The sequence below is a fragment of the Giraffa tippelskirchi genome, chromosome 5 (assembly GCF_054371585.1).
Source record: "Giraffa tippelskirchi isolate mGirTip1 chromosome 5, T2T-mGirTip1v1.2.pri, whole genome shotgun sequence".
Lineage (NCBI taxonomy): Eukaryota > Metazoa > Chordata > Mammalia > Artiodactyla > Giraffidae > Giraffa > Giraffa tippelskirchi.
The window spans coordinates 6738899-6810987 of NC_137279.1; the positions used below are offsets into that span (position 1 = coordinate 6738899).

Sequence of the window (72089 nt, forward strand, 5' to 3'; positions counted from 1 at the left end):
CTCAAAGCTCATTTGGGAATCCAGCTCATCTTGGTCCCTTTAATAACCTTAAAGGGACAGCTGATTCCCCGGGGTTGGTAATTTGTGATCCTGATAGCATCCTCTGGGAAGAAAAGGAGGCAGGTTCCATCTAAGGGCTGCCTCCTGCCAAGAGCATTGACTACAATTCCCGCCTCTCTTTTCTTTTTTTCCTTCCCATCTACCCCTCCCACAAACAGTGAGATACAAAGACGATGAAGAGTCTTGTGAATGTCTAGCCAGTTGTAGGTATTGTTATAACTGGAAAGATGTGATTATTTCAGCTCCTGAAGTGCTTGGGGTGTTTGTACTGTTTCAGTTGCTCTAAAAGTAAACCGTTGCCTGCTGCTTTGAAAGGGTAGGGTCATGCCAGGTCATGACACTTCATAGGCTGGAGAAGCTAGTTCCACTGTAGAAAAGCATGATACTTACATCAGCTGATGAAATGCTTCACAATTGAACACCTGTAGCCCCATCCCCACACTGAATACTTTATGTCTACAACATCTTAGCTTAGTAAAAGCATCATGGTTTCAGGGTCACCTAATTTTAGCTTGGCAAGATATTGAAAAGATAATCTCAAGTATGGCTTCAACTCAAGATGCATTAATGTGGCTCATCTTTTTTGCTCAGTGCCCCTTCTGAGTATAATTCTGAAGGAAGGGATCTGTGTTGGGGAGCCTTCCACTGATTGCAAAACTAGGTGATCTAAACACAGAGCACAGACAGGCTATTTGAAGAAAACAAGGCTGCACTGCTCACGAGGACACAGGCCAGGAAATGAGCATGAGTTGGTAAACTGACAAGGGAGAGTCACAGAGAGGATTCCGCATCAGTAAAGTGCAGGCCAGGGCTACATGGCACCAGACTTGACTGGTAAGAAAGTAAAGCATTGAGTCCTTGCTTCTAAAGATAGAGTAACATTGGAGAGAGAGTCTATTCCTACCCAGGCACCCACTTCCATATTCCTTCAACCTCCATCAGACACTGAGATGCCAAATATTAATATCATTAAAATCTACTCTGAGCAAGGCTCCAGGAGCTACTTTTAAGGAATCCTTAATGGTAGATGAGTATAGACTTGTTTGCGAATCTTGAGGAGGCAGAGAAGCTATGGACTCTTTTTAAAAAAAAATCTCACATGTACAGAAGCATTGCTTCTAATTTCAAGAGGTCTGCGAGATCCCTGAAGCCTCACAACACACAGCAGAATAAGAAACCCCTAGGGTAAGCTGCAGCTGTGATGCCTGCTGAAGAATTGTCCCCATTTCTGTATTCATTCCATGAAGTTATAGTAAATGTCTACAAGGCACCTAGTCCTGTGTTGGTGGGTATTAAGGACTACAAAGGGGCAAGGGAAGTACCCTCTATGACTTCAATAAGCCTCCAGTTAGATTTTAAAGTGCCATGAGGAGGTTCTGTGCCTGCATACTGGTGGCTCAGCTGGTAAAGAACTCGCCTGCAATGCAGGAGACCTGGGTTCGATCCCTGGGACGGGGAAGATCCCCTGGAGAAGGAAATGGCTGCCCACTACAGTGAGGGTCTGTTTACAACTAAACAGAAATGGCCTGTGGGAGGCTGGTGACCTCCTAGCCCAATGTTCATTTTCACAGACCGATTCTTGTGGGAACGGGGACCCTCTCCACACAAAAAGACCTCAATTCTCAGCACTGGGAATTGAGCGAGAAATGGACTTTTCTGAAATATTAGGATGGGTTTGAGAAAGAGCCTGAGGGAGATCAGCCCTGGAGGAGTGTAGGTCCGACCCCTGGAAAGCAGTCCACTCAGAGGAAGAAAAAGAAATCTGTTTGGAAGATGAGGTGAATTTACCAATGCGACACGGGGTGAAGAGAAGTGGTTCTACCCATCATGCAGCTGCTGCCTGTCAGCCTCCCAGACGCGTGTATATTCCAAAAACTAAAAGCTTGTGTCTCCGTTCAGTTCAGTCGCTCAGTCATGTCTGACTCTTTGCGACCTGATAAATCGCAGCATGCCAGGCCTCCCTGTCCATCACCAACTCCCGGAGTTTACCCAAACCCATGTCCATCCAGTTGGTGGCCATCCAGCCATCTCATCCTCTGTTGTCCCCTTCTCCTCCTGCCCCCAATCCTTCCCAGCATCAAGATCTTTTCCAGTGAGTCAACTCTTCGCATGAGGTGGCCAAAGTATTGGAGTTTCAGTTTCAACATCAGTCCTTCCAATGAACACGCAGAACTGATCTCCTTTAGGACGGACTGATTGGATCTCCTTGCAGTCCAAGGGACTCTCAAGAGTCTTCTCCAACACCACAGTTCAAAAGCATCAATTCTTTGGCACTCAGCTTTCTTCACTGTCCAACTCTCACATCCATACATGACCACTGGAAAAACCATAACCTTGACTAGACGGACCTTTGTTGGCAAAGTAATGTCTCTGCTTTTTAACATGCTATCTAGGTTGATCATAACTTTTCTTCCAAGGAGCAAGCATCTTTTAATTTCATGGCTGCAATCACCATCTGCAGTGATTTTGGAGCCCCAAAAATACAAAGCTTGTGTATGACCATGAGCAAATCTCTAATCTTAGGGGCCCAAGTCACTGTGCTGTGGGTATCCTCTGGAAGAGTAGAGCACAGAGAAGGAGTCATCTACAGGTGAGAGGTGACACCTGGGGACCCGGAACGGGAGGCAGTAGCATGGGAGCAGTGGTGGGCAGACGGGCAGCATGAATGAGCACCGGGGCCAAGGTAGAACAGCCGCGTGGTCTCCTGTAGGAAGGCCAGTGGCCGAAGAATGTGATGTGTTAGCTTTATGGGAAGCATCTCAGGAAGATTGTGGCTGGAGGCTTGAGAGCGGCAGCAGAGGCAGTTAGCACCCGATTGGTAAAGGGAGGCGAGTGGATACGGGAATGGACCACAATGGTGGAGCCTGCAGAGGTTCTCGGAGCTCTGGCTAAGAGTGAAGGCAGTGCCATCAGCAGTGATGCCAGAAGCCTGGATCATGTGCTTAGGGTTCTACTGGGCCAAGAGAAACCTAAACAGAACATTGCAAATATATAAAACTTTCAAGCTGGGTATATATGTATTGATGCCACTTCATTGGCCATACAGGCTAATGAACAGGGGTTTAGATGACTCATGTACAACACTATGACTGATGTTCAAAATATCTACCAACTCCAGTGATAAGAGCGTCAATCAGGAAGAGCGTGATTATGGAGGGATTAGAGCAGGGTTATGGAGGCCCCTTACCGAGCCACAGGTAAGCCTTAAGAGCTAGAGTACAAGCAGGTCTGGGGAGGTCCCAGAGTGGGAACCAGTATAGCTGGGAGGATGGTAGGGACTGTTTACTTAGGGATTTAGAGTAATAATTATTTACCACCATAAAATATTATATTTTAACGACCTGTATAACCACACCGGAACATATCAGCCAAATATCAGCTCTAGACTAAATTAACCAAAATATACAAGACTACTACTTGATTAAACGTCCCTTGAGGATCAAAAGGACTGAACTTGAAGAAAGAAAATAGAATGGTGGGTACCAGGGCCTGGGGGTGGCAAAAATGAGGAGAAGTTGGTCAAAGGGTACAAATGTACAGTTAGAAGATGAATAAGTTCTGGGGATATAATGCACAGAATTGTTATCATAGTTAACAATACTGTATGATACACTCGAAAGTTGCTCAGAGACTAGATCTTAAATGTTCTCACTAGCAAAAGGAAATGATAATTATGTAATGTGATGGAGGTGTTAGCTAGTGCTATGATGGCAATCCGACTCTTTGCAACCCCATGTACTCACGGGGACCTCAGTTGTGTCTGATTCTTTGCGACCCCAGGGACTATACAGTCCATGGAATTCTCCAGGCCAGAATACTGGAGTGGGTAGCCTTTTCCTTCTTCAGGGGATCTTCCCAACCCAGGAATCAAACTGGGGTCTCTTGCATTGCAGGCAGATTCTTTACCAGTTGAGCTACTAGGAAAGCCCATTACAATGCGTAAGTGGATCAAATCAATACATATTCACCTTAAACCATGTTGTATGTCAATTATATCTCAAAAGATGTTGTGAAGGGTTTTTAGAGAGATAATAGTACTCCTGTGGATCTTGTTTACAGTGGTACTTACACGAATCTATTCATATTGGCTTTTGTTTGTTTTACAATGTTTATTTATTTATTTAACTGTGCTAGGTCTTCATTGTGGCAGGCAGGATCTAATTCCCTGATCAGGGATCAAACCCAAGTCCTCTGCATTGGGAGTGCAGAGTCTTAGCCACTGGACCACCAGGAGAGTCTCTATTCATATTGTTAAAATTCATGGAACTATACACTAAAAACTCAGTTTTTCTGTATGGCCATTGGAAAAATAAAAGTAAATCACTCCCCCAAAAATGTCACTTGAGAGGCATAGTCAGTACATGCTACAGTACATGAGATGCTTCTCATCAGGAAGAGATCTCCCAGCCACTGCAGAGGAGGACCGAAGGCAGACTGCAGGGTAAAAGGAGCTCACATTTGACTACAAGTCATAGATCTGGGTTCTGCTCCCCCCTCACCCCTCCCCTAACCTTGCAGTCTTGACCTTAGGCATCCTTCTGCAGTGTGAGAAGACACATAAGGAAGGGCCTTGGCCAAGTAGACAGGAGTCCGACCATGACGTTTTCGAGTGTGAACTTTAAAGGCAGGCTGCAGAGGAAGACGCTGTTGCTCTGGGGTGTAGGGTAAGAATGAGGGAAGAGAGGCTTCAAGATCCTCAGGAACATATTTCCTGAGCAGGTGTTCGGCTAGAGATCTGAATGTTGTTATTGTCATGTGGCCAACAAGAAAATGTCAACAGCAACATTTAATAGCTTTGGGTAGGAATAATAAAAGAAATCTAGGCAGAAGGAGAAATAGCAGTGGTTTGATTCCTATCCAAGTGACTGCCACCTGCCATTATGCAGAAAAGGAAAATAAGGAAGAAAAAATAACAAGGTTTCAAGGCATACGAATTGAAGAGATGACAATTTAGCGGGCTTGTCTGCAGTCTGGGAAATGAACAGAGAACAAGAGTGAGGAAGACAAGAAAAAGGGGCCACGTTCCCACAAAGCAACGGTTCCCACAGGTCAGAAGACTGCTGAGCAGATAATAGCCACTCATTTTATTACTGGAGCCAAGCAGGGAGTGGCAAAGCATATTTAATGCCTGGAATTTGTCTTCTCCCCCCTAGAGGTTGAAGGAAGACAGGTGATGTAAATAGCACTGTCTGAACGACAATGCGGAAGTGATGCCTCTTCTGAACATTCTCATGCCTACCCAGCTTTCCTGCCTGCCTGATGAATCGGCCACTCCAAAGGTCTCTTCCTTCCGGAAGCCTGCCCGACATTCTTATATGGAGTGACATCTCCCTTCTGCATACTGACAGCACTTAGTGTCTGAAGTCTGCATTCTGACACTTCTCTGAATATTGTCTTGTGTTGTTCTTGGGTTTTGTCCCTGGCACGGGACAAATTCCTCTACTAAATTCTAAATTCCACTACAACATTGGATGTAGCTTTTTTGTTATTGATGTTGCTCTTCTTGTTTTTAACAACCCACAGCACGTTGTATGTTGCTGGGCTCATGCTTAGAAGTTATTTAATAAACAATTATTGAGATTCTTTTTAATGAACTCATTCAACAAGCATTTATTGGATGCACATTATGATCCAAGTGCTAGATCAAAACAAGGGAGAAAGTAGAGAATCAAGCACATAGTAGCTATTCAGTAAATTGTTGTTCTGATACTGGGAAGCATAGGATGCTAAGGAAGTATATGGGACTTCCTATCACAGATTTCCTGGAAGAGATGAAGCATCAGAAAGCAGTAGCTTTTCAAATTCCCATCACAGCTCGTGTTACCCCAAGAAGCAGCAACACCATAAATCATTACACCACCAAGGAGGCATTCAGGACCACAGTAGTAGAATTAATTGTCCACCACATCAGCACCAAGCCCATTTTGTTTCCTGTCTCTGACTTGTTCCAGCCTGGCCAGAAGTCTCCAGAGAGATTCACAAAAATATTACATCTATAAAACAAGAATAAGATGCTATGAAAAAGAAACGATAAGAAAATTATTGGAAACTGAAGAATGGACAGTCTCTAAGAACATAAAAATTAAAAAAGAGATGCAAAAGAATAAGAGATGTAGGCATTCAACCTCGGAGAGTCAGCATTGATGAAGAAGAATTCCAGAAATTGAGAGTTGAAAAACAGAGGAGAGGAGATTATCAGATAAATCACAGAAGATGATTTCCCAGAAATGAACAGACATGTTAATTTTAAATTTCAAGTGTGAATAAAATCCTAAGCAGTTTAAGTAAAGATAAAGATCCATATCTAAAAGACATTTTTTTTTTTCAGATTTCAGAATACTAAGGCTAAAGAGAAATTAAACCTTCCCAAAGGATTGGAGAGGGAAAAAATAAAATAGGTCATTGATAAAACAGTAAGAATCAAACCTGTTAATCAACCTTCTCATCAGTATCACTGATGATAGAAGACAACTGAGCAGTATTTAAATCACATATTTAATTTTGCTTTCACACCAAACCTGTGCGGTAACTACTGGAGGACCCTTCCTCCCACTTCCACTTCCCACTTTCTTCATGTGGCGACAACTCCATGTGGATAACACTCCCGGATTCTCTCTACCCCAGCTCAGGAAGAGAGTGACCTAATCTGACATGCGTATTTGGAAGAGAAATTGGATGGGATAATCTAGCATGTTCCACTGTTTCCTCTTCCTTGGGAACACGCTTCCCACAGGAACCATCATTTTGTCCTGCCTCTGCAGACTGCAAAGCAGCCAGTCTTGTCCTCAGAGGAAGGCAGCTTAGTTCTCTGGTTCGACATTTGGAAGCATTTGGGAAGCTCACTTGCTTTCAGACACACTGTATTTCATGTCATGGATGACACCATTTGCCGGAAAGCAATATTTTATGTACCACAAAGAGAAAAACACTGACAATTAAGCAATACAATCTTTTCTACCACTCTCAACTTTTAATATTTATTAAATAAGATTGCTTCTTTTAGACACATATATTTATGACATGTTGCTCTTTTGTATACAAAGAAAAGAAGCTGGTTATCATATCTCTAAAAATTTACATTCAGAGTCAGACTGTTTTGACTCAGAGCTATCTACATGCTTGATTTACAATATAACATTTTCCTCTTTGCCATTGAGATCTAGCATTGGACTCATACTGCTCTAGGATTTTCTTCCAAGCTACAGACATCTATTCCACAGATTCAATGCCCACATTTTACCTCTTAGAAGGTGTCAGTGGAAGATTTTTAGACAACAACGAGGACTTATTCCTGCCTTAAATGGCCCTTAATAGTTCCTTGACAGAAACATCAAGAGGTGCAGTGGCTCAGTCTTGCCACCAAGAATAACCCAAGATCACATGTGCATAGGCACTTACAGCTAGGTCATGACTGCCACCTTGCCAGCCCACAGTGGAAGATGCTTTTGATGATGAAATGCCACCTAAGACCAAAGATGTTAAATGTAAACAGAACGTACATCTTAGAATCAATAAAATTCAGCAGCCATGCTCTTTAGGACCAGCTTAATCACTAAAAAAAGGCAAGTTCCATTTCTCATGTGCTTTATCATTGTATCGTGTTTTCCAATTTGGTCCAAACTTGGGTTAGAAAAAGGGCCACTGTTTATTAGCCCCCCTTGAATCCCAGCAGTATTTACTGTTTTTATCCTCATCTTGCAAGCTAAAAAAAATGAGGCTCAGCAAAGTTAAATAACTCTCCCGAGGATTCACAGCTCAGGGGCAGAACTGGGCTGAATTCTAGTCTGCTAGGCCGCAGCACTAACCACCGAGCATACTGCCCTTTGTAAGCTACCCGATGAAGAGAGTGTAAAAGATGGAGATGGTCTGACATGTGAGGAGGACGCACCTGAATGAAGAGGCTTGAAGATGTGTGAGAGCGTGGTTCTTTCAGGAACCTCTAAGGAGTCCTCAGAGCCAGAGGGCAGGAGGGAAGGGGTGGGAAGGGGAGGGGACAGAGAGGGTGATTGACGTGGAAGAGGAAGCATTGCCCTGTGCAAGGATGAGGGGCAATTTTGTGAAACAGGCCCTTTTTTTTTTTTTTTATTTTCCAGATAAAACAGTGCTTCCCTGGGCAGACTTCCTCACTCTCATAGTCTAGATGAAGGGTCCTGCCATCTGCTCCCATGGTAACTTCTACCTTAAAACTTCTCATACTTTGCTATAATTACTGATTTAACTATATTCACCACCTACTGTAAATAAGCTTTGTGAGCAGAAGATTGAGTCTCTCTAGGCCATTGTTTTATTCCCAGAGCTCAGCCTTGGGCCTGCCACAAAGAAGGTGCCCCCAAACTGGTCGTCGGTGTATGAAAATGCAACTCAATTAGCGGTAGGCAGGGGTTAGCCAGCAAGCATGGATGTTATGCAAACATAAAAAGGGAAGCACTGGAGAAATTGAAGGACTGGACTAACGTAACCAGTGTCCTATTTTAAAGAGCTATCTCTGGCTGCTGGGTCAAGAATGGACCGGAGGGAACAGAGTAAAAGCAGGGAGACGGGGTGGGGGGGGCTGCCTCAGTGGTCCAGACTTGCAGTCCTACAGCAAGGAGGTGGAAATGATGAGATAACCATTAGCAGTTAAGTAACACGTCGTTGAATTCATGAGAGATTTGCATGAGAAGAAGACCAAGGCAGAACCTGGGAACACATCAGCATTTACGAGATGTTGGGAAAGACGGGTCAACAAAGGAGACCAAAAGGAGAAAATTTCTGAGAAAAAGGAAAATTGGTGAGCGTGTTGTCAGAATCACTAAAGGGGAAAAGAATTTGGAGGAGGAGGAGAATATGGCCAACAAGATCCCACTCAGGCAAGAACTGAAGTTAAGATTTCCATGAGAGTAGGAGTGAGGGTCGTATGTGACACTGAGAGACGGTGTGCCTGCTGAGGAAGCAGAGGCCTATGGCAGCGGGCTGAGCCAGAGCTGGGAACTAGGAGTGTAGGAGATAATGTTTGAAGAAATCCATTTTCTAGGAGCTTCAGTGCAAGGAAAGAGAGGGGCTCGGTGACAAGGAAGTGAAGTGAAGGTCACTCAGTCGTGTCCTACTCTTTGGGACCCCATGGACCATATAGTCCATGGAATTCTTTGGGCCAGCATACTGGAGTGGGCGGCCATTCCCTTCTCCAAGGGATCTTCCCAACCCAGGGATAGAACCCAGGTCTCTCGCATTGCAGGCAGATTCTTTAACAGCTGAGCCACCAGGGAAGCCCAGGTGACAAAGAAGGGGATGCGCAATCCAGGGGGCTTGTTGACTTTGCCCTTTTGTGATTGAATACAATTGAGTCTGTAAATAAAGTGAGGGTTAGGTGCTCACATCAAGGGAGAGAGCAAATATCTTGCAAAGGAAGACGTATTAATATTTGATGCAGTGAGGTCTCTGAGGAACTGGAAGTCTAAGCAGGGCAGTTGGAGACTGTAAGTATCAATGTAAACGGACGATGGATGCTTTGGGTGCTGACCTTGTGGGAATGAAGGCAAAGGGAATGTCTCTTCTGAGGGGAAGCCAGGATATATGGAAAGAAAGAAGGGGAATGAGAGGAGGGGAGTGGGGAGAATAAGACAGAGGAAAGGGAAGACAAGTGAATTTCACTCTTGTCAATCACAGAAATCCTTCTTCCAAAAGGAGGTGCAAATGAAGGGGTGACGGAAGCATTAGAAATCTTCCCTCCATATGGCTTCCCCTGTGATGTGCAGAAGAAATCCCCTCCCCACTCCTGAAATAGGAAGTAAATATCTTCAGGGCAGTTCTCCAGCCCTCAACCTAGTTAAGGCCGCCGGAGGAGGCTAACAGAGAAGCCTGGTACAGGTTACTTTCCAAGACTGAGTCAGAGCTTCACAGTAGAGGGTGGTGGCTTCTGAGGCGAGGCTCTGCTCTATTCATGTGAACAGGCGTGGAGAGATTATGCCTTTTGTTGAATGTGTGGGCCTGAGAGCAAGCCCACTGAACCCTAGCAAGACCCAAAGATCCATACTCATAAGCCATCCACAAGCTGTGCATGAGACCTGATCACTGAATAATTTCCCATCCCAAACACATAAAACGGTTGTGATTCTCAGCACATTTTTGCAAACCATTTGATTTCGCTTGGAACAGACTGCTGTCAGGAGGAACATATTCCAGGTGGGGAGCTCCCCTTTGCTTCACCCTTGGCAGCCCTCCATGACGTTCTCCACACAGCTGCCTCCTTATGCTGTGAACCTTTTGTCCCTCTAACCTCTTTCCTGGGCTAATGGAGCCCCTTGCAGCAGCAAATCATTCCGTGAGCCCGTGTTACATCTCTCCTTCTCAGGATTTGCTCCATGGGTATAATTGGCTGCCGTCAGCTCCCTTCTGTCCATAACACCATAGATCACACAGGCAGAGATGGATCCCTGGTGAACTAGAAGAGGCGGATGGTTTCAGGAAGGCATTAATATATGCATATTTTATTTTAACATCCTATGGGTATATACGGCCGCCAAAGTTTGTGTCTTCCTAAACAGTCTTCTCGGGCAAATAGTCAAAACTTAAATAATGCCTTGCATAGGTTACATCTACAAAAAAAAAATCAAAGGCCACTTATAGAAGCAAACAAGTCAAATCGCCCCTCTCTCTTACCCCCTTCTTTGAGTGATGGATGAAGTCCATGCTTCTGTTGCAGAACACAAACTCAATTAAAATACTTCCTATACATTGCTGCTGGAATCACTCTTAAATGTTTCCATCCTATAAACATATCATATTATAATATTAATGTGGAACCTGCTCACTTTATTGCCTCACTCCCTTCACAGCTCATTGACTAACCAGATGCCAAGCATCCATCCCCTTGACTATGTGTGTGTGTGTGTGTTTCATCATGGAGGACGCATAATCCATTCCATCCAACATTCCTCATTGCGGTTTTTCCTATCAATTGTTTCCTTATGGTTCACAGCATATGGACAGTTGATTCTGTCATCAATCCTCAGTGGGCCATTTGTGTCCTTGATAATAATAACAGCATTAATGGATGTGTTCCCATTTCAGGATACATCATTATCTTGAGCTAATTTAATTAAAGTGCTCTACAGCCTCGTATCCTGGCCTCCTCTTTTCCATCATGCTGTTCTCCCACACCCCCAAAGAATGTGTTCCTGAGCCAATGAGGCTCATTTTTTACCCCTGAGAAGCCTGGAGGGTCCTTGGGTGAGAGTTCAAGGACAGCAGAATTGGTTAATGGGAGGGGGTTCCTAGGGGAAGACGGAAAAGACTGTGGAATAAAGATGGCTTTTGTCAAGAGTTCCATGGTCTCATAACATGAGCACAGAGATTCAAACCACGGCACTGCCACCTACAAGCTTTCTGAACTTGGAAAATTTTGCTTCTTTTACTTGGAATGTCCTCATCTATAAAAGGGGCACACAGAATAGGCTTCTTTTATGACTCTTTCGGAGAATTAATAAAAAATACATGTGTCCCTAGCACATGGGTTGGTACTTCATTAATATTAGTTCCTTCAATTTCTTCTTGTTTTTCAACTTGAGTTTCTTCAGCGGCTGCTGTTAATATATATTGCAGGTGTGTACTGCTCTAACAAAAGGTGTACTTCTAAATAAAGGGTGTAAATTAGGGTGGAGAAATGAGTCATATTTTAAATGTAGTGCAGAGTACACTTTTTAAAGTTCTCTTGTACTGCATTCTTTTGTAGAGCAAAATCTCCCCCCCTCCACCCCCAAACTTAATGAGTGTGCATAAAGAAACAGATTGCCATTCAAGGGCTTCTCTATACCTAAGCTATAGGCTTCCTCTGCTATGTGGTACTGAAATAATAAAAATGTCACTGAGTAACATTGTCTACTGAGAGTTGACCATTTATTTTGTGCTAGTGATTCTCACATCCTCTGTAAAATAGATGCCATATTATCACCTGTTACAGAGGTGGAAATTGAGACATAAAAAGGTTGCACAACATGTTCAAGGTCACATAGCGAGTGGCAAGCGCAGATTTAGATACAGACTGACTCTCCTGAGTCAGAGGAAGGGGTTCACTTTAATGGGAACCAAAATGGAAGCCTTGAAAAATCTACCCTCCCCTAACCAAGACTTCTTAAGAACCTAAGTTGTACTCTCAATACTTCCTTTGACTGTCGTTGCAGTTAAGATGGGACTGTGGCTGAAGTCCACCATCTGGGACTCCCCATCCTGTCAGAGGTACGAGATAGATGGAATTCTAGATCTCATTTTAAAACAGCTTAATTCCTTGAGGTCTTCCTCAAGACCAACAGAGAACAGTGCCCAGCAGCAGCTGACCCTGGAGTGTGGAGCTTCTTCAAAGGGAAAGAGGTGCTAGCCACACAGGAGGCATGATCTCAGCTGCTGTGGTCTTTAGAACAAGCAGATGACTCCTCCTTACCCTAAGCCTTTTGGATAAAATAAAATACCCCAGAGTCTTGGCAAGGAATTGAACAATTTTTTTAAAGGAATCATCAAAAGGAGGAGAGCAGAAGGGGTAGGATTTTTCAAGGTTTGAAGAATGGCTTAAGCTTGAGTTATGCTGTGCCAGCTATGTTTTCAAATCCTGCTTCTGCCACTGGCCTTTTCCCAGGAAAACAGACAGATAAAGATGGGGATATGAGAGGAAGTCTTCCCTCTGGGGCTCAAACAGAGGGAAAGCTCTATGATACTCACAACCCCTAGGAATTTCAGATTTCCCATTAGTCGTTTATTTACTTAGGTAGGTGCTAGAACTTCACTGCTGACCAGGAAGTTGAAAGTTGATTGAGGACTAGACTCTGTATCCTCTCCTGGGGACTCTTAAGTCACTAAAGTGGGTTCTCCAAGCATTTATAATGCTGTGCAACCTGATAACTCTTTGCAACTCCCTTGGCTCCGTAATGCCCTGGGGTTGGTTCTTATCTCACACTCTTCTTTGAAAATGATGTTCATGTCCTTTGAAGTAGAGAGTAGGGATGTGTCACTCTGAGTGACAAGAAAAATAAAGAGACCTCTGCTCTTTGGATGGATCCTAGTGTAAATGACTTTATAAAGATAAAACCCATCTACTCTTTTTTGGTGGGAGGTTAAATTTGTGGTAACAGGGATATACTTACAAAGATGAATTTTTAAGAACCATGCTGACTAGCTAGGTGAATTTGGATGTGTTCTAGTTTCTGTTTCCAGATGGGATGCAGGTATGTTGATCTGACCTATCAAGTTTTCCATGGTACTTAAGAGAAATGAAAACCAAGATTGGCGCTTGTACAACACTGGAGGTGAGAGCGTTTTAAAATTCCGCACCCAGACATTCTCTCCTGTCCAGTCCTATTGAAAATATCCAGCATGACATTCAGTACAGAATAATCAAAAATCAGACTCCTAACTTCTGTCCCAGAGCCCAGCTGCTCTTACTGCCATAATCGCTACAATGCATTGAGAAGTCCTTTAGGCAGCAGTGATTGCCTGCAATCTCCAGCCCGGGCCCTACTGGTAACACCACCAAGAAGTACAAGAAACTACCCGTTTCGTGGAGCGAGCTTTGACCACTAGGAAGCATCTGAGAGAGACACATGAATTCTGAAGGCCTTTCAGAAAGGCTACCAGAGGCCAAGCCACGACGGCACTTGTTACAAAGCTGAGGCCAGTTTAGCAATGCCTCCCTGCACCCTTGCCCTTCCTCCTTCCCTGTCTCCCTCCTTTTGTCTTTCCAGCTGCTTTGCCCTCACTGTTGTCTCCTTTCAAAAGTGCTCCTTAACAAAGAGCTCTTTGGGGCCTTAGCAGCCCCCAATATCCTGGGGACCCAGGCTAAAACAAATGATAAAAATTATCTACAGTGTTCATCACCAACCCCGTTCCAGTCTATTCTAGTGCTGGGACGGAATCGATACTCCATGAAACAAGCACAGTCCTTGTTCATGGAGTTTTTTCTTCTAAGTATATAACCACAAACTGAGATGAGTGCTCTGAAGAGGAATCCAGTTCTGGAGATTGCACAATAAAAGCGCTTGGTGTAGAATAAGGTCAGGGAAGGTGGCTCTGAGAGCTACTGGTGAGCAAGAGTTAAGCCGGTGCAGTTTGATAGGGAGGGAAGGAGGGGAACGTGTGTGCATGTGTGTGTGCGTGCACGTGTGTGTACGTGCATGTGTGTGTGTGTGGAATGGAAGAGTGATGTGGCTGGCATGTTTACAAAGGCTCTGTGGATGGGCGCTCAGTGGCTTTCACCCAGAAAGCCATTTTAAAAGGATAAATGGCTGGGCCTCACCATTGACCTGCTAAACCAGAGTCTTGACTAGCGCAGGGGGAGAGTCTTCTTCCTCTTGAACCTCAGCCGGGTTTGGAAAGCGCTGAATGAGGTGTGTAGGGCCTGCCCTGAATAAGGTGAAGTTTTCTTCTCCGTGCGCCCTCTTCCTGCTAGCGGAGGCCACCACCTTTCTTGTGCTTACTCTCTATTCCCCTTCCCTTCTACAGCCCCTGTCCACCCTGCGTGCATGTGCACAGACACACACACGTGTGCACACACACCCTCTGCTCATTTCTTTGCTTGTCTAGTTGGCCCCCCAGCCATGCTTCCTTCTGGCCCACTCTCCACAGCTGTGTCCCATGCGGAGGCCTTTCTTGATCTCTTTCCCAGCAAAACTGACCTGACCCATTTGTAATCCTGCAGGCTCCTGCTAGCTGCTAATCAAGAAAGTTCTCTCTAGTTACATACTGATTGCTGAACACCCTTCCAGAGAATCATAGTAATTCGCCTGTTAGAATGTGGCCCCATCTTGTGCCATAGTTTAGAAAGATATTTTCAACATTATGTTTCATTTAGTATCTCCAGCAGTATGACAAACACCGAGGAGATCACACATCATCCCTGACCAATGTTAAGTAGCAAACTTGCCACTCTCTCCCCAGGGAATACGTTTCTATCTCACACACAGGTCTGTAATCTCTTTATTAAAGCAAAGGAGTGATGGATATTGGGTTCATCTTAAGGCAAGCCTCAATGGAGCGGAGGCAAGGAGACAGGGTAACTTCAGAGGAGAAAACTTTCAGCATTGCCACATGTGGGAGGCAATATAGTATGGTGGTTAGCAGCAGCATGTTTGGGCTTTTGATTGAGATGGCTTGAGTTCCAGGCCCAGTGGTGCAAGGTATTAGTTGTGTGGGCTTGGCTCAGCTACTTAAATCTCCCAGACTCCAGGTTCCTCAATGGAAAGTTGAGTTATGAGTTACATCTCATAAAGTAGATGTAAAGATTAAATGAGCTAATGCATTGAAAGCACTTGACATAGGGCCTACCACATAGTAAGCCCACTCCATTGACTACTATTACTACTACTATTATCACTGGGCTTTCCTGTTGACTCAGATGGTAAAGAATCCACCTGCAGTGCAGGAGACCCAGGTTCGATCCCTGGGTCAGGAAGATCCCCTGGAGAAGGGAATGGCAACCCACACCGGTGTTGTTGCCTGGGAAATCCCACCGACAGAGGGGCCTAATGGGCTACATTCCACGGGGTTGCAAAGAATCAGACACTGCAGAGCGAGTAAAACTTTCACTTTCATTATTATTAGTGTACCACATGGGCAACAAGCCTTAGAGACGGCCACTGGAAAATGCAGGTGACGTGTTTCTGTTGGTGGGAGTGGGGAGATGAGGAGGAAGAGATGGGAGCAAAGGGACGCAGACTGAAGAGCTCTGGGCTCGCCCACGTGGCCTTCTTTGGAGTCCACAGGCCCAGCCAGGCCATTTCCCAGCCCCGCCAGAAGGAGTGAAAATTGAACTGTGATCTGGAGAGCTATCCGTTCTGACCATTAGTCAAACACCGGGAGCCAGTTAGACCTAATTGTCTTTGAAACATCCAAAGACCAGACACATTTTTGGAGGTCAGGCTGTGCTGCTGAGAAGGAGACAGAAATACCTGGGATGAAAATAAAAGCATAATAGGATCATAGAGTTGGTCAGAAAATTAGCTTTCGGGGTCTCCTTATGGTGGTTTCTTAATGATGTGAAACGTGATAAAGGCTTTGGCCACAATAAAGATGAGTTACTTCTTTTTCCTAGAAAAATAATGAAATTTTGGTAAACATCCCAGGTTTATCACTTAATTTTTCCCCAGCTCATGGTAGGGGGAGGGGAGTGAGGGGGAGGGACAAGCAGGGAGGAGAGAGGCATGCCCCCAGCCCCACCCGCAGTTCTAATATTCTAAGCTATTAGATTTCAATAGCCCACCCTCCAGCAACATGTGTCTCATTTCCGTGGAGAGACCAAATAGGCAATAACGGCCTCTCCGTTAGAACACTAAGGTTGTAATTCAGAACTTCTGTCAAGATGAAAGATCTTTGCTGGGATCCTCAGAGGACCCACAGCAACACTTCAACCCAGGCCCGGATAATGAAGTTTTCATTATTAAATAAAGATATTTTGGGAATGTCATAAACCATGAATCCACTCTCCTCCATTGCCCTGCCACCTTGCTGTGTTTATTTCTAACGAAAGCCTGTCATCTTTCCGAGAGCCCTAACGCCTCCAAACTTGGCATTTCTTGCCTCTCAACCCCCTAATCCCACTGTGATGCACTGAAGTTGCCATGGTGACAGAAGCGTCCTCTCCCACTGTAGACCCATAGTGGCAGGGATGGAGGAGGTGAGTCCCTGTTCCCTCTCCTCGTTTGCTCCTTCCTCCCCACCTGGTCCTGCCAACCAGTTTGAGAGACTGACTCCAGGCAGTTTTATCTCACCTCAAGGAAACACTAACATGAGCCATCACATCTGGCTGTTCTTAAATGATGGAGCAATCAATTTTTAATGTGAATTTAGTGCTAGATGGAAGCATTAGATTGCCAGTCCCAAGGAAATGACTCATCTGTTTATCCATTCGCCAAACGTTGGGGTGCATTTCCTCCAACCCACCTGCCTTAACCTGGCTCTCGTACCCACCTCAAGAAGACAACCTTAGTGGAGTCTCATGCCCACATCAGGATCGTGCCCCCTCTGTTGGTCATCTTCACAGAAGAGATGCCTCCGTTTCCCAAACCCAAGCAGCGCTGAGAAGGCTCAGAAGGCGAAGGGACCTCAGACACATCTCAGTGGGTTCTACAAGTACACAAATCCGGTTTCTGAAATTAGAAACTCATGTAGTCATCCCCAGGCTGCTGTTGAACCACACCTGATGAGATGTCTTAAAAGTTTAGGAGAAATTTTCTAGTCTGTCACAGTAAAGAAGCTCTCCTTTGCACATAACCAAATGTCTCTTAGTTGTAACTTAAGCCCATATTCAAAAGACATGAATATCTTCTTATTATAATACACCAGATTTTGTCCTTAGAAGGGGAGTATTAATACCCAGACAGGGGGTTCATTTCTACCCATATTTTTGTTTATACCCACAATCCAAACTGAAGCAATAAGTACTATCAGATTAATCAAAGAAGAATTTGTAGGTGTATTCAAAGACAAAGATCCTGACCCCATGGCTCCCAAACATATCTCTGGAGCTCCTTCCATCATGGTGTGATTTGAACTTGGACAGAGTTAGCTCTAAGATATGCAAAAACAAGCAAACAAAAATCATGTTTTCATCTCCATCGCTGAATGAGTTTTAGGAACAAAAACCACTCCTTCCTGAAAACATCTGAGAATCCAATTAATGGATTCTGTACTTTCTTTTAAGGTCCACGTAGGAGTACACAACAGTTTGAGATATTTCCTGGGGAAGAGGGCACAACAGACCACCGCACCCCATCAGCACTTGAATTAATTGAAAATAAGTTTCCCCTCCCTGCACTAAACAAATGAGGAGCTTTTTGTGTGATAACACTTACACCCATCTGTAATAGGTTGCTAAGATTCCACTAATTAAAAAAAAAAATCTCATTTGAAGATAGTTAATGGTGTCTGCATTTCTACAAAGCACTAGTTAGACTACATTTCCTTGAACTTCAGGGTCTGTGCTGATTACCACTCAATTAGTTTTGATTCAATTCACTGAAGAAAAATGTCCATTTCATTAGTGCGGAGAAATAACCATGGGACACAAAATATATTTCCCCGCATTGCTATGGCAACCAGGATGACACAGCTGAGCTCGGAATGTTAATGCCTTCTCTGAGACTGTGTTTTTAAGTCAGCATGCGGCCATTAAGACTTGTTGGGTGGGGCTGGCCGCCTGGTATCACATGGCTCCTAGAATTGGCAGCGGAAGTGTCCAAGGGACTCCCAAGAAGGCTGCTTTCTGCCACTCATCTCCCTGGCCACTCCCCTGAGGGCAGGGCATCTGGGCAGCAGCGTCCACCGATTGCTACTTTGCATGTCTCTAGGGCCCTTTTGATGTGACATGCAAGCATCCAGCTAGAAAGTGGAAAATGCAGCCCATCATCCAGACGTGTTCTCTATGTGTTGCCTATTTTGTGAATGCCTGTGACTATCGAGGTGAGGGACTGACGTCTGAGCTCTTCATTAATACGTTCCAGCCCGCCCAGGTTGGCCCACACTGAGAGTAAGGTGAGGAGCTGGGAGGTTATCCACATGCAATTCAATAAATCTGGCTGCCGACCAAGGGGAGCTTGATTCCTACCCACACTCCCCAGGCCTGTGTAAGCAAAGAATGGAAAATAGATTCCAGATTACCGAACCAAAAGAAATGAATCTGTTTATATGGGATAGGAGGCAAAAGCCCCAATATCAGTTTTCAAGAATGATAGATGTGACTATTCAGTTCAGTTCAGTCCAGTCACTCAGTCAGGTCCGACTCTTTGCAACCCCATAGACTGCAGCAAGCCAGGCTTCCCTGTCCATCACCAACTCCTGGAGCTTGCTCAAACTCAGGTCCATCGAGTTGGTGATTCCATCCAACCATCTCATCCTCTGTTGTCCCCTTCTCCTCCTGCCTTCAATCGATGTGACCGCTAGTAAGCGTGAATTAGGGCAAATGGGCTTCCCTGGTGGCTCAGACAGTAAAGAATCTGCCTGCAATTTGGGAGACCTGGGTTCAGTCCCTGGGTTGGGAAGATCCCCTGGAGGAGGGCACGGCAACCCACTCCAGTATTCTTGCCTGGAGAATCCCATGGACAGAGGAGCTTGGTGGGCTACAGTCCATGGGGTTGCAAAGAGTCAGGCACGACTGAGCGGCTAAGTACAGTAGAGGGCAGATAACCAAAATTACACGAGCACAAAAATTTTATTTGGGAGACTGAATTTTCCAGGTTAAATGGATAATTAATTATATTTTCCCTTAGGCTATGTCAACATAATCTTAGACTATCAATTAATAGTGAATGTCTGTGTCCTATGTTCAAGATTCCTTATCTTAGGATACCAAGATTAAAGACAAGTGACCAGACTCTCAAGGAACAGTTTAGCTGGTAGACAGTACACAAACTACTAATGAAAGCTACTATTTCCTCAGTGCCTGGCAGTGTACTAAGTGCTTTATATGCTTTATTTTATTCAGTCCTTACAAAAGTGCTTTGAGGAGGGTGTTAGCCCCATTTTAGAGCCAAGTGCACTAAGGCTCAAAAAAGTACCTGACTGGTCAATTACTAGTTAACTACTGTTAGTAATTAAAGGAACTGGATTCAAACACAGGTCCATCTGGCTCCACAGTTTCAACCACCGTGCACATTGCCCCTGGTGTACACATGAATAGCCAAGTGGGAAGCATTAGTGCCCAGTGAGGTTTACAACAATAAATGCCTGATTTGTAAAGAAAGCAGCAAAGTCCTGTGCATTTAATGAATTTAACTTCGCTTTTAAAATTCAGCTTCAAATGAATGGGCAAAATCAGAGCGTCCCATCTCCTCCATTAACCAGATGTTCTAAACCCACGACCACAGGGTGTGGCAGGAAGGGTACTGTGAGAGCTGCCAAAAGGCAAGGACCAGGCGCTCACTGTAACACAAGAGCAAGCACACAGTCAATTATCTCATTGTCAGAGTCCCAGTCTCCTCACCTCCGCACTAGCCCCTTGGGATCCTGTGTATCTGAGCGTCTTTGTTTTGAATCATCTTCATGTCACCATCGAAACTATTTATTAAGTTTCCGCATACATAGAGTCCTGGTCACCCCATTTATTCTTGTTCCCTTGGCATGTTTGTCATTTTCACTCTATCTGTTCACAGCTGCCTGACATGATTTTATGTCATCTTTATACATCTTCAGATGTGGCATTCAAGACACTCAGAACTCAGAGTGGGTCCCCAACCTTCTCTTTGTTTGCTTGTAGCAATACCACTGGGTCTCGGTGACAGCAGATCTTGGTTCAGGAACTGACAGAATGGTTGCCTCTTCCAAGTACAGTCCAGAGCAGAATGCAATGGCATATGTAGTTGTTTCTAATCTAAAATCATACTACAGATAAAACACGCAGTCTTATAGATTGAATTTGTTGCTAGAGCAGCCTTCATCAAAATGCATTCAAGGAAATCTGGTTCCCTTGGGATGTTAAAGTCTGTTACGAGAAAAAGGGAGAGAAGCAGGTTCTATGCTCAGTTGTGTTTTGGAGATGCTGGGTTAAACAAAGTTAATCAGGTTTCTTCACTGCAAGGATTCAGAGTTCTTAATATGCTAATGTACTGTAGAACCCTCCCTCGGAAAGGAAAGAGTAGGAACCATTATTTACAGAACCATTTTAATCCCAGAGTTTGGAGGGACTAGTGTTGCGACCACTCTGGAAATCCCCCAGGAGGGGTTAATCTAGGAGCCTAACCTGCATACCTACCCGAGGAAGTCTGGAGAATGGCACAGTCCACTGGGTCTTTTTGCTTGAAGACTCCTAAGCTTCATGGGAGAAATGTTTAAGACTTTGGGACTGACATCTGAACCCAGAAAAAGGAAACTAAGAACACCAAAAAAGTAGTGGAAAATATCTGCTTTGAAATTCCAGGAGGAGGGGCCCAGATGGGCTGGAAACTAGTCATCCTCAAGTAGGAGACAGCTAAGTGGCTCCGACCTAGCCTATTTATTAGCATTTAAAAACATTGCTGTGCAATGCTTTTTGTTTCTAGAGAAACCTCTGTATAGAATTCATTAGATATTTTGGAATACAAATGATAGAAAATTCTAATTAAACAGTTTTGAACAGTATGCACATTAATCATCTCACAGAGTAAGAAGCCCTGGCTCAAATCTTTAGAATCTTTGTGATTCCCTTAGCTCACACATTTATTGTTTCCTGGATCGCACATTATCTGCATTGATTTTTCTCTCTCTATTGGAGTAAATCACTTAAGAAGGATATGTGAGAGGTAGATTTTCCAAGTTCCTGAATGTCCCAATATACCATGTTTTACCCTCACAATTGATTAATAGTTGGCTACATCTAAATTGGAATTCTAGATTGGAAAACGTTTTTCCGTAAAATATTGAAGTTGTTTCTTCTTTGCCTGTTGGTATACCGTGTAACCCAAAGCCAGTCTAATTCTTTTCCCTTACATATGATCTGTTTTTTTTTTTTTTCCTGGATTGGTTTATCTTTTCAAAAAAATTTAGATATGACTGACATATATTAGTCTCAGGTGTACAACATCATTGTTCAATATTTGTGTATACTGTAAGATAATCACCTCAGTGAAATTAGTTAACACCCATCAGCACACAGAGAAATTTTTGTTCCTTGTGATGAGAACTTTCAAGATCTACTTTCTCAGCATCTTTCAAATATTTGAAATTTCAAATATTTCAAATATTAACTATAGTCACCATGCTGATGTGGTACATTGCATCCCAGGACTTATTCTGTAACTACAAGTTTGTACCTTTTGACCCCCTTCACTCATTGCCCACCCTTTACTCCCCACCTCTGGCAACAATCATTCTGTTCTCTGTATATATACATTTGGCTTTTTTTGTTTGTTTTCAATATAAGTGAGATCATCTGGTATTTCTATTTTTCTGTCTGACTTATTTCACTTGGCATAATGTCCTCAAGTTCCATCCATGTTATTCATGTTGTCACAAATAGTAGGTTTGCTATCTTTTCATGGCTGGAAAATATCCATTATATACACACTTATAGCATTCCATTATGTATATATGTATTCCAGTATAACTGTGGTCAGTTGCTTCAGTCCGACTCTTTGCAACCCTAGGGACTGTGGTCCACCAGGCTCCTCTGTCCGTGGGATTCTCCAGGCAAGAATACTGGAGTGGGTTGCTGTGCCCTCTTCATTCCAGTATTGTTGTTGTTCAGTTGCTCAGTCGTGTCTGACTCTTTGTGACCCCATGGACTGCAGCATGCCAGGCTTCCCTGTCCTTCACCATCTTCCAGAGATTGTTCAAACTCATGTCCATTGAGTCGATGATGCCATTTCAGTTATACATTCCAGTATAACTACATATATGTAATATTCCATGTATATATAACATTTTCTTTATCCATTCACCTATTTAGAGTCACTTAGCTTGCTTCCATGTCTTGGCTATTGTGAATAACGCTGCAGTGAACGTAGGGGTGCCTATATTTCTTTGAAAGTTATTTCCTTCAGATAAATACCCAGAAATGGAATTGATGGATTATATGGCAGTTCTATTTTTAATTGTTTGAGGAATCTCCATAGTGTTTTCCACAGTGGCTGCACCAATTAACATTCCTACCCAAAGTGTACCAGTGTTATTCAGTTGTTATTTTTTGTCCTTTTGATAATAGCCATTCTAATAGACGTAAGGGAATCTTTAAGCTTAATCTTCTGAAATTTTACAACTATGTATCTAAATTTGGGCTTCTTCAGGCCTCATTGATCCCTTTCAATCTGAAAATAAATTCAATCTCTAGTTTTGTAAACTTTCTTTTCTAGTGCATTATTGATAATTTTCTCTCCTTAGTTTTCTATATTATCTCTTCCTGAAATTCTTTTTAATACTTAGAACTTCTGGATCAATTCCTTATGTCACCTGTATTTTCTTACATTTTTCTTTTTCCCTCCCTAATTGTTCTAAATTCTAGGAGATGTATTCAACTTATCTTTCCACTGTCCTGCTGATATTTTTTCTTTTATTCAATCTTGTCTGTTGTATTCCGTAGGGCAGCACTGTCTGCTGCTCTAATAAATAAACCCCAATGTCTTGTAAAGCATGGGAAATACAGTCACTGATGCTATATCAACCTTGTGTGGTGACGGATGATAATTAGATCTATGTTGGCGATCCTTTCATAAGACATGTAAATGTCGAATCACTGTGTAGTGCTCCTGAAACTAATATAACATTGTACATCAATTGTACTTCCACTAAAATAAGTAAACACCACCAAATTCAGTGGCTTACCACAATAAACCTTTTCTTCATTCATGTCCCTTTTTAAACACAGAAGCTCCCTGTTCATCAGGCAGTTCCTCCACATAGGAAGATTCAAGGGTCTTGACTCCTTCCTTAGCCAGGCTCACACATCACTCAAGACAGCACAGCCCTCTGTATACAGCAAAGAAGGGACAAAAGCAAGGGCAGCTGATTCTCAACAGGCTTGATGTGCAAATGTCACACTGCACTTCTTATATTCCATTGGTGAAATAGTGACCTGGTCTCACCTAGGTGCAATTTGAAGGGAACTATAAAATGTAGTTCCTAGTTAAACACCTGCTTCCCACAATAAGTGCCTATTTTTGAAGGAGCATAAGTTTTGTGCTTAGCTGATGACCATTAAGAATCTTTTTTGCAACAATCATATTTTTTTTTTATTTCCATGAGATCAATCGCATCTCCTAATTGTTCCTTTCACAGAGCACAGCTTTGCCTTCTGTTCACATTTTTCCCGTGGAATCAGCTATTCTTCATTATTTTGGCTGTTCTCATTTATTCCCTTGTTTCCTTCTTGCTCTGGTAATCACTGTTAAGTTTTTACATTAAAGAACTGAGTAGAAGGCTGATTACTCTAAATAGATGGATTTCACTTACTGCAAGTTTACAGGCATTGTTCGTTCAGCATGCCTCTTTCTTGACAGGCTGACCTTTGCTTATGGGTCACCTTTTCCACCAGCGGGTTCACTTTGGGCTCTGTGGCATTAGAATGGAAGAGTCCCACAGACATAGAAGACTGACTTGTGGTTGCCAAGGGGGCGGGTGGGAGAGGGGTGGATCGGAGGTCTGGAGTTAACAGATGCAAACTATTGTATAGAGGATGGACAAATAACCAAGTCCTACTGTATAGCACAAGGAACAATATACAACATCCTGGGATAAACCATACTGGAAAAGAATGTAAAAAGAAGGTATGTATTTGTATAACTGAATCACTTTTCTGTGCAGCAGAAATTAGCACAACATTATAAATCAATTATATTTCACTAAAAAACAAGGAAGAGTCAGCAGCCCTTGGATTGCAAGCTCTACGGGTGCCAGAAAAAGACAGTCGCTACTCTGGGCCACCACTCTCAATCAAGAAGTCTTGGCTGCCCCAGAAAGTTCATCTTTAGAAAAGAAAAATCTGGATGTTTCCCTAGAGAGTAATACCAGCTTGCCTGTCATTCTGTGAATAGGAAAGAGGATCAACAAGGACCTACTGTAAAGCACAGGGAACTCTGCTCAGTACTCTGTAATAACCAATATGGGAAAAGAATCTGAAAGAGAACAGATACATGTATGAAGGTGAAAGTCGCTCAGTCGTGTCCGACTCTTTGCGACCACATGGACTATAGAGTCCATGGTGTTCTCTAGGCCAGAATACTGGAGTGGGTAGCCTTTCCCTTCTCCAGGAGATCTTCCCAACCCAGGGATCAAACCCAGGTCTCCTACATTGCAGGTGGATTCTTTACCAGCTGAGCCACAAGGGAAGCCCAAGAATACTGGAGTGGGTAGCCTATCACTTCTCCAGCAGATCTTTGCCACCCAGGAATTGGGGTCTCCTGCATTGCAGGCAGATTCTTTACCAACTGAGCCATCAGGGAAGCCTAGATATATGTATATGTATAACTCAATCACTTTGCTATCCACCTGAAACTAACACAACATTGCAACTCAACTCTACTCCAATGTAAGATAAATATTTATTTGAAAGTACAAAAACATTTTAAGTAAGAAATACAGAAATTTTTAAAAGCTCTTGGCTATATTTAGCCAAGACAAATATAGGTAGGTATGAAATTATAAAATCTTCAAAATAGCAAGAAGAAAAAAAAGAAAGAGGATGAAGGAGGCTGGCATAGCATCCTGCAAATAAATCTTGGATTAACCTTTGTTTCAGCAATTACTCTCCCCACTGCCCTCCTTGCTTACCAACACAGAGCTGCAACCAGGTCCAAGTTCTAGCCGGCAGGCCAAGCTCACCTGCACTGCAGCCTCGTCCAACAAATGATCAAGTCTGAACAGCTTCCCCCACTGGTCCATCGGTTAGCATGCTTCCACCCATCACGTGTGATGGGCTGAAGTCTCTCAGCTGGTGAAGCTAGCAGCGATCGCCACCTTACTTTTGCTATTAGGTGTTCACTGTTTTTCGGAGAAGGCAATGGCACCCCACTCCAGTACTCTTGCCTGGAAAATCCCATGGGTGGAGGAGCCTGGTAGGCTGCAGACCCATGGGGTCGCTAGGAGTTGGACATGACTGAGCGACTTCACTTTCACTTTTCCCTTTCATGCACTGGAGAAGGAAATGGCAACCCACTCCAGTATTCTTGCCTGGAGAATCCCAGGGATGGCGGAGCCTGGTGGGCTACCGTCTATGGGGTCGCACAGAGTCGGACACGACTGAAGCGATTTAGCAGCAGTAGCAGCAGCAGTTCACTGTTTTTATACTTCTAAGCTATAATTTTGATGAGATCTTATGAGGGGAAAGGTCTCAGTTTGCCATCTTAAGCAAGATGAGAAAAAAACTCATAAATGTCCCTTGGACCAAGTTTATGGGAAAGGAGGGCTATAAAAAAAAAAAAATTAAAAGCAGCAGCTGACAGGACTTTAAAAGAACTTCGCTCAGCTTTTGGCGAAAATTGTCTCTCAATTTACACAGCCTGGTCGATATGTTTATGCATTCTTTCATTTTTTTTCATATATTAGAGTTTATTCTCTACCACAGGCTGTGCCAGATACCAGGGCAAGACCATAAACAACATGGCCTTCCCGTACGTCTCTTCCAAAACCTTAGAATTTGTGGGAGGAACTAGCATTTGAAACTTAAAATTTAGATTTGCTTTCACTATTAGAAGAAGTCCAGGGCATTACGGAAGCGCTTAAACAAGGCACTGCTGAGAGAGGAGCCTGACCTGCCCAGGTCAGCACGTGAGGCAGGTGGTAGGATGTTCCAAAAGAGAGCAACAGCGTGTCAGAAGAGACTCCCACCGCACGTATGAATAGCTTCATATGTGACTATTGTCTGTGCTTGCAATGTCCTCCCGTCCAGCACTCCCAGTTCACCAAGTGTGGCAAAACCTTCAATTCAAGCCTTCCTCCACTCTTGGAAGGGCTCATGGAACGTTCCCCACAGACCCAGGCATTTTCCTCCATTTGTTCATTATGGCTTGTATGTGCCACCCTGATAACGATGGGCACGCTCTAGAAAACGTTTGGTTCTCTCCCTGTGTCTGCCACCAGTCTAACTCCTTGAGGCCTCAACTGCTACATGCTGAATGCTGAATGCTGAATGAAGTGGCAATCTTGTCACCATATAGTGGTTGCCCTCAGTGGTACACAACCTTGATGTGACTTTGTTTCAGAGGTTGAACGTTGAATGAAGAATTTACGTGTTCACTTCTATAGGAACTTGGTCGAGGCACTTATGAAAGACAGGGCTATGGACAACTTTCCCTAAACAGCTGCTACCTACAGTAACACAAGTACAAGAAATTCTGAGGTCATGAATTAGCAGGAATCAGACAAGTGTCTATTAGGATAACTATGATAGTGTCAGATTTACCTCTCCTGTTTACCTTACCCCTGCAGGTTAACTGGACATCTGAGAAAGAATAAACTCTCTCCAGATGTGTATAAGTCCTGTGCCAATGATGTAAATTTCCTTTAGATGGGACCAAGGAGGCCGGAGAATGAGAACTGAGATTGCTTCAATCAACGAAGACAAAATTAAAAGTTCTTCTCCCTCTGTCAGTGAGTTCATAAAATATCATTTTGTTCATAAAAATTGCTTTTGCTACAATGAGTATACGTGATGTTATGACGATCCATGTCAGATGGAGGCTTGGAATAAGTGAAAAAAGATGTAAGATCCACTGCAGGGGAATAATGGGTAGGAGCCCTCGCACACATCATTCAGGCGCTAAAGAAAGATTGCATATTTACAGGAAAGTGTGAGAACACTGCCTCCTGGGTATTAAAGGGAGCACAAGCACAGCCAAGGCAGTAAACAACTGAGCGAAAAAAGTAACACAGAACTAAAGGGCAACCAAGCGAAGAGGGCTGTAACTTGAAATGACTTCTTAGGCACTGGGAGACCCTGCTCTCCTGTGGCAATGCTTGCTTCGTAATTACTGCTCACTTGTTTGGTATTCAGACCTGTATCTTAAACACACACAAAAAAACTGAGAGCCACCAGAAATTCAACTATACTTAGTTTAATATTTGCACTTTTCTGCTAACTTTTAATTTGGGTAGATTATGCATGCATGCATGCTAAGTCGCTTCAGTCGTGTCTGACTCTGCGACCCCATAGACGGCAGCCCACCAGGCTCCTCTGTCCACAGGATTCTCTAGGCAAGAATACTGGAGTGGGTTGCCATTTCCTTCTCCTTGGGTAGATTCTATGCATTTGTAAAATTTTGAACCCTTCATTTAATCACCAACACTGAATAATCACTAAAATTCCACAGCTGAAAATAATCCCTATTATTACGGTGACTTTGCACCCTAGTTTGCTTGGGACATTCCCAGATTTTATCTAATGTCCCAGATCCTGAACAGTTTAACATGTAACCTAGATTTCTCATTCTTTTTAACAAAGCAGTAAGATAAACTAAGACAAGTTTGGCAATTCCCACTTTGTACCTCTAGCTTCTGCCAGGGTCTTATCAAATATGGAGTTGTTTCATAGTAGTTAGTACAGTATGTATGTAGTTCTGTATGTAGTGAGTATACAGCATGTAGGGCTTTGATTGACATATGGTTAAATCTGAAAGATGACAGGTGATAACCAAACCTACTTTTCCTTTCAAAACATATGCACTAACACCTCTCTTTCAAGAACAGCATGTACTCACTGATAAAACAAACTAGGTTCAGATTAAGTGGTGAGGGACAGCTAACCCTCTGGTCTGGCTATACTGGGAAAGTGTTCAGCATTGCTGCCCCTGCTGGCAGGCGTGTAAACCCACAGCCAGTGCTGCGGCCAGGACCATGGCCGGTGCCACAGCCTACAAAATGCAGGATGCTACCAGGCTACCAGTCAGTAGGAATCATCAGGGATGATAGGTTTGGAACACATGAAGTCTGTGCAGGGAATACAGACTTGACTGTCCTACCACAGATCACGGAAAGAATAGCCTGAATATATTTGTCAGTGGTACTTATTATTTATTGTATGGTATAAACCTACAATTGTGTATTTACTTTATTGTTTAGTAAGGTTTGGTTTTATTTTTGTCTCTTTCAAGACAATCATCTCAAACAAGTAAATGTCTAATGAAATATTTAATGCTGAATTTCCATTTCTTAAGAAACTTGGTGATGAAAATGTCAGTTGCACAAAATTTTGGTTTACATTTATCATCTACCTGACATCACCAGAAGACACAAATACTCTGAAGCTGCATCAGCATCTGTTTCAAAAGTTAGTAATTATTTTAAAAAGACTATTTCCAAAAGAGTCAATATAACAAGTACAGCTGCAGAAGGTTCATTTACAACACTGAAAAGTATGACTTACCATTGGGATCAAATGAGTATTTTTCTAAATTAATTTCATTCTCGATTCCAAGTTTCTCCTCTATATGTATAAAAGTGAACTTATAGCTATTAAAAAAAAGTATTGGCTCCATTAGCTAGAGAACTTCACTAAGAGTTAGATGATATCAGTTTTACATTAGTGTCATGAGATTCTTCAAATAGTAATTCAGTTAAATCCAGTAATGTCTTTTAAATTCAACACATGAAATCAAGCTAAAACATTTAGAAGTTCATTCTGTCTTGATAAAATATTTTAACATTCTCATAAATGCTATTAAGATCTGGGTAAAAAGCTCAACCTTGAAGATAAAGCTATTTGTATTTGCAATGATAGTACGATACAAATTTTGGTAGGGCCCGATACTGTGGTAAAAACCATGTTCCAACTAAATCAAGAAACTTGTGTTGCAGATTTGGAATTGAAGTTCTGATTGGAATAGGTTGTAGTGCACGTATTATTCATGAATGTGTCCAAACAAGCTTTGATAATCTACTTGTCAAAATAGAGGCTGTATTTAAAGTCAGCCAAATTATAAACTTTTGTGAAAAATTCATGCTGCATTTATTTTAAAATGTTTCAGTTGTGGCAGTGCATGCTTTTTCTCTTCACTGTCTGTCACCACCAGATTTTAGAAATGTTTTAATTTTAAAGAACTACTTTGTAGATCCATCTAAGTATCTGACAATGATGCTGAACCTTATTGTAAAGCAGTCCTCTAAATTTAGGTTGCATTTTGTTTGAAAGAAGTTGTAAATCTTTAATCAGATATTCAACTGATGGAACACCAAACAACTTCAGCTTTTGAAATGTGCAGCAAATTATAATTATCGAAAGAAAATCTTGAAACCAGAAAGATGAATTGTTACTTCATAAAAGCAAAGGAAGAAATGGATAAGCTAAATGATAAGAGACGAAAAGCATGAAATATTAAACTTTGAAGTTCTGTAATTGTACTTTGGAATATCTTCACCTCTGGGGAAAACCTTCTAATGGAGATCCCTTGGATTCTTTTTTAATGAAATACTCTGTACTGAATGGGACTATATTGAGATAGCCTTCAAATGCTGCAGATAATTTCTTGATAAGTTATACTTTGTAAACCTATCTTTTGAAGGAATGAAGGAAAAGGACGGTGCATGCAAAAATATTTAGCATAAAATATTTATATGTTTACATATTTAAAAAGAGAATTAGGAATATCTTTCATCCAGCAGAATTCACTCAGAGCTTACCAGACAGATACATGAATATCTGAGGTATTTGGGGGACTAAAAATAGTGTGGTCTACAAAAGGAAGTCAATGGAAGTTATGAACAATTTTAAATTTGTCAGTCATAAAATGTAGTTTTGAAGGATACTGCAATCAGTTTTATCTAAAAAATGATTAATAAGCCATATCCAAAATTATATTCTTCAGAAAAATACCTGTGTCATAATATTAGAGACTGACACAACCAAGAAGTTAAATATGTAGAGATATACCAAGAATAATTATTTATTTATGCTATTTTTAATATTTATATTGTCAATATAAGGAAGTTGCATTTTACTTTAATGCACATGATACACATAAATCTTATTTTTTAGAAATACTTCTATTTTTGAAAGTAATGATTGGGTAGAATTCATATCCGTCCATATAATAAGCCCATTTATATTGCAATAAATAGACATTTCAAAATGTTATATAATCTTAATTATTTTGGTACTTCCTTATATCCTTTTGATTATATACCTACCTGAGGGAAAAGTCAAAGCTATGGTTCTTCCAGTAGTCATGTATGGATGTGAGATTTGGACTATAAACAAAGCTGAGCACCGAAGAATTGATGTTTTTGAACTGTGGTATTGGAGAAGACTCTTGAGAGTCCCTTGGACTGCAAGGATATCCAACCAGTCCATTCTAAAGGAAATCAGTCCTGAGTATTCATTGGAAGGACTGATGCTGAAGCTGAAACTCCAATACTTTGGCTGCCTGATGCGAAGAACCAACTCATTGGAAAAGACCCTGATGCTGGAAAAGATTGAAGACAGGAGGAGACGAGGATGTCAGAGGATGAGACGATTGGATAGCACCACCGACGCGATGGACATGAGTTTTAGCAAGCTCCGGGAGTTGGTGATGGACAGGGAACCTGGCGTGCTGCAGTCCATGGGGTCACAAAGAGTCGGACACAACTGAGTGACTGAACTGAACTGAGGGAAAAGTCTTATTTTCCAGGGACCAACTAGTAGAAAGCTCAGAAAATAAAACAGAGACACTAGCTGCAGCCTCTTCCTAGATTTTAGACCATAAAGTCACAGAAACATATACATTTCAAGTTAGAAAGAAACTAAAAAGATAATGCAACTCAGACTTAATAAGCATCTCCCATTATTGGATCTACATAGTATTCTTGAATCTACATTTTAACTACAATAACTCTCAACTCTCTCCAAACAGGAGATCTTAGAAACTAGAGGAAGGGCACTTTCCTAGTCTAGAAGCCACAGTAACACGTGTAAACAAACTTACAGAGACTCTAGGTCTTTGCTCCAGGAGTAAGTACCTACTTCATAAAATGGACATTTTATAGTCACGTGGATTTTCTGTAAAAATGAATTCTTTAAAATACAGTCATTTATAGACTACATAAATATTTTAAATTATTTCTAAATATGGTCTTTGAGTGAAATATATTGATTATAAAATTTGGAGTCTATGAGCATGCTAAACTTTCATGAAAATCTTCCTCTGTAGATGGACAAGGAAAGAGGTAAGATGTCAGGCAAGGGATTGGCTTAAGTGAGAAGAAAATCCTGATTGGAAACTTAAAAATGGTACCAATAAGACACATTTAAATTTTCATTAAATTCGGAAATAATAGCTTTTTAAACATGTTTATAAAATTTAACAGTAAATGTAAAAATAATGGAATTAATAATTTCAGTTTCCTTTATTTGGTATCTTAAACAGTGAGATTGTTTTGCTAAACAGAACTTTTTTCTCCCTTTTTTAAAATACTCTTTTCCATTATGGTTTATCATAAGACATTGAATATAATTCCCTATGCTAGCAGGACCTTGTTGTTTATCCATTCTATACATAAAAGCTTATATCTGTTAACCCCAATCACCCTCCTCATCCTTCCCCCAACCAACCTCCTCCCCCTTCACAACCTCCACTCTGTTCTCTATGTCTGTGATTCTGTAAACAGAACTTTTTTTAAACATACTGTTTTTAGGTTTTTCTCTTCATTAGAGCATATTCTTACATGTTCATTTTCAGTTCAGTTCAGTTCAGTTCAGTCGCTCAGTCGCGTCCGACTCTCTGTGACCCCATGAATTGCAGCACGCCAGCCCTCTCTGTCCATCACCAACTCCCGGAGTCTACCCGAACCCATGTCCATCGAGTCGGTGATGCCATCCAACCATCTCATCCTCTGTCGTCCCCTTCTCCTTCCGCCCCCAATCCTACCCAGCATTAGGGTCTTTTCCAATGAGTCAACTCTTCGCATGAGGTGGCCAAAGTATTGGAGTTTCAGCTTCAACATCAGACCTTCCAAGAGGACTACTTTATCTGCAAACATGCATGTCTGGTTGCATGTTAATAAACCACTAGAAAAGATACATATTTTCAAGAGCTGTCAGAGGGTCTGAAAGGAGATTCTCCTCATTTTGAATAAAGTTGAGCTAGTTGACTATCTTCTCCAACATAGTATGGAATCAGGGGAAGCAGCTTGTCGATAGCAAAGTTTGAGCCCTTTGGAAAACAACTGTCTCCTCATAGCTAGGAATCCCACCTACAAGGAGATCTCTTGGTAAGGAAAAAAAAAAAACAACAACACCGAGTCATTTGCAGCAACACTGATGGACCTAGAGATGGTCGTACTGAGTAAAGTAAGTCAGACGGAGAGGGAGAAATATCGTATGACATCCCTTATATGTGGAATCCGAAAAGAACTGATACAAATGAACTTACAAAACAGAAAAAGACTCACAGAGTTAGAGAATGAACTTACGGTTGCCAGCGGGCCGGGGGCGGGGGGATTGCGGGAAGGGATAGTTAGGGAGTTTGAGATGGACACATAGACACTGCCATATTTAAAATACATGACCAACACGGATCTACTGTATAGAACATGGAATTCTGCTCAATGTTATGTGGCAGCCTGGATGGGGGAGGAGTTTGGAGGGGAATGGATACATGTATACATATGGCTGAGTCCCTTCACTGTTCACTTGACACCATGTTAAGAGGCTATACTCCAATACAAAATAAAAAGTTTAAATAAAAGAATCTACTGTGCACCAAATAATGTGCATGCCTGATTTTACTAATTTCTATTGAAAATAATTTAAAGATGAGGACCTTTTAGCTTAGAGAGGCTAAGTATCCAGCCCAAACTCTCGTATCTAGTAAGCAGTGGAATTAGGAGGCACGTGACCCCAGGATACACGCTCTTTTATTTCATTTCACCTCTTTCTATCTCGTGTCCTTCATGTGGCCCCATCATTCACATCTCAAGTGGAATGAGAGCTGGGTACAGTGGAACGGGAGGAAGGAGCCCACACATCTGACAGCCTTTCTGAGATTCAGCTGCCCACATTCACCAGGTGGTAAGCTCAGGGTGAGACCACGTATTATTCACCACTCGGTACCAAGCATCTCATTCTATACACACGCCGTATAGAGGCCAAGGATATTTAGAAGGACTCAATAATGGGTCAAATTTTAGTAAGCGTAATGGAAAGACTGAAACTGGATATTTTGACCCTATTTGCTAGAAAATAAACTAATGTTTCTGCTGCTTTTTACACCTATTCATATTGAATTCATCCACTCATTCAGTATATAATTTGCTGAGTTCTGGGCATTAGAGATGTAACACTGAGCAAAGTTCCTGTCCTCATGAAGACATTCTGGTAATCAAGGAATTTCACCACTAGTTTTGAATCCTCAGAGCTGCCTTGTGAAATGGATGAGGTGGGTGATTATTTGTAACCTGCTGGCTTGCTAAAATATTGCAAAAATATCTAATCCATGAAATTTCATTCAACGAAGTACATCAATGATAAAAATAATATAACCATCTGAACATGTTTTTTAATTCTAGATTCCCTTCTGTTCTCAACATAATGTGATAATTTAGTATTATTTTATTCATCAATTTTCCTACCAGTTAAACACACACACACACCCTACCATCCTAACCCAACCCCTTCCACACCCCACAGCAGTGCTCAATGAAGAATTATCACTACCGCGTCTGTTACGAGCTTATCATGTGCTGGACACCTGGGCCTTATTTTATATTATTTCTGATCTTTCCCATAACCTCAAAAAGTAATTATTTCTATCCTAGATTTACAGACGAGAAAACTGTTATTCAGGAGACAATTTCACCCAAGATCACAGAGCTAGTTAGTAGCTCCGTTCAAATCCAGATATACACCTGTCTTGGTTCTGTCAGGGTTTTTTCATGTCTTGGCTCAGAGTAGAGTTTCCCTAACTCCTTTCTCTTCTTTCTTTAACCCATTCTCTACAACTCACCAAAGTTATAGTTTGAAACACAGGTTTGATCATATAGCTACTCTTACAAAGAATGAATGGATTGTCTCAACTTTTAAGATAAAATGTGCAAACCTCAGCATAGAATACAGGGTCCTTCTTGGCTGTCCCCAGGCTTTACTTGACTCTCCCAGGCTGTCATTTTCCATGAAGCATTTATTCCCAGCACACAGCAGGCTTTCTTTGTGGCTGTTCATGCACACATTTCATCTCCACCCTATTCTTTTTCTCTCTCTAGTAGAACCCTACTCTTCCTTTCATAACTACCTCAAAGAGTTCCTTGTTTGGGAACCTTCCCTAGCTTCTGCAGAGTTTTCTCCTCCTCCAGGGATCCCCAGCATGCATGCGTGCTAAGTCACTTCAGTTATGTCTGACTCGTTGCGACCCCATGGACTGCAGCCCGCCAGACTCCTCTATCCACTGGATTCTCCAGGCAAGAATACTGGAGTGGGTTGCCATGTCCTTCTCGAGGGGATCTTCCCAACTCGGGGATCAAACCTGCATCTCTTAAGTCTCCTGCATTGGTAGGCGGGTTCTCTATCACTAGTGCCATATGGGAGACCTGGATCCCAGAGCCATCATGTTAATCAGTGGTAATCATAGAGTCACTTGTAGTGGCTCAGACAGTAAAGAATCTGCCTGCAATGTGAGAGACCGAGGTTCAATCCCTGGGTGGGGAAGATCTCCCACAGAAGGGAAGAGCAACCCACTCAAATATTCTTGCCTGGAGAATTCCATGGACAGAGAAGCCTGGTGGGCTAGAGTTCATGGGGTCGCAGAGAGTCTGCCACTAACACACTCGTCCATGGGTCCGTTTAGTTGGTATCGCCTTTGTCTAATTGTCTTCCTTCCCTTCCCCCACCCCCTCATGCTACAGGCTCCTTGAAGGCTGAGTCAAATTCTTATTCACCTGTCTCCCTGGAGCATAGCACTGGGCTTGTCACGTAGTAGGGCTCGAAAAATTCTAAATGAATAATAAACGACTGCCCTCTCCTTCCTCGTCCTGCTTTCATGACCTCAAATCCAACAGGGCCGGAAGAGAAACGCAGCAGCGGAAGCATGACTAGGAGGGCTCCCTGCAAGGAAGCGCTCCAGGGCAGCAGAGTGGCTCCGGGACGCCCCCGGCAGAGATGTAATTTACAGGTTGTCTTGATGTGACTCGATAATGCAATAATTGACGAACTGATCGCATAATGTAAAACCGTCTGGCTCTGAATAGACCGCTCTCAGAGATGAAACAAAAATGAGAGCGTGTCTGCATAATCGGTGTGTAAACGCAAGCAGGGTATTAAGCATTCCTTTTTATTCTTACAGAGCTGAAATGAGACGAGCTCTCCCCACCCCAAAGCAATCTCTCTCTTTCTCTCTCTCTCTTTTCTCTGCTAATAAGCTCTGAGCAATTTGGAGGTAAGGTGTGATATTGCTCTCACAGATAAATAATAACAAACAAAAAAAAAATCATAATGTTGTTGTGATTATACCTCACTGACTAAAGGGAATTAAAGGTACATTCTTTTATTATTAGTTTACTGATCCTGGGCATCCGACTCCTCATAACTGCTCAATATATCACACTAGTTAATCATTCTTGTCATTATCTTTAATGTCTTATTAGAGGGCTTCATTCATCTGGTTTTTATCTGTTTCATTGGAAGCAGTTTTAATCTCACTTCCGCAGCGCTGATAAGCCTGTTAGTTTGCACAAATTGGTTTTGGTGACAATGTGTAGATAGCAATAACGTGGCATTTCCAAACGGAGAGGAGAAATCTATTCAGGTCCAAAAAGCCAGGTGGCTTGAGCAAAGGAGTTGTGGAGACAGTGGTCTTGGCTTCCTACAGGAAAAATGAAGATGGTAGACAAAAGGATGAGAAGAAGGGGGACCAGGAAACTCAGATAATTTGTTACAAGAGCCCCGCACCCGCACCCACAACCCGCACCGGTCCAGCCCCGCAAGTCAGAGAGCCAGCGGTGATGGCCGCGTCTGACCACTAGATGGCCGCATTGAGTCAACAGTGTCCCACCGCAGCGGTGGAAGAGGACGCACGTTTAGTGGCAGCGCTTTGCCCCCCAGACTGGAGCACCCAACTCTCAGATTCCACTCTGAGGGTGCTCCCAGCGCAGCCAGAGGTCTTTCCTGAGAGAACTTGTCAGAGTTTCCTTCCTGATCTGGGGCGCTTCATATCAGGCTGTCTTGTGCCATCTATCCAGCCAATGAAGCAGCGTTCATCACTTCCGCCTCACTTTAGGTTGGCCTGACTGTAGGTTTCTTCGAATAAAGGAGGCAATAAGCCTATCAGGTTCAGTAACTCAAAAATGCATTCATCGTAGATGCTAAATACAGTTTCCGCAGGTGTCCAGGTTGCCAGTCGTCTTTCGAGGGCAAGGGGCCGCGGACGGGTTGGGGGGGCGGGGGAGGGGAGGGAATCAATAAACTGTCGATCTGATTGGCAAAGTTCGGAATGTCTGTCAGGTTTAAGAGGCAGCCTCTTGAATTTCCTGACTCCTGCTGCTCGGGTCCTGGTACTGAAACCAGAACATGAGGCTTGTCTATTACAGTCCTGGCCCCTTTCTCGGGAGTGTTGATCTGGACGCAGGTGTCTGGAAAGATTTAAATCCAAAATCACTCTCCAAATGCACTAAACTCTATCAGATTTATACTTCACACGCACACGCAACACCAAAATAATAATAATAGGGAAAGGAAGCATTTCAGACAAAAAAAAAAAATGTGTCTCATAATAGACTTCCAAATCACTTGTTTCCGAGGCAAACAGATACCAACCAGATGCAGACAGTCAATTAGCTGGTGGTGTCTGGGGTGGGAGGGCGCTAATAATATTCCAAAACCCTCAACTGCCAAAACACTTCGCAGATCCATTTTCAGACCCTCTGCTTTTCGAGGAACATTCGGTTCATGTTTGTTTGATTCATTCTCACAACTCAAGTGTTGATATAAAGTCTATTTATGCAATTCTGAGACCTCTTGTTTTTAGAAACTCAGGAGGCCACACTTCCCTCAGACCTAGGCAAAGTATGAACGCCTCTCTATTTTAGAATCTGAAACTCGGTCGACATTTCAGACAGTCTCAGCTAAGTTCTCACAATCCCTCTTTATCCCATGTTCTGATTTGCCTGGTTTAAAAGCATATCCATCTTGTGACTACTCTGTGGAGCAAAGAATTGGGGATGACGTTTAATGCGTTGCTTCTGATCTGAGCCTCCAAAGTGGAAATAGAATCTCAACACTAAGGGATAAAGAGGCTGGTTTCCTGCAGCTGCCTTTAGCTGAGCTCTCCCTCTTGAATGAGGTGCCATTGGGCAATCATGGCAAGTAATAATGTCTAGAACCCAGGAAACCAGCTAGGTTTACATTTCTTTCCAATGTGGTGCTGTTCGTTCATACAGAAATGATAGCACAGGGCAACTGGGTACCTGCCTGGGGCCATGTGAGTGCAGCCTCCATCATTATCCAGCCCCAGGGGGGACATAATGGTTATGCACATGGTCTGACGAGAATGTGGCACAGAATGCACTGCTCCACGGCTGCATAGCATTAGACGAATCGTGCCAGCCGCTCCCACACAGAGCCAGGTCTACTTGAGAGGGGCAGAAGGACCCCACATGAGGCTAGAGACTAAGCAACTCATTCCTCTGCTTTTTCATGTCCTTACGCTGAGAACCAGAAAGCCGCATGTGTGAGGACACACTTTATCTATGTATAAAGTGCCGAGTGCATAGGAGTCAGATCTGTTAATAGCCTGATCCAAGTGAACAAGGGCTGTCGGAAAACAGAAGCCAGGAAAAGCAGACACGTGGCAAATGGTCCATCTGCCCGGGCCCAGAATCCAAATATTACAGACCCGATGTTGGGAACACAGATGTAACTGCCAACGGGGGTTCCTGCCAAACTTCTTCAAAACTTTCTGTGGTGCAGCTGACACCTATTTGAAAGTTTCTCCCTCCTTCTACCCACTGAGATAACGTCAGGTTTCTCTGACCTGAGTGCAGAGGGAGAATAAAAATCAAAGTAAGCTGTGTTTCTCGGACTCCGTAGTCTGTCTTAGAACAGCATCTCTGCCTCCCTGTCCCCACGGGATCGCCCACATCCCTTGGATTCCAGATGGTGTCCGCCGACTCTCTCGGCGCTTCTGCTGATACCTCCCGCCGAGACCACAGACACCTAGACCAAGGTGCAGATCCTAGGGTGTCTCTGGGATCTGGGCGCATCCAGGGAAGCCAATGCTTCTGTTACGCTCTTCTATTTCTTTTTTTTTTTAAATATGTATTTATTTGGCTGTGCCGGGTGTCAGCTGCGGCACACAGGGTCTTCATGGCGTCACGTGAGATCTTTCGCTCAGGCCCACGGGCTCTTCAGTTGTGGCCGGTGGGCTCCAGAGCTCGAGGGCTCAGTAGTTTGGGTGAGCGGGCTTAGTTGCTCCACAGCGTGTGGGATCTTAGTTCCCCAACCAGGGATCGAACCCGCGTGCCCTGCGTTGCAAGGCAGAGTCTTCACCGCTGGACCAGCAGGGAAGTTCTGTTGTGCTCCTGTTTTATAGCTGTCCCTTCACCCAAGAATTTGGGTTTACCGTGGGGTCTGGGTTCTCAAAGATAGATGTCAGAATTTCCTCTTTCTCTCCCTTTGCTTCATGGCCATGGACCAAGCACACACCCTTTGGCCTTCTTTCTCTAGGACATGCTCTTTCTCAGCATTTCTTTGTGCCTCCATCAAGTAGGTGCCAGGGGGCCAGTGAGGAGGGCTCCCCAGATGGAGCCCATTTTTGGTATCCAACAGCATCGGCTCAATCTGGGACCTCCCCAAGCTCCTGAATACACACACACATACAGACTCCACACCTGCATATCCCAGGGCTCAGGACTCTTAGAAGTATTTCTTCTGTTTTCATTTGAGAGCATCTATTGAGTCCAATTTAATATCTGGGAAGATGTACATAACCCAGATAAAATGAGTTCCAAGTTACAGCCCCATCTACAAATTAAGTCATATTCAAAGAAATCCCATCTTTCTAGCTTTTTAGAGAATTTTAGTATTGAACAGAATCTCTTGGAAAAAAAATGTCAAAGGAGCCCAATTCATAGTTCCTAGTAAAAACTTCTTAAAAATTACCTTTCCTCCTTCCTCTGATTCTCAGGATAACTCACCTGCCCCAGGAGATCTGAATCCTTTCCCCAAGGAGTCCTGTGGGTACCCGTGTGAGTTCTTAGCTTTCCCCTGTCTCCCCGTTGCTTCCATTTCTATTATCTCATTTTCCCCATGAGTAAAGCTCAGTCCTTTTATATGCAGCCCCTCCCCCACAAACATCATACATCTCTTTTCTGCTTCTCACCACAAGTCATTGGAATTCTGCATCATCAAAGTCCAAGAATTGAGCCTCAGATTCAGTCTTCTGTTTCTCAAGGTAGAATTCTTTATATAGAGAGTGGGGAATGGAGACGCTGAGGATGCCGGACTGTGTCCCCTACGTGTTTGCGGTGATGGCGGGTGGTGGCGGAGTGGACAGTGACTCTCACATTAACGCTTTATGTCTTCAAAACACAAAGATGGAGGCTGAGTTGTAATCACACACCTCTCCCTATGGTCTAAACCAATTGAGAAATAGGTACTACAGCCATAGGGGGACCCAAATAGAAATTTATCTGTTGGCAAACCTGGATTGCAGAGCCTTAGACCTGTGATCAAAATCAGGCTCCTCCCTGCTTTCCATCACACTTAGTTCCTAGGTCTCCAACAAGGGAGACAGAGACTGAAAGCCAACCTCATCCTCCCCGTCGGCCACCTGCAGGAGCCTTGTCTGTCACTCACCTTCCTATACTCAGAGGGCCCAAGAGCCAAGAGGCGGATGAACATCTAGACTTTCCTGCAGAGGTGCAGGGTCAGAAGGAAGGATGCTCACCTGAAGTGAGAAGACCTTGGAGGGGTTGAGCCATGGCCGCCCCTGCCCTTCATCCAATCAAATGAGTCACCCTACTCTCATCACCCAATGCAAAATCCTCTCCCGTGGTGGTTTAGTCGCTAAGTCATGTCTGACTCTTACAACCCCATGGATTGTAGCCCGCCAGCCTCCTCTGTCCATGAGATTGTCTAGGCAAGAATACTGGAGTGAGTTGCCATGCCCTTCTCCAGGGGATCTTCCCAACCCAGGAATCGAACCTGGGTCTCCTGCATTGCAGGCGGATTCTTTACCAACTAAGCTATAGGGGAAGGTTACAGATCCTCTCCTAGGACTTTCAAAAGCTCAACAAAAGCCCACTCCATGCTAATCCAAGGCATAAAGATAGAAATGGAGAGAAAATAATCTGCTACAATTAATAAGCCTGAGTTTCTGCATACAAAAAATTCCTTCCAGACATTGATCTCTTTAAGGATTTTGTTGTCTTTCCTTATTGAAAAGATTTTGGGTGTCTTTTCACATGAAGTAGCAGGAAGAAAAATAGAATAAGAAGAGTCAGCAAACAGGGTTCTAACTCAGATTTTCACTCAAGCTCTTAAGTTAGAATTGTCCCCAGCACTCTGTCTCTCAGGTTCCTGGCAGACCACTGGCCAGGCAGCCCTTTATCCGTGTACCCGAGGGTCCTCCTTGGTTCAGCAGTCCAACCTCTAACCTGTATGGAAGAGAGGACACCTCCTTCACAGCAGTTTTATTTTTTAAAGAGCTATAATCTGAGATCCTAGGGGTTGGAAACTGCAGAGAAGCTAAGAATAGTCCCTAGAACAATAACTGCCTCTGCTGAAATAGTGGCTCTACCACTATTTAGCTGCGTGACCTCTGGCAAGTTATTTAACCTCTCAATTTCCTCACCTATAAAACAAGAGATATTAACAGTGTAAGCCTATTAGGGAATTAACTGTCTTAGGGTTTGTAAACACTGGAGTAGTCACTGTCACAGAGGAGGAGACGTGAAGTGATCGCCAGCATTGTTGTTGTTCAGTCACTAAGTCATGTCTGACTCTTTGCAACCCCGTGGGCTGCAGCATGCCAGGCTTCCCTGTCCTTCACCATCTCCCAGAGTTTGCTCAAACTCGTGATCATTGAGTTGGTGATGCCATCCAACCATCTCACCCTCTGCCACTCCCTTCTCCTCCTGCACTCAATCTTTCCAGCATCAGGGTCTTTTCCAATGAATTGGCTCTTCACATCAGGTGGCCAAAGTATTGGAACTTCAGCCTCAGCATCAGTCCTTCCAATGAATATTCAGGGTTGATTTTCTTTAGGATAGACTGATTTGCTCTCCTTGCTGTCCAAGGGACTCTCAAGAGTCTTCTCCAGCACTGCAGTTCGAAAGCATCAGTTCTTTGGTGTTCAACTTTTTTATTGTCCAATTCTAGCATCCATACGTGACTACTGGAAAAACCATAGCTTTGACTAGATGGACCTTTGTCAGCAGCATTATGGTTTAGTAAATTTCAGTACAGAAACCAACAGAAATACTATAACCTCATCACAATCACTTTATGAACCTTTCTAATAACATGGAAACGCTCAGGCTTAATTGCTAAATTTGAAAGCCAGAATTAAAATGTTTATATACCATTTTGAACCATGTTTAAAAATAACAGAAACTAGAATGAATTCTAACAAAATGTTAATTGGTTATCTTTGGTCGTCAGATTACGGGAAAAGATTTTAATTTTTCTTTCTGCTTTCCCACATGAATTTTCTACAATAGAATGTATTCATTTAAAAAATGTTAATTTTGATTATTTAAATAATTCCGGTATCAGGGGCAGAGGTAGCAGGCAAGTCACGTCTAACAAAATGTTGCTCTTCTGTCTGGATAAACCACACTTTAGAGTGACAATAAATTCTATTTTCAGTGGAAGCAAGACATTCCTTTCTCAGTAGTGAATCACTCTGTTGCTACCCCACCCCACCAGCATTATAAATGCCTCTCTCCTCGGTAGGTGTTTCTCCTGGGGCTGCATTCCACAGCCCCATGGCAGGTATCAAGTTCTGCCATTCCTTTGAGGATCCATCCATCCTGAAGACAGTTGTTGCTTGAAGCAAGAAGCCTTGTCAGCCCCACCTGCTCCATCACCCCACCGCTCACATCATATTTCCCAACGTATCAAGTATTTGATGACGGAATGTGCTCAAGGCCAAAGATGACAGCTAGGCCCACTCTTCTATTGCTGCTCCATTACCCTCCCACCTAGAGGGTAGAAAAATTTTACGAAATAATACGGCTCGAATAATTCCAGCCCCAGGTTGAAACCTCAGCCTCCAGGTCTCTGACTCTCTAGAACATTCCTTGGATGGAAACCTCCACCTTGATTCTCATCCTTGAGGTACATTGCCAATTTCAGGGGGTTGCAATTTTTTTTCCCCAATATTTATGAGTTTGGATTGCTGCAAACCAGGAGAGGTTATCTGCTAAGTGCATCACAGGACTCAATCTGTCAGCTTTAGCATTTAACCTGGGGGGAAAGGAGCTATCTGGCCAAGCCCTCGGTGATGGCACCATCGTGAACTCACACACACCGTGACTCAAAGCTCAGTGTCGGCAAAGATGGACTCAGCTCCAGGCCACCCACATGCAAGCTTTGCCCTGTCTTGCCTTTCTTTTCCTCTATTTCTTGCTTTTTAATACTCCCCTGGACTCATCAAAGTTACAAAATATTGTAGCTAGAAAGGAACTGAACCCTGCCCCACATCACATAGCTGCTGCTGCTGCTAAGTCGTTTCAGTCATGTCCGACTCTGTGGGACCTCGTAGACAGCAGCCCACCAGGCTCCCCCGTCCCTGGGATTCTCCAGGCAAGAACACTGGAGTGGGGTGCCATTTCCTTCTCCAGTGCATGAAAGTGAAAAGTGAAAGTGAAGTCGCTCAGTCGTGTTCGACCCTTAGCGACCCCATGAACTGCAGCCTACCAGGCTCCTCCGTCCATGGGATTCTCCAGGCAAGAATACTGGAGTGGGGTGCCATTGCCTTCTCCGACATCACAAAGCTAGTCAGAAATAATAATAATAATAGCAGTGGTAGTGACAGTAACAAACTCAGACAAGCCTACAGGCCAGGCACACTTCTAAGATTTTCAATAAAGTAACTCATTTAACCTGCACCACAACCTCGTAAGGTAAATACTATCTGATTGGCCAGAAACAAACTTTTTGGCCAACCCAATATTAGTATCCACGTGTCATGGAGGAGGAAACTAAGGCCCAGGATATTAAGTGACTTTTCCAAGCCACCTATGTGAAGCCAGGACCCTTGGTCTCTTGATTCATCACTTGTCTTGTTCTTTCCAAGATACTATGCTGTTGCATGGAACTCAAAAGCCAGTACCCTTAGTATCTTCCTCCTGACTGCTGGACCAGACAGAAACAAAACAAAATAATCACAGAGGTGCAAAAAAGAGTCCATTCAACTTCATCTCAGAACACATTCTCTGACCACCCGCCCTGGTGCTGGGTGCTGCGGGAAGTCAGAAATGAAACAAAAAAGCGAGGATGCTGCTTTTATGCAACTTACGATGTAATAGGGACAGAGGTCAACACAATATTGCAAAGCAATTATCCTCCAATTAAAAAAATGTAATAGGAGAAGACAGAAGAATGAAATAAGTGTTGAGCATTGATAACATTTATGGAAAATCCTTTTTTCAAGGACTGAACACGATGCCAACAAAGCACAGTGAGACAGATTCTTGACTCTCCCCCCAGTTCTCCTTCACCAACTCCAGCCCTCAAGGTCAAGACCCTCCGGTGAGGCTGTAATTAGCCAAAGGAAGGGGAAGGGGATGCATCTTGGTTGACAATCTCACTGCTTGCAGGAGGCTGGGGGAAGCTCATCCCATTGTAGAGACCAAATAGCCAAGGCTGAGGGCGATTCAGTCATTTGCCTCTGACATCGCAAAACTACTCTACTGCACACACAGAACTTGAAACCCTCTGTGGCCCCAAAGCAAACGTGCTCCCACTGCAGAGCACTCCCTCCCCACTCCCTCCATTCCCTGGACTCATCTCCCAGCAAAACCTTTACCTGCGGGTCCCATTTGGTGAGTGATGGATGAAAATTTCTGAGCAGCACCAGCCCCTCCTCCAAGCCTGGCCTGGCGGCTGCGCCATTCCAGAACAAACACACATTTGATCTATGAGGCTACTTTCTTGCCATGAAAGCCATGAAAGGATGTGTCTCCCAAGTGACCTCTTCCTTGGTAGTTGGAGAGAAAGTGTGATAAAAAGCAAAAGCTGTGTCCTTTGAAGATAATTCATACATTGGCCAATAGATGCGATAAAGTAGCTAGAAATCCAGCACGGGCTACAAACAACTCCACATTAAAGGCATCTGTGTTTAATAAAACTAATAAATCAAATACTCTTAGGTGGTGCCTCCTGGCTATGTTTTAGGGCTATAATTGGTGCACATGGATAATACAAGAATAAAAGGCATTGAGTCAGCAGAGAGTCCGCTAACCCCTGACGTGCCCCTTGAGTATTTCTGGGATTTTTTCAGTGTTTTGTTTGGGGAAGTTTATCAAAAGCAAAGTCCCTTTCCTAGAAAGGTGCCAGGCTACCAACCTATGCTCTTAAACAGGGAGTATGCTCTCTCTCCAGGAATCTGCAAGCACAAATGGACAAGCCAGAGAAAGTGAGACATGATCCAGACTTATTTACAAAACAGACTCAGAGAGGGAACCAATGCTTGCCATGGGAAAGAATAAGGGAAAGGGATAGTTAGCGAGTTTGGGGGAGAATGGATACTTGTATACATATGGCTGAATTCCTTCGCTGTCCACTTGAATCTATCACAACATTGTTAATCAGCTATTCAATTCAGTTCAGTTCAGTTGCTCAGTCGTGTCCAACTCTTTGGGACCCCATGGACTGTAGCACGCCAGGCCTCCCTGTCCATCACCAACTCCTGGAGTTTAATGAAACTCATGTCCACTGAGTCAGTGATGCCATCCAACCATCTCATCCTCTGTCGTCCCCTTCTCCTCCCACCTTCAATCTTTCCCAGCATCCAGGTCTTTGCTATACTCCAGTGCAAAATAACAAATTTAATTTTTTTTAAGTAAAAATTAAAAATTGAACAAAAAAGAAGGAACATTAAATATGTTAATTTATTGTGCCTCCCAGATATGCACTTCATATGTATTTTCTGATTTAATCCTCACAACCACCCTCAGATGTGTGACACGGCTGCATTATTACAGTTGAGAACACACATCAGTGAAGTGAACGTCCAATGGCAGAACTGATAGACTTCCAAGCCAGTGAAAGTAGAAGCTGAAGAAGGTTGGAGTATTCAGCCCTGAGAAGATGGACTACAAGAGCAGCTGCTATAAACTCTAGGTCCGTCTAAGACTATTCCTTGAAGAACAGCAACCCCTTTGCATTAGACCAGAAGAGAACAAAGGATGTAGGTTTAGAGACAGAAGGTGCTTGTTGGTAGTAGTCCTCTTCGAGGACGGTTGCATCTAAAAGGAAGTGGTGGAAATTCCTGTCCTGGGGAAAACCTAAAATCACAATGATGTTGTAGACAGGACATTTGACCCAGTCTGTGTTCAGGCATTGGCACATACAAACAAGTAATCACCTCTCTGACCTTCCGTGTGCTTTGTAAAATGGAGACAGTAATAACTAATCTGGAGGATTTGGGGGAAAGCAGTAAATGAAATGATGTATATAAAATCCTTGGTAAACCCTAAGGTGCTATCAAGCATGAGAATTGTTATATCTCCACCTTTCTGGAACTTTTAACATATAACCCAGCCTGGAGACAGAGGGATGGACTCAATGACTTCCTACGACTCTTTTTTATCACCAGAAGTAGACAATTCAAAGCTTGAGAGGGAAGGCAAGAGGCTTCTAGGAATCGTTAGCTTTACAAGTTTTCAGAAAACCTCAGCCTAAAATAGAGATGGCTCATCCCTCCCCTCTCCCTTGAAATGTTTCAATGACATAGTCAACTCCATCTCAGCTGCAGAGTGGGAGAGCTATAGAACTGGTCAAGGTCAGCGCGGCTTCTGCCAGGAAGGAGAACAGTTTGGATGATGAGTTACAGGGTCATGATACTGAAGCAAATTCATGATTTGGGGCTAGAAGAAAGTGGCCTTTGCCTCAGAGGCTATTTAATGCCATAAGACTCCAAGCCCCGCTTCAGAGGCCAACTTTAAAAAACAGAAAGATAGTGACCTTAATTATTGTAGCATAGTGATTAGTTAGGGACAAATGGCTTGAAGTCTATTCCCTACCTTTACAGTAACTTACCAGATACACACTAATTCATCTCTTACTCAGTGTTGTGAATAGTTATCTCCCTTCATTAGATGAGAGAGCATCAATATTTTACGAGCCATAATATACATTGTCGGGTCTCCCAGGTGGCGCATTGGTAAAGAATCTGCCTGCCAATGCTGGAGACCAGGAGATGCAGTTTCAATTCCTAGGTAAGGAAGATCCTCTGGAGGAAGAAATGGCAACCCACTCCAGTGCTGTTGCCAGGATAATCCCATGGACAGAGAAGCCTGGCAAGCTACAGCCCATGGGGTCTCAAAGAGTCTGACATGTCTGAACACACGTGCACGCACACAGTAGGCATAGGCATTCTTTATATGATATCTTTCTAGCACTGTGCAAGCTGCTGGAGAGGCTTAAGCTAAAAAACTTTAAGAGCCATACAGATATAGAAGAATATAGAAACAGAAATTGATATAGATATACTTAGCGTGATGAATTATCATGACAAAGCAGCCTGAGATCTTATCTGTCAATTGTTTCAACAGTGAGAAGCTCCAAGTACTTCATAACTACATACTTATTCCCTCAAAACTCACATCAAAGAGCCTTCTGATTTTCAATAATATAATAGCATTTTGGCTTTTTTGAAAGCGTTTGGGTATACTTTTGATAAACTTTCCCACACAAGTCACCAAAAATCCTTTATAAGGCTAATTAAATTACTAGAAGTGACTGCATTTATCAATGCCCTTGCAGATTAAAAGTTAAGTCAGTCAGCCTGGTATATGAATGATGTTTCTGGATGGGAGTCTTCAGCTCCCATCACATAGAAGCACTACCATAAGATTTCCTTCTTATATTTACAACTCTAGGGTGTTTTGTAGAGCCTGAAAAGTCAGAAGTGGTGGCAGACTGACTCAGCCAGCATCTTGGTACTGATAATTATTATCAAGGGCACACTAGTGCAAAGCACTGTGCTTGGTGAAAGTGAAAGTGAAATGAAAGTGAAAGTCGCTCAGTCATGTCCTACTCTTTTCGAGCCCATGGACTATACAGTCCATGGAATTCTCTAGGCCAGAATACTGGAGTGGGTAGCCTTTCCCTTCTCCAGGGGATCTTCCCAATCCAAGGCTCGAACCCAGGTCTCCTGCATTGCAGGCAGATTCTTTACCAGCTGAGCCACAAGGGAAGCCCAAGAATACTGGAGTGGGTAGCCTATCCCTTCCCCAGCAGATCTTCCCAACCCAGGAGTCGAACTGGGGTCTCCTGCATTGCAGGAGGATTTTTTACCAGCTGAGCTATCAGGGAAACCCAGGTATGAGGTTGCAAATACCTACTTTCCTCCATTCTTTCCCTCATTTACTTACCACCAAGGTGAGAAGGCAGAGCTATGTTTCCGGTCATAAAGGGCAACCCAAGCTTGCCTCACTCAATGCCACGTGAGTGTGATAGATTTTTGATGGTTATAAAAATTCAGAAGAGGGAGAAATCTCTCTGACATATGGATGATTAAGGAAGTTCTGAAAATTCTTTGAGAATTCTTTGAGCCTCCGGTATCTGCTCAGTAGTTTGGGAGCCTAGGGCAAGTGGACTGTTTGCAGAATATTATTATAAAACCAATTATCCTCTCAGTGTTCTAAGAAATTTCCCAGCTGCCTATTGGACATCTGACCCCAGTTTCAGCAACAGGAAATTTCAGTGCCTACACAAGTCTACTGTTTGGTACAGCACTGGATCTTAAACTTGAACTCAGCTGCCCAAATGTAATATTGCCATCCCTTACATTGGGAAGTTATTTCTACTTTTTAAAATGTGTTTCCATTCAGGGAGCATTTTGTCTTAATAGGATTTCTGAGATCAAATAGAAATTATTAACCTCAATTTACATCTCAAGCAACCAAGGCCCAGAAAAGTTGTTCAATACCAGACAAAAATCTGGAGCAGAAGCAGGCCTAGGACCCAGGACCTCCCAGCTCCGCATCCAGGTGGGGAGACAAGTGTGTCAGCCATCAGTTACCTGACATCAAGGCAGCGGGATGTGATTAATGGTTGTTTGCCAAATGTCTGCAGATCCTTGGAGAAAAAGGCATTGCAAAAGTGCAGCATATTAAGCTAATTATTACCGGGCAAACTCCTTGGAGATACATTTTCATCAGAAGCTGTCTTTAGAGGCTCCCCAAACGGTAGTTCTGTAAAGCCAGCTTTTCCTGTGATGCAGAAATCATAACCACTGTTTGGCCATGCATCTCTTCTTTAGAACAGAGCTCTGAACACGATGAGAAGTGACTTTCAACTCACAAGGAGTCAGGTTGTGGACAGAACCCTTACCTTAGACCTTTTCCATCCAAAACGAAACCAAGCCTTATCTCCAACTGGAGTGTGCTGTTCTGGAGAGAGAAGATGACATGGAAGGAATCAGTGTAGACTTCCAGGAGTGATGGGGCCAAGGGGACAAGCAATGTTTACACTGTGCCAGGTCATTTTGCACAGACCCTAACATTTAATACTCACCACATCCTATGAATGATATAAGCACAGTTATACCCTTCTAACAGCCAAGGAGCCCTTCCAGAGGTTAGCAAATATGCTCCCAGTCACCTGGGTATGAAGAGGTGGGCTCCGCACCCGTACACCAGTATATCTGATCAAAAGTCCATGCTGTTTGTGCTTCCAATTCTAAGTCAAGCCAACTGCTGAAGGAGGCTAAGAGAGAATGGAGTTAAGGTTTAGAAAAAATTCTGCCTCTGACCATACTTCTTCACTGGAGGACTGGCCATTTTATACAGGGGGCTGACTGCAAAGTGAAAATGTGGGAGCCCTTTTTTAGAAATTATTCAGAATTTTAAGACAGCAGCAGAGGATTAAACCAAACACAAGAAGCTTCTGAGCACTGGGCCCTGTTTAACTGCATGGGCTGTATGACTATGTCCATAAAGTGGCCCTGCTCCATGGAGTCCAGGACATAACAAAGGTGAGAAGGCAAGAGTCTTGGGGTTGGGGGCGAATCTGGAAATTCAGTCCCAGGGGAGGAAAAATGGACCATGTGGTCCCCAGGAGCCTCCCCTCCCATCATGGGCTGCTCATCTCACACACACACACACACACACACACACACACACATACACACACACTCTGCCTGGGGGAATTCACTGATCAAGACTGATAAAAATTACATGGCAAGGCCCTGGGGGCAATTGTAATCCTTTTGCTAATCTCAGAAAGATTCGAAATAGCATCCCAGTGACACAAGGAATGAGTGAACATCACCCCTATTGCAGCTGTCACTTGTGTCTGCAATCAGGTGAATTATAGAGATTAGCCACGTCCAAGAATTACTGCACTTTTTGCATGCTTCTGTGCATGGCCCGTCTTAAGGTGGAATTGCTCAGGTTTGCATTTAGACTCTGGAGAAAGCTTAGGAAGTTCCGTGCTGCCACCCAGTGTTCAGAGAGCAAGTCCAGAAGAAGCCACTGAAGGCTGGGCAAACGTCACAGGCTCTGTAGGCACTGGAGCCATCCTGAAGCTACAGAAAAGGATGCTGTAAAGCTTCTGCAGGCCCCAGGTAAGCTTATTTAGAGGTCACACCCTACATCACATAAAAGATATTAAAATGTACCTACAGTGCATACTAGAAATCGTAATCATCTAAGACTTGAGTAATTTTTGAGTTTGGTACACATGTTATGTTTTGTGGAGATTTAATTAAACATTTATTCTGATTTTGCAATTTTCGTTTTTGGAATATAGATTCAGTGTGGTGGCCCTGGGGGAAAAGGAAGAGCTCTTAGACTTTACCCTAAGACAGAAGTATTTGAAAAACTCCCTGGTCTTTGTGCCTTTAGTACCTGCTACAGCGTGGGTAGGCGTGAAAACAGAGGAAAACCATGGAAGAAGAGAAAACATGAGGAATATTGGATCTGATCACCTCTGAATGCACGCTCCAAGTAACAGTCCTTTCATTACAATTGTGTAAAGCAGCGGCCTCAGTCTGCTGAATGCGTAGAAGAACCGTAGACAAACCATGTCCAGGATCTACTAGATCTTTTCTTTTTTTTAATTGAAAGATCATTGTTTTACAATATTGTGTTGGTTTCTGCCACACACCAGCATGAACCGGCATGCGTGCCCTCCCTCGTGAACCTCCCTCCCACCTCCCACCCCATCCCACCCCTCTAGGTTATCACAGAGCCCTGGTTTGAGTTCCCTGAGTCACACAGCAAATCCCCACTGGCTGTCTATTTTACATATGGTAGTTATACATTTCCATGCTACTCTCTCCTTTCGCCCCACCCTCTCCCTCCTCCCCAAGTCCACAAGTCTGTTTTCTATGTCTGCATCTCCATTGCGGCCCTGCGAATAGGTTCATCAGCACCATCTTACTAGGCTTGAGTGCTAAGATTTCATGATTGAAATAACAACAACAACAAAAACCCTTGGTCAGGTCTGCTTTCTGGTGCAATTTTTCCAAAAGGCCCCCTTGCCCTCCCACAGCAGTGGGTTTAGCTGCCAGCAGGCAAGCTGCCAGCACGGAGTTGTCCCACTCCCTGAGGACCTGAATCCCTCCTGAGATGTGACTCTTAGCTACATGAAAGAAAGTCCCTCGAGATTTTCCAACAGCAGAGAAACAACATCCAAATCGAATTCCCTGCTCCTCCCACCTGGCCTTGCTCATGACTGACAGGTGGAAATGCAGGGGTGAGACCAGGGGAGGCACAAATGGCCAGCTTTGTGTAAATGAGGGCAAATTGGACCAGGAAGAAAAGTGATCCGTTCACAATGAGAGAAGCTATAGATAGCGTTTAATCCATCCCTCTGCTCTCTAGCAGAACTGAAGTGAATCTCTTTTGACTACCGCATGGACTGAACCTCGTAATCCCACACGTTTGTGGATTTAAGATTTCTGTGGATTTAGGACACAGGGGATTTTTATTTTGTGAAATCATCTGTCCTCTTTACCCCCTTCCATGACTGATTCTGTTCTGTTTGGTTTTTCTTTTTTGGCTGCACAGCATTCAGGATCTTAGTTCCTTGACCAAGGATTGAACCCAGGGCCCCTGCATTGGGAGAACTAAGTTTTAACCACTGGACCACCAGTGGTTGGAAGCCCCCATTACTTTATTCTGTAAGCTCTTGAATTTTATCTTCAATCACAGGGGTTAAGACCCTGTTCCCCCCATTAACTATCTATGGCTGCATTTTACTAACAGCCTCTCAGACTCAGCCTCTAGAGAATGATCCTGGGGTCACGTGATTCAGAGTTGGCCGAGTCTTTATCAATAGAACTGAGCTCCACCTGGAGCGGAAGTCATCTTTACAGCGCTCCGCGTCAGTGCCTTTTCAGACTCTCCCTCGATAATTGCCCATCTAGAAAGGAAGCTACCACTTTGTGAAGCAGTCTGCTCCCTGTAAGTAGTGCAGTATACCTGCTGGAGAGTTCTTCCTTCTACTTTCCCTCTGAGACTTAAACCAAGATGAGCCAGGGATGTTGAGCCTGGAGGTAGGCATTTGGCACTTCTCCGCTGCAGGTCACCAGTGGGAGCCCTACGTGGCCTTTGGGGACTCCACATGGAACAGGCTACATACCCCCAAGAGCAAAAACCAATGACCAGCTCCACTGCTTCCCCCCCAGCTGCCTCTAAGGAGTCTAGGCTTTTGTGAAAGAAGTCAGTCTACGGCCTCAAGGGACGGCCGAGCACAGGTGGCTGTGAGCAGACCACTTTCTTGTACCTGCACCAGGGCTCGGCCTGTTCTGAGAACCTGGAACTCTTCCTTGTAGAGCTCGTCCAAGTAGCATCCGCAAAATGTCTGAAACAGACCCTGCGGAGTCCTGTGTGTTTTCCTCCACACACACCAAGTGTCAAAGGACTGCTCCGGTACCATGGTTGCTGTTTGTGGTTTTGAGTGTGGGTGGGTGCGTGTCCAGATGCTGAAAGCTCAGTCCTGGGCTTCTGAAACCCAGAAGGAAAGACCACCTGAATGTGAGCGAAAAACCCCATTTGGCTTTCAATTCTACACCATACACATAAAAAAAGAAGAAGGGGGGGACAGGGAGGAGAGGGAGGGAAGGGAGAGGATGAGAAGGAAAAGAAACTCAGGCTTGAGTTCCTGCATCAGTTGGAAGGTGGGCTTCAAAGGGTAGACAGTAGGTTTTGAAATCTCGTCCATGTATTTTTCCATTCAAGAGTAAGTGATCGTGGGCTGACTAGCAGCTGAGCATGGGACTAATGCCAGGGATACAGAGATGAACAAAATAAACACAGGTCCCTGGCATTTGAGTTTAAAGGGAAAGTAAGTGATTAAACACCTAAAAAATATTTAGGGATACGATTCTTATGAGAATCTCTCAGTCTACCCATAGTTATTCACTTCCCCAAATTTAACTCAGAATGATTGTCCCTCAACCAAAAGGTCTTCCGTAGCTGTTCCTACTGACCTTCCACCCAGCAGGGCCCGGTAGTGGGAGTGGTTTTACAGATTATATTAGTTTCCTATTGCTGCTGTAATGAATTACCACCCAATTAGTGCCTTCAAACAATACAAAATTTTTCTCTGACAGTTTTGGTGGTCAAAAGTCTCACTAGGCTAAAACTAAAGTATCAGCAGGGTTCTTGTAGAAGCTTTAAGGGAGAATTGTTTTCCTTGCTTTTTTCCAGCTTCTAGAAGTCTCTTATGTCCCTTGGCTCTTGGCCTCTTCCTCCAGCTTCAAAATCAGCCACAAAGCATTTCCAAATCTTTATGACTCTGGCTGTCCTGCCTCCCTCTTATAAGCACCTTAGTGATTACACTGGCCCACCAGATACACCAGGCTAATCTTCTGTGTCAAGATCATTAACTTAATCACATATGCAAAGTCTCCTTGGCCATATAACTTCACATATTCACAGGTTTTAGAAGTTAGGTCATGAACATTTTAAGGAGAGGGGCCTTTATTTGGCCTATCACGTGTGTCATTTCTTGTGTTTTAACACAAATAATCCATGTTTATTATAGAAAATTTAGAAAATATAGAAAAATTTTAAATTAGAAAACAGAATATAAACACTTCAAGAAAATACTTCCATTTTGTTCTTTAAAAAAAAAGCAAACAAAACTTGACTAAATATTCTCCAACACACTTCCTTATCTTACCATATATTGTAATCATCCTCCTTTATCGATAGATATAACTCGATATACCAGCATTTTATTGACTTCACTGTGTTCTGTTATGTTATTGATATTGTACTATAATTTTTGAACATGTAGGTTGTTTCTAGATTTCTGTACATACCAGTAATGATGTTATAACATTCTTGCCCCTGCATATTTGTATATTTGCCTGATGTTTTCTGAGGATGAGTTCCCAGCAATGCAATCACTAAGCCAATGGCTGTGAAATACATGGACAGGGGAGCCTAGCGGGGCTCAAAGAGTCAGACAGGACTGAGCAACTGACTGAGTGATGACACCCTTGGTTTCACGCTTCATGTCATGGTGTTGTGGTAGTATGGGCCTCACCCACCCAGTACTTCACGAAGATTCTGTGTTCGGGTTATTGGTCCATCTTGACTGTTTTGCCTAAAATATACGCTGGTGCCATTTGCTAAAAGGATTCTGTTCAGGCAGCCACTTGAAACGCAAAGATGCAGCTCCCTGTGGGGCTGACACCAGGCTCTGAATCATGGGTATGCTGTCAGGCTGCGTCCAAAGGCTTGGCAGCCGTGTCTCTAATTGGGGTTACACTTGAGGTCCTAATTCATTGTGATTTTTAAACCAAGTGAAGAGCCTTTAGAGAGAGAGCACCTACCACCTCATTCTATTCAGTTGAGATAAATGACTCAGCTCTTGCTTTTTATGGTGAAGCAATTTAATTTCATTTTCCTTGGATCACTGAGGTGTGGGAAAAGATTTGATGAAATGGGGTCCAAGCCCGTGGAGTTCTTGGCTCTGATTTTAGGCTACAACGAAAGAGAATCAGGAAATGAAGGGCTTTGGAAAGAAGAACTTAAAGAAGTTACTGCCATAGACCCATGGACCATTGCCCACTGCTTGGGGGTTGGGCGGGGGGACATTTCTTTGTTCTTACCTCACCTGGAGGAGGAGCTGTGGATTGATTCAGCAAGTGTTCCCTGCTGAGTTTGGGTTGGTGCCAGGCAGACGCAGAAAACCCAAGCTGACATGGAAGGTACTCCACTTATCAGATGGATTTAACTGTACTCAGCAAGCCTAAAGATTTAGGTGGAAGTACTTCTATTTTTCTGAAAATCTGAGTTCCAGAACTTTCCAGTGAATAGAGAAACTATATGCTGAACCTCCTCCCCTCTCTCTAGGTCTGCAAAAGTGCGTGGGAGCAGAGACTCTGCTGAGGACATCACAAAGGATTCAGACACGACTTAGAGACTAGAACAACAGCAATTTATATAATATTGTACATCAACTATACTTCAATAAAAATTCTTTTTCTTAAGAGACTCTGCCATCTAAGCAGGCATTTCCCCACACCAGTCCGCTCCTCCTCTTCCCATCCAAATTTGAGTTTGGTCACGTTTGGGGCCTGGTCCCATGAAAGGAGCTCAGTTTCCTCAAGCACACCCTTTAGCAAGACCTTCCCTTGGACTTGACAATCATCTGCTGCTGCCAAATCTCACTCCGCCTCCAGGAGGAGAAAGCATATGGCCTGTTAATTTTTGCCAAAACTGATCAGAAAACAGAACTCAGTCCTCATAAAAATTGCACAGTACCTGCCTCCCTTTTCCTTGCTGACACTAAAAATGAAGCTCGAGTTTGGGGAGCTACCTTTCTTGAAGGAACTATTTTTCATCCAGATCCAACTCCTAGTTCCGTCATTTCTCACCTGCTCAAACACTCTGATCACCAGGGCAGAGGACTATAAATAACTGAAATTAAAACTTTGTTAAGAATTGTGTTTTATGCACAATAATATCCAGATCTTTCCATGGAACTCCATTGATAATTTTTGAACTTTCCTTACAAAGTTGGAAAAGAAACCACAGTGGGTTTTTTTTGTATTTTAATTACTCACTGAATAAAACCTGAAAGTATTTAATTATTAGATTTACGCCTCAAGATAAGTTCAATGGTAATTACAGGATGTCTTTTTTTTTAATTCTAATTCCAAATAACAAAATCCCAAACACATTGGATCATTATGATTATAATTAGAATAAAGGTGTCTTATAGTTGAAACCAAAGTTTGGCTTGTTTGTTTAACCTTTTTGCACCTCATCAAAGGGGAATGCTTTGGAAAGAAATCTATTTCAATCTCTCTAACGCTGGTTTAAAACAAAATAAAAAACATAATTGTCTGCAGGAATGCTTTTTCATTGCAATATTGGCAGAGAGAAGGCATGCCCAGAGCTTTCAGCTTACTTGAGGTTTCAGGGTATGCTGACTTTTCTCTGGCCATTTGTCACCCTCGGACACGGGGAGAACTCAGACAACCAGGCAAAAAGATGAAATAGATGCAGCCACAATATCAAGGCAATCGAAAGAGAGGACCTGTGAAATAATCCATCTTTCCCACCCCCAATTTGTCAACCAGTTTGGGGGTAACTTTTTCTGAGCTCTGCTTCAATTAAAGATGAATGAATGAAGATGGGCTGGGACTGGGTAGACCTTAGAAGGAGCCAGACAGAGACTGGAATATCGAAAGCAAAAATCCATAAACAGACCTCTAACTAAGACTCGGAAGGTATTTAGTGCTTGGGGGCCGGCAGCAATCATTTATTGAGAGAAAATGAGCTTCTTCTTTCCCTGTGTTGATGAGGCTGTAGAGAAGCCCTTGTTGATGGCTGCAACAGCATCTGAATCGAGCTCACCACCCTGGAGACTTGTCTACACTCTGTTTGGGGATTTGGGAAGTGGTAAGGGCGGTGGCTTGTGGTTTCAAGGGAGAGTCGCAAGATGCAAGATAGGGAGTTCAGGAAGGAGAGGAGACACATATCTTTACAAAGTAAATAAACCAGCCCCAGGTGACTTCCCCTGGCTGGAGGCAGAAAGGCAAGTGCTTGCTTACTGGAAAGCGCCTGAAGACTAGAGGGATGAGAGGACAGGAGGAGGGAAGCAAAAGAAGAAAGAAAAGCTGTGCAGAGAAGCCCAGAGAGCAATCATAATACTCAGAAAAATGTCACATTAAACCTCCAGCTGCCGGCGGTTGAGTGGAGAGAGTTCCAGACAATAGCTAAGAAAACAAGTTGAATCTTGCGTTCATTCCTGTGGTTAAAACAAGTCTGTACGACCACGAGGAAAATTCCATTCTTCGCAGACCTTAACTCCCTGCTTACCTGAGCTGCAGACACTTTCCGTTGAAAGGCTCCTTAATGGAATCCATTAATTTTAAAAAAAAAATGGTACAAATGAACTAGTTTACAAAACAGAAACTTAAAGTCACAGATGTAGAAAATAAATTTATGGTTACCAGGAGGGAAGCAGGGGTGGGAGGAGGGCAGGGAGGAGAGATAAATTGGGAGATTAGGATTGACATATACACACACTCCTATATATAAAATAGATAACTAATAAAACCTATTTTATAACACAAGGAACTCTACTCCATGTTCTGTAATGACCTATATGGGAATAGAATCTAAACAAGAGTGGATATGTGTATATGCATAACTGATTCACTTTGCTGTACACCCGAAACTAACGCAACATTGTAAATCAACTATACTCCAATAAAAATCAATTCTTTAAAAAGTCCATTCTTAAAGACAAAACAGAGAAAAACCTCTTACAGTTAGAGCTGGTGATGCACAAACACCCAGCAACCCTCTTGCCTCAACCTTTCTCTCATGTTTGGGTCTTAACATCTTGGAATGTACCCCCTTTCCTTCTAGGCGCCCAGTCAGTATGTTGACTAAAGCGCAAAGAATAAAGCAAGGTTCAGGAAAAGGACAAATCCTCTTTGCCACTCTCCTGTACTCCACCCCCAACCACAGCCACATTCATGTTGTGACCCTTGAGACCCATGGATGTCAAATAAAATTAATTGCTAGCTTAATAAATGTTTATTGAATGTCTACTATGTCTCAGGCTCCAGACAAGTCATCTAGGAAGAATAATAAAAGTCAAGCTGTTGTGAAGAACTTCCAGGTCAGCAGGCACACTGCTGCTAATTGTATGACAGATACAGCAAACACTGTACATTGTGGACAGTGAACTTAGCCTTTTCCTTGCCTTCTTCAGGGTTTTCAGGTGACAAGCAGCTGCCTCTGGAGTCAGTGCAGCCATGTATGCCTCTTCTACACCAAGAACACCAACGTCTGCTTCTTTTCCCCCCTCCCAGACAACCCTTTGATCAGCTTGCTCTGGTAGCTCTCCTGTTGGAAGAGAGAGTTTATCAATAGTTGTCTTGGGTCCAGGGGAAGCTGGAAAACAAGCATCTTTTCTTAAGCCCTTTGATTCCTAATCCGGAGCTGGGGGCTGGTTAGCACAACCGGGAGAGGGAGAACGTACTCAGAGGGGCATGGGTGCTGGAATCAAGCGTGTCTCCCCACTGAGAAAATATAACACCAATAATGCAATTCTGTGGGAAAGAGGGAACATTGGTAGACTATGGTGCTCAAAGGAGATGATAACTTATTTATAGTCAAACTGGGAAAGATTTGCTACTTGACATGTCTTCTATGCTCATCATTTAAAAGCTTTCAGTAAACATTAGTATGTGTTTAGTTAGCTATAAAGAGAGCCATAGGAATTGATTAGTGCCCTCCGGGAGTTTATGGAAGTAGTGTGCTTTCAAATTTTAACAAGCAGTTCTCCAGCAGGGGGAGAAAAGCCCTGTTTTCTAGCTTTTGCTGGTTTCCATGGTGTAAATACTCCCTCAGTGGTTGATTTTAAGCTCCAACATGAGGAATGGGAAAGAAATAGACACCATCGCTCTTGTTAGCTAATATGAACTGGCTCAGAACACCAATGGCATATGGTCTAACACACTAACCCAAGATAAACAGAAGCTCCTGATCAGTCGACTGATGGACGTCAAATGGAAAATCTTTAACCAAGACCAAGAGGGGAACATGTTTTAGGGGTAGCTGGAAAAATGCACAATATCTATATCCCCCCTTCGACTTCCTTGGAAGCACAAGAGATCTATAGAAAGTCAGAGCCTGCAAAGACTGTAGATAATCAAGCCCCACTCTCTATTCCTCCCCTTACAGAAGGGGACCCGGGGCATGCAAGTGGGAGTGATATGTTATATACAGCCTGTGCTCCAAATGTACCACTTTAGTGGATGGGTCTAATTTTCTTGCCGTTAGGTTGGGGGTATTGAGCAGGAACGTTGAAAAATAAACTACATTATTTTAAGAAAGAAAATAAAGCAGAACTTATTGGGGTCCTCCAAGCACCCATGGGAGAGCAAGTCTGTACAGCTGATGGAGGGTGGGTGAAGGTGCCGTCCGTGTGAAAAGGCACTGTGTCTGCATTTGTTATTCAATGACTTGCCCTGAACACAAGCTTTCTTGCAGAACAGAAACAAACCCACAAGTCTGCCAGGCTCTGGCTGCCCTAGCCTTTGAATCATTGGTGAGAAATAAGCTCTGTCTAGGAAGAAGAAAAAAAAAAATACATTCCCGTGTGAAGAACCCTAGCAGTAATTTTCTGGGTGGGAGAACTACTGCTGTGTGTCTTGGGCAAATGTAATGGGATTGCGAAGTCTTTGGTGCTGAGAAACTCCAGCTTCTTCCTGCCTGTGATTCATGATCCCTGAGTCAACGATGAGCAATGAAAAGTCAAAGGAACATCAAGCAAAGCTAGATTTAGGAAAATAACGCATTACATTTAAATATCCATATATATTTAATCTGTGTTTAATAATGCAGGGAATACATTAGTCAAGGCTTAGGCGGATTCCACATTGATGTTAGTTACAGAACAGCCTGGCTCTCTAAAGTTTCCCAGCCTTGGCGCCACAGGAATGAAAACTTTTGGAGGAGTGAAGCGTGTCGTTGCCAACCTGGGGCACTGCAGACATGCAAATGGGAGGTTCGTGGGGGTCACCACAAAGTCGAACTCGCTGCAGAGAGGAGAACTTGGGGTGAGCAAGAGAAATCTAAAGCTCCAATCTCTGAACTGACTTAGTCCTTTTGCCACCCTCTGCAGGGCAGGTCAAGGAATGGGAGGTAAGATGATGGAGGGGCAGAGGGACTACGGTCTCTATTCCAGCTGTTATTTTTATCTCTTATCTCCGATCTCCTCTCTCGTCCTTGGGCTTTAATTCTAGACCAACAGATGGGGAATGGCTGTGTGGGCCCCAGGAGAAACTCAGCAGAAGTCCCCAGGGTGCAATTCCTGGCCCCCAAGACTCTCGCTGCCATCTGGAGGGGGGAGGCAGGTGAGTGTACTGGAGGATGAAGGAGGAATCACGAGCATGCCCAGCCTTTAGTGCTGTCATGCTCCTCCAGAGCTGGAAAGGGAACCAGTGGGAACACAGCATAGCATATGCCGAGTGGCATCTGGGACCTGGAGAGATATAAGGGGCTGGACTGCCAAAAAGTACAAGAAATCCTTTTGCTTTGCTTTGACCATCACCCAATATGACAATGATAAAGCCTTAATTACTCTGAGCTTGTCATGACTTCCTTATTCATTTGGGGCAATTCATTCCACAGACATGAGAGCCCCACTCCACTCTACACTCTAAGTCCTTGACAACCTCAACTAAGGTGGTCTGCAAAGCAAAGTTACAACAGGAAAGGATCTCAAATAATAACCCAATCTCCCAATTTTACAGATAAGAAGACTGAGGCCCACAGAGGCCATGCAGCCCCTCCAGGTTTGTCCAGGCAGTAAGTGGACAACCAGGATGAAAGCTCAAGTCTCTCACTCCAGGGGTCTGTCCACGCACTCCCCTGACCCTCCTGTGAAGCCCTGCTATGGCACAACGTCTCTAAGTCATAGCTGACTCTTTGCGACCCCATGGACTGTAGCCCACCAGGCTCCTCTGTCCTTTGGGTTTTTCAGGCAAGAATCCTGGAGCCGGTTGCCGTTTCCTCCTCTAGGGGATCTTCCTGACCCGGGGATCAAGCCCACGCCTCCTGCATCTCCTGTAGTGGCAGGTGGACTCTTTACCACTGAGCCACCTCGGCAGCCCATCGGTTTGGGTAGTCTGCAGAAAAGGAAGGCCAGCGTGCCTTACACACCAGGCACTGTGCTAAGGGCTTGAGTGTATATTATCTCCAAAAGATTAAGTACAAACCTCAACAGAAGTTTGCCGGCAAAAAGAAAGCTCGGCTCTGATTCTGGCTCCGCCACTCCTCGACTGTGTGGCGATGGGCTGGTCACTGTCCTTTTCCAGGTTCTATTCTTCCCCTGTCACCTGCAGAACCCCCACAGGCCATTCACAGACTCACAGGGTGAGGGCTAGTCTAGTCCAGAGCAGGAAGGAAGGGACCACGAGGAGGAAACCTAGACCGGGGATGTGAACAGATGTGACTCTCACAAACGCCTGCAGGAAGCAGAATTGTGATGAGGGTTCAGCTGGGAGCCCACATGTATCCTTGAGGAAGCCATGAAACACCTCCAAGTCTGTACTTGGGAGCATCCTCACTCCATTCCCTGTGAGAGTCTTCCCACGAATCGAAACGGTCCAAGCTGTTCCCAGAAAAGAATTGCGGGAGATGCAGGGACCTAGGCTCTTTCAACTTTCCTCCTAAGAACTGGGTCCCTAAAGATTCAAACCATCTGAAACTTCCTCATCCCCCAGAGGGCTCCTCCCTTGCAGGGAAAGCAAATTACCTCTTTATGTCATTTAGGTTAAGTACCACTTTGAGAAGCATGCTCATTCTAGCAGTTGGCGCCTGGAAAAAAAAAAAAAAACATGAGCTGTGACTCACTAGTAACTTTGAGCCAAGTATTTTGAATTGGCTCAGGGCAGGAAAATGGCCAGGGGGGTGGATAGGGAGGGGTGGGCAGGACACACATAGATGATGACCGAGAACTACCCAACTCAGGTCCAAAGAGGCAAGTACAGGGGAGACTCTCAGAACATATGCTCCTGTTCTTGTGGTGTCGCTGCCAGGAGCCTCCTAAATCATTGTGAAATGGCTGCTTTCTGCTTGCCTCTATCATGTATTATGGGGCATTAATAAATAATGGGAGATTGTAGGACCAAAAGGCGGGAAAACCCAAAGGGAAGGTGATGGAGAGGCATAATTTAACAAGTAAATGAAAGAAGCTATTAAATCATAGTTAAATTATGTTGGCATTGGCAAAAAAAAAAAAAAAAAAAGTTTCCTGCTACAAAATGCTTTCAATAAAAGATTGAAATTTCTCTCCTGGATGACAAGAGACATCTCCTGATCATAAGGACAGGAGTCTGCAGCCTGCAGTTTCTTTAGATACAGAGAACTTGGGCAAGGGCTCTGAGGATGGAGACTTTCAAGGAGTTTCTCAGTACATACTTGTTCTAGCATGAGTCCACGTTCAACGTTTGATGCCCCATCCATGACCCAATTCTTGCTAGTGGCCTCAGGAACGAGTTTGCTAGTCGATGCTTATTTTTCCATTGACTCCCTTGGGCATATTTTAGGTTTCCCACCCTAGAGGAGGGGAAATTGAGGTTACCAAATTTGTGACTTAAAAATAACTCTTTGACTGTACGTACAGCGTTCTACCTTCTCAATTACCATCATATCTGTTAACACTTTGAGATTTACCTTAATGCTGCTAGATGGGGGTAAACTCAGCAGGGGGGCTCTATCCGGTTTATCTCTGTGTGCCCAGAGACTAGGAAACTGCACATTTTATAAAACTGAGTCAGATGAAGGGAGAGATGAATCATACCTGGAAAGGTGGGGGAATGAATGAATTCTCATCTTATAGCTTAGAGGTTTGGAGAGTCTAAGTGGCTTGCCCAAGACTGAACTATACAGTGTAGGAGTTGTAACCAACCAGCCACACTTCCAAAAACTCAGCCCTGTGCTCTTTCAACACAACACGTTTTCTCTCTTCAAGGTCACACAGTAAACTAGATCAGAGCCTGGACTCACACAAGCAGAAAAAGGACACATTTTTCTCTGTTGGGGCTGTCTTTCTGATTGTGGCATAGACTGCTGTTGAGTATTTGAAGGACCTTGAGGGTCTCTCTATCTGAAGGAAGCTTCTAGAATCTTTTGGCAGAAGAGCCGCACAGAAGCCAGGCCACCACACAGAAAGTCTCTCCCTTTCCTTGTTTCCAGGGGGGTTTGCTTGGGCGTTGGCAGGAAAGCTTGCTGCCGTTCAGTTTCTCAGACATGCCCAGGCCCCAAGCCCCAGTGGGAGGAGTGTGTGTATCAACACGCCAGGGGAATAAAGTCATGGCAGAGTAGATTTGTTTGGACAGGCAGGCTTAGCGGTCTGACAGGGTATGCAAGACAGCCATGCTACCCTGCATTTTAAAAAGGAGCTACTTGGCAAATATATCAGGTAGCCAGGGGATACGTCTATCCAGGGTTCCTGACCAGTAGAGGGAACAGGGGGTGGTGGGAGCATCTTTCATGAAGGGACCTCTGAACCTCTCTCCAGACAACAGCAGCTGCACCAAACTATGCTTACTCGGAAGAATCTTCCCACCAGGAAAAAAGATACGAAGATTACCTAGAGACCCGCACTCACTAACAAAAAGCTTTGCAGTGGGCTTCAGCATGTGAGAGAACCAGGCTCCAGCACTTACAACTTTCTACTTAGGTAATTTTGAACAAGTTATCTAACCTCTTTGAGCCTCGATTTCTTCTTCTTTTAAATAGGAATATTTGAACCTACTGAATCCATTAGTGTCAGATTCAGCTACAGGTAACAGAAACTCGAAAAACCCAAGGGACTTAAGATGTTAAAGAGAATAAAAATAACCTGGATGCAAGTAGTTTCAGATGAGTAGGATAGCTCCACAAGTCATCAGGGCTCAAGGCTGCTTTTATCCGATTGTCCCACCATTCTGCCACACTGTCCCACTTATACCACATGGTCCAAGATGGCTTTGCCAGCTCTAGGCACTCTGTCCAAAGTCCAGTCATCAGGCAGAAGAGGAAAGCACCATCCTCGCTTTAAGGGTATTTCTCAGAAGTTCCCCATAGCCTTTCCTCTTAGAGTCCACTGGCCAGACGTTAGTCACACAAGCCATATCTCCATGCAAGACAGGCTGGGAGATTTAATTTTTATTTCTAGTGTCCATGTACCCAGCCAAAGCTCAGAGGTTTCATTTCTTATTAAAAGTGGGAGTTCAGCATCAGGGCAACAATCAATAAAGTCTCTTGTGTCTAATTTACAGGGCAAAATGAGACGATGGCTGTAAATCATCTGCTTCAGAGCCTTGCATGTAGGTAGGGCTTGGTAAATGCTGATGTCTGCTATGGTAAGGTTGCTGTACATTCACTCAGGAATAGATTTCTGTGGGAGATTCTTGGCAATGCCAAATACTTGACTTCATCCCAGGGACACTGTGTCATTCCATCAAATATATCATTATGATCAAAGTGAAGGTCCCAGTTAAGTCAAAGAGTGAACTTGGAGAGGGCTCAGAGGAGAGAAATGTGGATGAGTAAAGCACTGATAAACAGCACTTATGAGAGAGAGATGAAGGAAGCCATGGAGATTTCAACCAGAAGGCAGGGGTCTTCAAAGTTGCAATATCTATTTTATTAGGGATGGCAGCCGAATTCCACTTTCCTCTGCTGATGGGAAAAGCAAAGAAAAAAATATGAAACAAGGTGAGAATTGGATGATATTTGGGGTTCTCATGTATATAAATTTTCATGCAGGGGAAAAAGATGGAGGAGGGGAAGGGGGTTATTGTCACTGTAAAGAAGAATCACTTTATCAGCATCTCTTGGCTGGCTATCCAATAGGTTATTTCTTGAATATAAGAATAAACCGTAATCTTGCCAGAGGAATATGGGTATGAAGGCTGTATCGGTCAAGGTTTTTCTCCAGAAAGAGAAAGAGACCCAGAGAGATAGATTGATTTTAAATAATTGGCTCATAAAATTGTATTGGCTAGCAAGTCCCAATCTGCAGAGTCGGCCTGAAGGCTGGAGACCCAGGAAAGAGTTGATGTTGTAGCTTGAGTCCAAAGGTAGTCTGCCACAGCCTGGGGAATTCTCTCTTCCTCGGAAGAGGGCAGCGTGTTTTCTTGAAGTGTTCAACTGATTGGATGAGGGCCACCCACATGACGAAGGGTCATCTACTTTATTCAAAGTCTCTGGTGCTTAAATGTTAAACTCATCGAAAAAACACCTCCATAGCGGCATTCAGGTGAGCTAGGTCAAATATCCAGGTACCATGGCCTAGCCACTTTGACACACAAAATCAACCATCACAGAGACCACTGAAGTCTGATCCAGCAACAGTCACATTCAGTTGGGTAACTCTTTTTGCGGTTAGGTTCTTTTTGCTTGAAAAGTCTTTAGTAGACAAACAAATACTTAGAAATATTTTAAAATACAAAAGACATACAGCAACGAAGGAGTCAGTCTCAAGAATCCAGTCATGGGTTTTCATTTCAGAATTGAAAAACAATTAAAAACAAAAGGGCAGTGGGTAGGAGGTTAGGTCTTCAGCCTGGACAGCATGGAACAGAATGAAATGACAGGAAATGATCACAGCCAGGAAGTGGCTGGCTGATGAAAAGTCTGTGACTAACTAAAGCAGTAGACGGATATTTCATAGAAATTCCAATTGACTTTTTGTCCTCATTGCTCCCAGTAGAACCAAGGCAACTAGGGGAGGAGATACAGTGAGTGAGTGAACACGCTGAGTAGGTGAGTGTGTATGTGTTTATGTTTGAAATGCATTTAAACAAAGAAAGAGGAACAGACAGGAGAAGGATAAGGATATCAATATTTTTAATTTGTTTTTATCAAAGTATAGTTGATTTACAATGTTGCATTAATTTCTCTTGTATACTGAAGTGACTCAACTATGCACAAATATACATTCTTCCCATTGTGGTTTATCCAAGGATATTGTTTACAATTCCTTGTGCTATACATTGGGACCTTGTTAATTCATTCTGTATGTAATAGCTTGTATCTGCTCACCCCAAACCCCTAGTCTACCCCTCCCTACTGTTCTCTGTGTCTGTGAGTCTCTTTCTGTTTTGTAGGTAAGTTTATCTGTGCCATATGTTATATTCCACATATAAGTGATATCACATGATATTTGTCTTTCTCTTTCTGACCTATTTCACTTAGTATGATGATCTCTAGTTGCATCCATATTGCTGCAAATGGCATTATTTTGTTCTTTTTTAATGGTGAGTAATATTCCATTGTGTATATACACCATGTCTTCCTTATCCATTTATCTGTTCACGGGATATTTAGGTTGCTTCCGTGTTTTGACTATTGCAAATAGAGCTTCTGTGAACATACGGGTGCTTGTATCTTTGATTATAGTGTTGTCCAGCTTTATGCCCAGAAACAGGATTGCTGTATCATATGGTAATTCTATTTTTAATATTCTGAGGAAGGAAATATCAATATTTGAGAGATTTGCTTTCTTGATGTGAAAAATAACACGTGAAACTGAGGAAATCTCAGCGTCCCCCTTGACTTTCCATGACCGGAAAAAGAAAAGAGAAACTACGGGAGGTTTGTGAGGTGCTGTGAAGACAACTATCATCTTCCCTCTCTGCTGGTCCTTCTCCTTGGAAGATGTCCCGTGGGTCATCCCTGGGGGTGGAGCACTGAGGGGGAAGGCACCTGGAACAGAGACCAGCCTGGCATGAAGAGCTGCAGGCTTTCAAGGCCAGGAAGGATTCCTTCAGCACAAATCCAAGTCCTGAGCAAAGGCCAGGAGGATTCGTCCCAAAGCCCAGCCATGATCATGCCTTGTAGAGCTCAGAAGACTCAAGAGGCTCCCGTGGCCAAATGGCTTCGGTGCTGCTCTCTTTGCCTGTCACAGCATGGCCCTAGCTGTCTGTTTTGGCCTTAGCTGCTGCTATGTGCCTGCTTGTGATCAGCATGCCAGCCCAGCCTTCCCAGTTCTGGCTCCCTGAAACTTCTCAATATTTTCCCACCTCGTGGATCTTCCTGGTGTTGTATCTTTAGGCTGGAATCCTTCTTCCTTTCCCTCAGGCCACCCACAGAGCTTTCCAAACCCAGTGCTGTGCTGCCTCCATCACGTAATCCTTTCTTTTTCATTTTAATTGCAAAAAGAATGAATCTATCATAAAATACTCATTCATCAGGAAAGTATAAAGTAAAAGATTTCCCCACACTGCCCCTCCTACCACCACTACCAAGAACAACAACCTGGCATGTCCCCGGTGCCAGGGATTAGGGTTTGATGGGCATCTAAAGCCCTCTGATCCCCTCATTTAGGTAAGGAGGTAAGATCTCTCCAATCTCTGAAGTGCATTGGCACTTAGTATCCTTGTTATGATATTTTATCTTGTTCTGCATTGTGTTACAGTCGTGCTGTGCTTAGGCACTCTCGTGTCCATCTCTTTGCGACCCCATGGACTGTAGCCCACCAGGCTCCTCTGTCCATGGGGATTCTCCAGGCAAGTATACAGGAGGGGGTTGCTATGCCCTCCTGTTATTACAGTACAGTATTGCAGTTATATATAGACTTACCTTGATTGACCTCTGCACTCACTCAAATGTAACTTATTTGAGGATGCTGTGTTTCACCTTTGCAGAACATATGACAATCGGCTCCCTATTTGGTTTAGCACATCAAACCTCCGTGAGCTCCTGCCCTAGGTCCTATTCAGCCAAGAACCAAAGAGGAAAAAGAAAACACAACCCAATCTTCAAGGAATCTGCCGCTTAGGTGATCTTTCCCTTCTACCAGACAACCAAGAAAAATGTTTGTGGAATGTTTAGATACTAACTATTGTAGAATGGGCTTCCCTGGTGGGTCAGTGGTCAAGAATCTACCTGCCAATGCAGGAGACCCTGCCTTCAACCCCTGGTCCAGGAAGATCCCCTGGAGAAAGACATGGCAACCCACTCCAGTATTTTCACCTGGGAAATCCCATGGACAGAGGAGCCTGGTTAGCTCCCATCCATGGGGTGGCTAAATAGAGTCAGACACGATTTAGCATCTAAACAACAGTACAAAAGCAATAGACCTTGTGGAGACAGTACTCCTTTGAGGAAAAAACAATGCTAACCAAAAATAGTAGGAGTACTTAAAAAGCAATCAGCAAATATGAACATTTGACACTGAGTTCGGAATGGGGGTGAGGAGCTGGGAATAAGAAGGAATGTGAGGTGGGGGGGTGGTTCAGATGGAAATTCTCTAGAGGAGAGTTGCTGAGGGGGTGGTTGGAGCACCTGGGATGTTATTTATGATTCACTGAAAGCTGTCAACAGCATTCTTCCGGAGAATTCTGCCTGCAAGGGGAAATCATTGAAAAAGGAGGCCTGCCACACTGGACTAGATAAAGCCTTCTAGCTTCTAGTTGAATCCTTCTAACACTGGAGATAAATTTCTTTTTCTGTTGATCTTTCCTGGTCTTTGGTCATCAGCTATTATTTATATTTTCAGTCAGTGTAGCATATATATAGTGAAGAGGCGTTGATGTCAGAAAGAACAGGATTCGGATGTCGACTCTGAGTTCACTGGGCGCCAGAGCAACTGAGAGCGTGAACTTTCCCATCTGTAAAATGGGAATAAAAGCACCTAACACATAGGGCTGTTGTGAGATGAAATTTAACTGCATTTGGGAAATGATTTAGCCCAGTATGTGGCACAAAGCATGTGGTCAATGAACAGGAGCTATTTTTATCATTAGGCCCTTTACCTCTAAGTAGAACATAATCATTTCCAAGAGAGAGAGGGCTCTAAGCTTCTAGACACTAGCCAGATTCCCACATGCTAAGAGCATTCATGAACTGCCACTGAGGTTCCTGCTTGAAGAATACTTCTCCCAAAGGAGATGGAAATACACACAATTTCCTAGAGCAGTTCATCATGGAGGGAGCCAAGAACTGAGATGAGTGGACAACACTCTCCCACAAAGTGTTAAAAGATGGTTTAAGAGCCATAAGAGGGATGGAGAGTAGGAGTGTGAATGACCAAAGGATCATTCTCATTAGACTGAAGGCACTTGAAACGCATTGTTTCAAACTCATTTTCTTTAGTTTTTTCAAGACAGGATTAAATATCCTCCATGGAAAGATATTTCTGTAAAATATGACATTTGTGTAAGAAACCAAACCATCACTTGTGTGCAACTATGGCTATAAGGCAATGATCTGAAATCTTGAGAGAAGTGAACTCAAATCTTTGTCCTGATCCAAAGGAAAAATACTGTTCTCACAAAGAAGAGTTGAAAATAGATGATTTGTTCCAGTTTCCTTGGGCCTTACAAATGCATATTTTCATACCAAATCTCACACTATGTACAATACACAAGATCAAACTTAGGGAAGACGAGATCAATATTGAAACCTCTGCCTGAGATCTCATTTCTTTAATACCTTTCTCATTTCCTTTAGTGGTAGAAATAGAACTAATCTCTGTCTTTCAAAAAGTTGTTTTGCATTTTTTGATCGGGGAGAATTAAATTGAATTAGATGGCTCTGGAGGTTGGTTATTAGAACCATTAGATTTGGCATAATGGATATACCTTAGAGAAAACATTTACATAAGGAAATCAAAGCTGGACTCATATTTTATCCAGTACTCTGACCTCTATTGAATTCTGACAAGCAGAATTTAGCTGAATATTTCTTAAGATGTGCATGTAACATATGCATTCCCTAAGATATTTATATAATTCAATATTTCCTTTTGCTCAATAGAAAAACTCCCAAGAGAGAAAGAGAGTGGGGTGCAAGGTGGACGGAGAGAGAGAGAGATCTTTTCAAATATTTATAGACATATTTTTCATCTGGATCTTTATTTGAATTTTAGTCTCATTTAGAATACAGTTCTAAAAAAAAAAAAGAATACAGTTCTGACAACTCCATCATTAATACCAGTTCTGGCAATATTCCGTGAAAAGACACCAGTGTAACACAAAATCTAGATGTGAAGATGATTATGATGTCATATTTAAAAAAGGAAAAGAGAATTAAAAGAAGAGACCTATCTGAAACCATCAGAAATAAAATTCTCTTTGGGATAAATTGGTCTCTTCCAGAAACGCAGCCATTTAAAATAAGATTAAAGTGGTATTTTATAAGAACTAAAGCAGAATATAAATGCTCTCTCCCTGAATGAACTCAAGTTTGCATACAATGGAAGGTAAAAGAAAAAGAGGGCACTTTTAGGCTATCAGACTGAAAAAACTTCTCCACTATGTCCAACAATTTCTCAACATACACTACTACATCAATAACGTCAGGGGGTCCATGTTAATGAAGAAAATTCTAGGGCTCCAGGACCTCAGAATCAGAATGTGTTTGGGGGAGAGGGAGAGATTCTGCATTTTAAACAAGCCTCCACTGATGGTGAAAACCTCTGGTTTGAAGGATCTCTGGGGGACACAGGTGGACCTGGACAGAATTAAGAGCAGGCTGCATATCCCAAGAACCACCGTCTCTATTCAATAGTCCTGAGTTCAAGCCCTTCCTATCTCTACCAAAGTGATCTTAAACTTAATCACCTAATTAAGTCACAAGTCAATCTCCCAGTTTTCTCGTTTATAAAATGGGATCATTTGTTCCACAGCTTTGAGAAGGTGATCGTCTTCTATAAAAGTTCTTTGTTACCACTAGAGTTGTTACATGGCCAAAGGTGTGATAATCAATGGTAATGTTGTTTAACTATCAACACGGCACTGTAAAGGGAAGAAATGTAGAGATCACAAACTAAATACTGTAGCCCAGAAAATAACTAGCTAGTAAAATTCTATATGGTCATCAAATGCGTGTCAAGAGTAAATATGAATCAGTCTGTTGGCACACACTGAGATGAAAGGAATATTGATGGGAAAAACAAGGTGGAACTAATCTGGGACAAGGCCATGATGATGCATGAATGATCAGACCAGGGTGGTTGCCAGGAAGTATGTGGTTTTGTTTCTCAGAGTTATCTGGATGATGAGGATTGGTGAGAGAGGGACATGGACAGGTGAGATCTGGGAACTGAAATCAGAGAGGAACAGAGAAATCTCCAAAGACTTGTATCTGAGATGAAGGGCATCAGATGGAGGAAGGTGAGACAGACATGGCAATTGGAAATCACAGCAAAGGAACAATGAAGAATGCTAAGCTAAAGTTTGCTTCTACCTCTGAAGCGAATCATCAGAATGCCATGATAGATGAAATTTTAAAATATTTCCCTGATCACAGATGATGCAAGCTTATTAAAAACCATAGCCTTGCTCTTCTTTCAGGTTTCCTACAACCAGGGGAAGGGGTGGGGGAGGAAAAGAGGGCAGGAGGCCGCTCTGCTTCTTCTGGAATGGGAACCAGAAACATCAGGACTGAAAGTCCTTCCATTCCAAAAGGGTAGAGCTCTGGTCTCCTTCGTGTCAAGCTCTTGGAATTTAAATTTAAATTGAAGATTCCTGCCCTTGAATCCCAGATACTTCGCTCTTCTTCCTGGAAGTTCTATTCAGTGCCTAGCTTTTAGTCATTGTGCTCTCTTGTCTGAGAAGGCCCTTCCTGACCCCTGTCTCTGACCTTTGAAGTCCTAATTATCCCTAAGGACCAATTCTAAGTGTCAATGCATTCACGGCCCTCCTCTTCACTACATCCATCACTCCCTTCTCTCTGACCTGTGTTCATGTTAGGCATCTGCATGAGTCTATGTACAGAAGGTTCCTGGAAGTCAAGGACTCCATCTGATCCACTGTGTGTCTCTTTAGATGCTTTCTTCCATGTAGGAGGAATACTCAAAACACACTTATAATGATAACCCCCTCATCCTATATCTTAACTGGACCTTGCAGTGTTCTTTGACCTGAATGATAGAACATCGTTCAACAGACCCAACAAAGAAATAAACAGCCATGGGATTCTCTGAACCTTATAGCAGGATCTAAAGAAGGCTACTTCTGTGCCAGCAAGCCAGAGGATCACAGTAAAGGGCTGCCTTAACCAGAGACCTTTGTTAGGCAGGATCATCTATTATTGAAGGGCGAGACCCTAGGACTCCTGTCTGGCCTTTCCCTGCTGTCAGACTTGCCCTTTCTCATGCAGCTATGTGGGGTCAGGGTAGAGGCCTCTGCTCAGTGTACACTGGCAGGTCTGGCCTATACTTGGAATTCTCTCTACTGGTTGCCTATTGTAGGAGCTCCCTACAGACTAAAGTCATAGCACAGATCAAATCAAGGAGAATAAAATGTGTCAAGTGTCTGAAAATGGCTCCTCTAGACTCTAGAAGGAACTGGTCCGGTGCAACTCCAGTTCATATACTTGTTTCCACCCAGGACTTGGCTATGAACATCCTAGTGAGTGAGTCCGTATCAACTGGGATTCTCAAGCAGGAAAATTTGATCCCAGTTTCTATTCTTAGGGGGCTCAAAGATTGTCTGCACTGGACGGGAATTCCAGATCACTCAATCCAACACCTTGTTTCAGAGAGAGACGGA

At 43.4% G+C, this 72089-nt stretch overlaps 2 long non-coding RNA genes across 2 annotated transcripts; one reads left to right on the forward strand and one right to left on the reverse strand.

Annotated features, from left to right (window-relative positions):
- Nucleotides 1-15592: 15592 nt before the first annotated feature.
- Nucleotides 15593-18128, reverse strand: LOC145504564 (uncharacterized). The gene is made up of 3 exons (XR_014052303.1): nucleotides 17874-18128; nucleotides 16990-17145; nucleotides 15593-16110 (listed from the first exon to the last, which is right to left on the reverse strand). It is a non-coding gene; the product is annotated as an uncharacterized LOC145504564 (long non-coding RNA).
- Nucleotides 17723-27121, forward strand: LOC145504563 (uncharacterized). Its single transcript, XR_014052302.1, has 2 exons — nucleotides 17723-18552; nucleotides 26911-27121. It is a non-coding gene; the product is annotated as an uncharacterized LOC145504563 (long non-coding RNA).
- Nucleotides 27122-72089: the final 44968 nt, after the last annotated feature.